This window comes from Xenopus laevis, chromosome 3L (genome assembly GCF_017654675.1).
Source record: "Xenopus laevis strain J_2021 chromosome 3L, Xenopus_laevis_v10.1, whole genome shotgun sequence".
In the NCBI taxonomy this organism is placed as follows: Eukaryota; Metazoa; Chordata; class Amphibia; order Anura; family Pipidae; genus Xenopus; species Xenopus laevis.
In genome coordinates, this window is record NC_054375.1 from 44,900,063 (window position 1) to 44,972,151 (window position 72,089).

The 72,089-nt window shown below is 39.3% G+C and overlaps 1 protein-coding gene across 1 annotated transcript; it reads left to right on the forward strand.

The window, feature by feature from the left end:
- The first annotated feature begins 44,320 nt into the window (after nt 1–44,320).
- Nucleotides 44,321–56,804, forward strand: spry4.L (sprouty RTK signaling antagonist 4 L homeolog). Its single transcript, XM_018252128.2, has 2 exons — nt 44,321–44,592; nt 52,079–56,804. Exon 2 carries the CDS (start codon nt 52,124–52,126, stop codon nt 53,015–53,017), a length of 894 nt encoding a protein of 297 aa, XP_018107617.1. The 5' UTR covers nt 44,321–44,592; nt 52,079–52,123; the 3' UTR covers nt 53,018–56,804.
- The last annotated feature ends 15,285 nt before the right edge of the window (nt 56,805–72,089 follow it).

Consider the following 72,089-nt stretch of genomic DNA (forward strand, 5'->3'; position numbering starts at 1 on the left):
AAAGAGCCGTCAACGAATACCTGTTTGAACTGGGTGGTAGGACTGGATCTGCAGAGCTGGGGATTTTTTTCCCCCGTTACTGGGTGCTTATGCGCGATGCCTGCAGGCTCATGCGCCCTTTTGAAGAGGTTACAAATATGGTCAGTCGCACCGAAGGCACCATCAGCGACCTAATACCCTTCGCTTTCTTCCTGGAGCGTGCCGTGCGACGAGTGACAGATGAGGCTGTAGACCAGCGTGACGAGGAGCAGGAAGCGCACGATTTCTGGTCGGAATCACCAGAACGAACCCAGGCACCTGCTGCAACGCAGGGAGAGGTGTCAGAAGTGGAGTCAGAGGAGGAAGGTGGCTTTGTGGAGGAGGAGGACCAACAGGAGCAGGCTTCCCAGGGGGCTAGTGGTGACCTTTTGGGGACCCCTGGTCTTGTACGTGGCTGGGGGGAGGAGACCGTGGATGATGCAGTCCTTGATAACGAGGAAGCGGAGATGGATACCTCTGCATCCAACCTTGTGAGAATGGGGTCTTTCATGCTGTCATGCCTGTTGAAGGACCCCCGTATCAAGAGGCTTAAGGAGAAGGACCTGTACTGGGTCGCGACTCTACTAGACCCTCGGTACAAGCATAAAGTGGCAGAAATTTTACCAACATACCACAAGTCTGAAAGGATGCTGCATTTAGAAACCAGCCTGCAAAACATGTTGTACAATGCTTTTAAGGGTGATGTCACTTCAGGAACTCATCAACATTCCAGGGGCAGAGGTGCCAGTAATCCTGCCACGAGCGCACCTGCAAGGACAAAGCACTTTGGCCACTCTGTAACGTCAGACATGCAAATCTTTTTCAGTCCAAGGCAGCGGCAGAACCGTTCGGGATCCACCCTCAAAGAACGCCTCGACCGGCAGGTAGCGGACTACCTGGCATTAACTGCAGATATCGACACTCTGAGGAGCGATGAACCCCTGGACTACTGGGTGCGCAGGCTTGATCTGTGGCCAGAGCTGTCACAATTTGCCATGAACCTCTTGTCTTGCCCCGCCTCAAGTGTCCTCTCAGAAAGGACCTTCAGTGCAGCAGGAGGGATTGTAACTGAGAAGAGAACTCGCCTAGGTCACAAAAGTGTGGATTACCTGACCTTTATTAAAATGAATGAGGGGTGGATCTCGGAGGGTTACTGCACGCCGGAAGACTTGTGCTGAGTTTCTGATTCTGACTCCCCATGCAGCTGTCCTTCTCTGCACGCCTCATGACTCCACATACAGCTGTCCTTTAGCGTCCTCCTCCCTCCACCACCGTTACAAACTAGGGTGCAAACCCTACTGGTTTAATTTGAATCCAGGTAAATCCTGAGTTTTTCTGGCCTCTGTGCTTCAGTGGCTGTGACAAAAAAATTTAATATTTTCAGCATTTATATGGCATATTTTTTATGGCCTCTGTGCTTCAGTGGCTGTGACAAAAAAATGAATATTTTCAGCATTTATATGGCATATTTTTTCTGGCCTCTGTGCTTCAGTGGCTGCGACCAAAAAAACAGAATATTTTCAGCATTTATATGGCATATTTTTTATGGCCTCTGTGCTTCAGTGGCTGTGACAAAAAAATGAATATTTTCAGCATTTATATGGCATATTTTTTATGGCCTCTGTGCTTCAGTGGCTGCGACCAAAAAAACCAGAATATTTTCAGCATTTATATGGCATATTTTTTCTGGCCTCTGTGCTTCAGTGGCTGTGACAAAAAAATGAATATTTTCAGCATTTATATGGCATATTTTTTCTGGCCTCTGTGCTTCAGTGGCTGTGACAAAAAAATGAATATTTTCAGCATTTATATGGCATATTTTTTCTGGCCTCTGTGCTTCAGTGGCTGCGACCAAAAAAAACAGAATATTTTCAGCATTTATATGGCATATTTTTTATGGCCTCTGTGCTTCAGTGGCTGTGACAAAAAAATGAATATTTTCAGCATTTATATGGCATATTTTTTCTGGCCTCTGTGCTTCAGTGGCTGCGACCAAAAAAAACAGAATATTTTCAGCATTTATATGGCATATTTTTTATGGCCTCTGTGCTTCAGTGGCTGTGACAAAAAAATGAATATTTTCAGCATTTATATGGCATATTTTTATGGCCTCTGTGCTTCAGTGGCTGCGACCAAAAAAAACAGAATATTTTCTGCATTTATATGGCATATTTTTTCTGGCCTCTGTGCTTCAGTGGCTGTGACAAAAAAATGAATATTTTCAGCATTTATATGGCATATTTTTTCTGGCCTCTGTGCTTCAGTGGCTGCGACCAAAAAAAACAGAATATTTTCTGCATTTATATGGCATATTTTTTCTGGCCTCTGTGCTTCAGTGGCTGTGACAAAAAAATGAATATTTTCAGCATTTATATGGCATATTTTTTCTGGCCTCTGTGCTTCAGTGGCTGTGACAAAAAAATGAATATTTTCAGCATTTATATGGCATATTTTTTCTGGCCTCTTTGCTTCAGTGGCTGCGACCAAAAAAAACAGAATATTTTCAGCATTTATATGGCATATTTTTTATGGCCTCTGTGCTTCAGTGGCTGCGACCAAAAAAATTGAATATTTTCAGCATTTATATGGCATATTTTTTCTGGCCTCTGTGCTTCAGTGTCTGCGACAAAAAAAATTTATATTGTTAGCATTTATATGGCATATTTTTCCTGGCCTCTGTGCTGCAGTGGCTGCGACCAAAAAAAATTAATATTGTTTGCATTTATATGGCATATTTTTTCTGGCCTCTGTGCTGCAGTGGCTGCAACAAAAAAAAATTAATATTGTTTGCATTTATATGGCATATTTTTTCTGGCCTCTGTGCTGCAGTGGCTGCAACAAAAAAAAATTAATATTGTTTGCATTTATATGGCATATTTTTTCTGGCCTCTGTGCTGCAGTGGCTGCCACAAAAAAAAATTAATATTTTCAGCATTTATATGGCATATTGTTTCTGGACTTCTGGTTCAGTGGCTGCGACAAAAAAAACATAATTTTTCAGGAAAGTACACATGCCTAATTTTTCAGGGTTCTGCAACAGTGGCAAAATCGCATCTTTTATGGTCACCGCAGGTGATCAATAAAGTAGACCAAAACTGGGCCCACACTGCAGAATCAGTGTTTTTTGGTTCACTTCACTGTACATTGAATTACCTCTGCCTGACAGTGCACGTGCGCACAAGCACGGTGACTGCTAAACACACCACTACAGAAATATTGCCACCAACAGGACGAACATCCTGGAGGTGACAAGCAACTAGTAATTAAAAACTATTATTTGCTCACTTAACGGTATCATTCATTAAAGCTCTTTGCGTCTTTTTGCGTTGCAGTAAGCACCGCGTTTCATCTTTGCGTGTGAACAGGCTGTGACCTTTACACGACTTGATTGGCATGTAGACGCCGGACGTTTTAAAGCATTTTATTACACAGGTTTAGAAATGTAGTGTGATTTCTGCCCTTTACAGCACAAAACGCAGCGCTGTGTCAACAATGGATTTTTTAGAAACATTTTTGCCCTTGATCCCCCTCTGGCATGGCACTGTCCAGGTCGTTGCACCCTTTAAACAACTTTAAAATCATTTTTCTGGCCAGAAATGTCTTTTCTAGCTTTTAAAATTCGCCTTCCCATTGAAGTCTATGGGGTTCGCGACGTTCGCGAACCGTTCGCATTTTTGACGCAAGTTCGCGAATATGTTCGCGAACTTTTTTTCCGACGTTCGCTACATCCCTAGTGGTTAGATAAAACTGCCAGAAAAAGGAAGGCTGCTGGTTTAAGTATATATTTTTTCCCCCATTACCAATTATGTGAGCGTGGACTGATTACAGCAGACAAAGAGGTTAGTGACATGCCCTTCCAAAAGCCCTTTTACTCTTCAATATGAACTTGTCTTTCCAAGATCACTGTTTATATTTGCTCTCATTTAAACATGGCAGTGTTGTTTCTAGCTCTCAATACTGTACATCCTGTTTATATTATCCTCCATGATTCCTAAATACAGGTGTGGGACCTGTTATCCAGAATCCGCCGGACCTGGGGTTTTCCTGGGAAATGGCCATCTTGTAATTCAGAACTTTTGCATAATGTTTCCAGATAACAGATCCCATACGTGTACTACTATTACTATATGATGGGATGTAAAGTGTCAACTCAGCATAGATTTCCCAGTGTGCATAGCAGGGCATTTCAGCACTGATTGTACTATTATAAACTCAAGGAATGAGGTGCATTTAATTTATACTGTAAGTTTATCCTTCCCAGGAAGAAGTAAACATTGCACATGTAAATACTGACTTGACTCTCAATAAATAATAACATACATTATGCCATTACATAACACTGGAGCACTTATTAGGGAATTCTGACATTTTCTGGCAAGACTTCCACATTTGCTACACAGGGAAATATTTTCTTCTGCACACAGCTATGTACACATCCTGTTCTTGTAAGTAACTGATATACCCCACTGTATAGAACACACTGTACATGCCACTAGGTTAAATTCCTGAAGAATCACCCTCTTTCAATGTAAAGGGGTTGTTCAGCTTTGCGTTAGCTTTTAGTATGATGTAGAGAGGGGTATTCTGAGACAATTTGCAGTTGGCTTTCATTTTTTTATTATTTGTTGTTTTTTAAATTATTTCGCTTTTCATTCAGCAGCTCTCCAGTTTGCAATTTCAGAGATCCAAATCCAATGAATTGAATAAGAGACTGTAATATAATTAGGAGAGGATCTGAATAGAAATAGGAATATAAAAAAGTCACAATAACAATAAATTTGAAGCTTTACAAAGCATTTGTTTTTAGATGGGGTCATAGATGGGACCCCCCCCCCATTTTAAAGGAGTCTCAGTGGGACATGGATTTTTACTATTGAGTGTTGTTCTTAGATCTACCAGGCAGCTGTTATCTTGTGTTAGGGAGCTGCTATCTGGTTACCTTCCCATTGTTCTTTTGTTTGGCTGCTGGGGGGGAGGGAGGGAGGTGATATCACTCCAACTTGCAGTACAGCAGTAAAGAGTGATTGAAGTTTATCAGAGCACAAGTCACATGACATATGTCATGACACAAGTCATATGGTTTATTAAGAATGCCTAGGTCAGATTGGAAATTGACCAAATGAAGTTCACTACAGTGCAGCAGTAAAGAGTGACTGAAGTTTATCAGAGCACAAGTCACATGACTTGGGGCAGCTGGGACATTGACAATATGACTAGCCCCACGTCGGATTTCAAAATTGAATATAAAAAAATCTGTTGACTCATTTGAGAAATGGATTTCAGTGCAGAATTCTGCTGGTGCAGCACTATTAACTGATTCATTCTGAATTTTTTTTTCCCATGACAGTATCCCTTTAAGGCGAACCACCCCTTTAAATAACACTGTTGAAGAACTGACTTAAATGACGGTTACAAATAACAGTATTATGTAATTATTATTTTTCAGGTTTAGTGTTAAATATTTTATTTGATTTTCACATTGAACAAATAAAATCAATATGACAACAAATATTATGCAGATGAAGAAAATATGTTACATTCGATACAATGGCATGTTATTATCAAAATTGTATACCAATCAAAAAAAACTAACAGGAACAAAAGAGAATTAACTAAGCCAGTGGATGTAAATGTAATAAAATAAAGAAAGAAAAATTATTATTTTTTTAACTATAGTTAAAGGAGAACTAAACTTTTCTTCAGTAAAGAGCATAGATAGAGGAATTGTCCCTGTTGCCAGGCATATGGAAAGGGTTCAGATATTAGTTTGTGCCTTTTTGTAGATCAGCGAGAAGCATAAACAATTTTTGAAAGAGGAAAAAGTTGAACTTGATGACAGATATTTTCTCATGAACATTTTAAAATAGTGAAATGTAAGAATCTTTATGGCCAGGAACTCAAGAAGCCATGAGATGATAACCTAGGCAACAGATTTTTTTTAGTGTAAATACTGCCCCTGCAGGTTTCAGGTTTATTTTATAAGAGGCAGCATTTGGTTCCTTAGATAAAGTTCACACATTATGGGTCCAGGCACAACTAAGACAGTTTTGAGGCCAAATAAACTTAATGTGTTACGACAAGAACAACATGGTCCAGTAATTTCCATGAAATGTTTAACATTCAGAACAAGAAGTTCTAGGGTAGCCCTAACTGAAAGGGTATCTTTGCCACCCAGTGGTTTATACATAAATATGTAATTCAGTTTAGCTTGTAATTTGTACTCTGAGCTATTCTACTCTTTGAAATTTTAATTTGCATTCGGTTGTTTAGAACTTAAAATACTACACTCCAAAGGCTTACAGATTTATAGGTCCAAACATATCTAGAAATTAAATTTTTCATGCCACAGCCAGTTATTGCAGACCGAGTATTTCTGTTGTTCGCTGCCATCTGTATTTCATATACTTTTGTAAATGCATTATTTTATAATTATTTATAGCTGGAACTAAAACAGTTTCATAAAAGTTTAGTAACTCTATCAGGGTTATGGATTAAAAGACACTAAAGCTCATTAACACAGCACCACACATTGTGCAAAGTTCAAAAAAAGTACGCAATCAGTAATTTTTAGCACACCGCATGGTTCATTACCTGTATTGCCGCAGTCTCTGTGCTTCTTTTCCAGCGCTCGCTGTAGATAGCAACGACCTGGTGGGTGCAAATGCTTCCAATGCAAACCCTGTATGTATAACTTGCAATTAGAAACATCGGTCATGGTATATTTTTAACGCCAACATTGTCCTGCAAATATAGTTTTTGGGATCCTTGCCCATTTTTGAATGACTGATAAATGGGCTTTAAGTTTGTTAGGAGAAATCACTCAGATACTCTGTTATATACTGTATACACATTGAACGCCTTGTGGCCTCTGACCTTGGTTCCTGCTTGTGGTCATGAATATCATCACTTCTTTTAAAGGATAAGGAAAGCCTTTTTTCACAATTTACGCAAAAGAATTCTACCCTTTAGCACAACTTAGTCTCTAAACGTTCCCACCTGTAATATGCCTCCTTCAGTAGCTGTAAGTCTCAGAACTTGCAACCGGCGTTTTGTAACAGACGCGCCCAATTTTTTTCTGCATCCATAATCAATATGGCGGATGCTCTCCTACTGCGCATGAGCCACTATAATCCCGTCTGCTGACCAGCAACTCACAATCTGTGAGTTCTGGCAAATGTCAGAGGGGCTGCTATAAGATGCCATAGACAGTCACTATTTAGTGGGCTCGTGGGGGACTGGTTGGGCCTCTGTGTACTTGAAATGGCAGGTCCTATTTTGACTCCCAATCCAGACCTGCCGGCAATGTCATTTCAGAGATGATGTAGGAATTTGAAAAAGACTGCTTATGCTCATGATCCAGTTCCCTGCTCATCCAGAATCGCAGTCTTGGTAGAGACGAGGGCACTCTGGGTAAATTCTTTGATAAAAAGTCAGTGGGATTTGCCGATACACAGTGCTACAGCTCCTATATGCAGGCAATTTAAGGTATTTAAGGTGCTCTACCAGTTGTTTTTTAATAGACTTTTCACATGGAAAAGGATCTTGATTACCCTTTCTTTGTCCTTTAATTTCTCCTAAAATCTTTGTTTCTACTTTTCCTTTTTTGATACTGTGCCACATGACAGTAGTATGTTTTCACCAAAACCTTGTTGGCCCAGGAATCTCCGATGCATGGATTTCATCCTTGATTATTTAAGTGGAACTGGCCCCTGAGCCCCCCTGTCATCCTCACCCAAGAGGGATGGGAGTCATGTGCTGCGATAATAGGGATCACAGGATGTTGGTGGGGCATTTGCATAAAAGGGATTAGGAATTACGGGTCATTACAGGGCCCTTTCCCCATGGATGTGGGGTCTACTCCCTGCTAGTTACGCCACTAATGAAGATAAATATAGATCCTTCTTTACAGGGTGACAGGGAAGGCCATGGAGAGCTTACACAGCTAATCAGAAGGAGGTATCTGGAAACAAGCGCACAAGAGGAAATAGCCTGGAGAGGGGATATGTAATCAGAGGAAGAGGAGGTTATGTTTGTCCTGTCTATGAAATGTTTATTTTTAACAGTCCTGTGAACAAATGGGATGTGTATCAACTGAAATTGATTCAATTGAACACTAAAAGAAATATCTCGCCATGTGAAAACATGCAGATTTCACTGTAGTTAAATAAATGTGTTAATATGTTGTTGTTTATGTGTGTGCATGCTTTTGTATACCAACACTGTAAATCACATGCAATACTGTATCTGTAATTTTATAGAGGCTGATCTCTATACCCATAGGGGCTCATTTATCAACACTTTGTAACTGGGCAGTAAACCATAAATAGTTTTTTTTCCTAACCAGCTGCAGGTAGAACAATCATGAATGAAATACTTTGATAGATGGTCATGGGTTATTGCTCAGGTGTAAATTTGCCCAGTGTTCATAAATGAACTATGATCAGGAGGAAACCCCCTTTCTTACATGGTTTTTAACTATTGTATGGAATATGAAAACAGAAAAGGAAAAGAAACCTACTAGGATTGAATCACACAGGCATGCCAGTCTGATGCCCGCAAACCACAGCTATGGGGAAAAAAACAACAAATCTGGAAAATACAAGCTGGCACTAGTCAGGACCACAACAAATGTAGAGAAACCAGAAGCAGTTCTTGTAGTGTAAAATAACTTTAGTTTATTATTACATGTTTCAAATAATCATATCTAACAGCTGTTTACGAGTTTTGTGCCACAAAATGGGTGCTACATCATAGGATAAAGTAGAAAGATATTTACACAGATATTTACACAGGTATTTACTCCTGCATTTTACTGGATTTGATCCATATATGCTTCAAAAATAACCAACGCCATATTCCTCTGGAATTAGAACCAATATCTTGTAAGTAGTGATGGGCAAATTTATTCAGCAGGTGCAAATTTGAATAAAAACGCAAAGACACCGGCACTGATTTTGACGGCGTCAAAATCTGTGTTTCGCTAATTTTTCGCCTGTTTTGCAGATTTCGCAGGAAATTCGCGAAATTTGTGGCGAAGCGAAATGGGAAAAAATCGCCAATCACTACTTGTAAGGACCTATATCTCAATTTATGGGGATTGGTTCTTATATTCTTTATGTACCAGAGGAATATAGAAAATATATGTAACAATTTAATTTATGTAGTTATCCTCCTCCTTTAAAGTGAATACGCCTAAACATTTACACATTTTCTACCAAAGCCTTTTAGGTTCCCCTATAAATACAATTTATATTTAATATATATTTAATTCATTGATTTTGGCAAACAATTCAAATATTTTGGCAGCCGTGGCAGCTGGAGAAAGTGTTGCTTTCAAAATGGCTTTTTGGGGACCACAGTATAAGAAAAAAAAATAACCACCCTGCATGTAGATTTTTTTTTTTTCATTATTACTTTTTTTTATGGACCAAATTCCTGACATGAAGGTAAAGACACAGGAAACACTGCTCCTGAGTGCATTGTACCAATAGGAATCAATAAAGTCATTTTAAAAGTAACAGGAGAACAGTTTATAGAATTTATTGGAAATTACAGTCGCGGAGTCAGGCAACTTGTAAGCAGATCTATGACTGCCTGAAATGAAAGCAGGCTCAGCATATACCGTAAATCATGTGTTGTATCTTGCTTTAGGAACCACACAGTCAGACAATTTTGCAGATATTAAAAGGATGGTGTATTGCCTGCTTCAGGAATCCCCACCAGTCTGTGGTGATACTGCATTTATACACAGACAGCTCTGATATAAAGGATAACAACTTACTACTAGTATGAAGTCACAGATGATTTTATTATTCTGCTTCATTTTCATTCTGTATCGCCTCTTTAAATGGACTTTTTGCATAATGTAGACAGGGACTTTTTAAGACTGTTTGCATTTGCTCTTCTAATACTTGAACCCGGACACAAAGGAAGGTTGAACTTGCAGCCTTGCACTAAATAAGCTATCAAAAGCATAAGGGCCCAGATAGCAGCTCCTCCTCGCTGCTGGGGCAAGACAAGAACTTGTAAAGGATACATGAGCCCTACAATAATTGTTAGAGATATTTACATTTTACATCATGGAAGCCTAGATTGCAGCCATTCAGTTCTCACTGAACTACATTGCCCATATCCCAGCCCAATCATGTTGTAGAAAGTTGGAATTTTCAAACATCCCTCGTTTATCTTGCTTTTGCGACCTTTGCTTCCCATTCACTAGAACTGTCCCTGCCTCCAGTATTTTTCCTACAGGAGTTTACAAAGGAAACATATACAAAGTGCTATGCAGATGGCATGTTTCCTTCCAGAGTAAGCAAATTGGGTGCATATGTTTCACTTCCATGTTGGTGGAGAAACCATTCCAACACAGGTCAATTGTTAGGCATTTCTTGGGCTTGTCCCATTATTAAGTGCTATTGGAACAAATGCCTATAATTATGCAATTACATAGCAGGTAGTCTACAGATATTGCTTTAGTTCCTGTAGACATCCTTTTTCTTGTCCTTACCCGGATATGAGCAAACACCAGGATAAACTAGCTTCCACATCCTAAACACAGACAGATGTTTTATAGTGGACATTTGGAAGCAATGATCTATTTCCTCTGTGTATGATGTGGTTCAAAGCTGTAGGCTAATGTAAATAAGAAAAATACAGTTTTACCCAAGTCGTAACTCCAACAGATGGGCAGATATCTCAGCGGATTTAGTTTCAACTTCAATGCACAGAATTGGAAATTTAAAGCATCAAACACCAAAAAAACAGAGGGGGGGAAAATACATCTTTTTTTGGTTTTAGCGTTTACTAATACAACTGTCTGAAACAATTGATATAACAATACAGGGTCGATTTACCAACGTTAGTAATTTATTTCCTTTTTCCTGAATCGTAGTTTTTAGTGCTAAAAATTATGTTTTAACTAATACTCTAAACCAGGGGTCCCCAACCTTTTTTACTCATGAGCCACATTTAAATGTAAAAAAGAGTTTATAGAGCAACACAAGCATGAAAAAGTCCATGGGGATGTCAAATAAGGGCTGTTATTAGCTGTTTAGTAGCCTCTATATGGACTGGTAGCCTACAGGAGGCTCTGTTTGGCAGTACACCTGGTTTTTGTGCAACCAAAACTTGCCTCCAAGCCAAGAATTCAAAAATAAGCTCCTGCTTTGAGGCTACTGGGAGCAACATCCAATGGGTTGGTTAGCAACATGTTGCTCACGAGCTACTGGTTGGGGACCACTGCTCTAAACCATGAAAAATTTGATATTTAATAAATGTAAAAACCACAAAAAGCTCTAATACAAAACGTCTCCATCTAAAAGCTGATGAGGCCATGTAGAACTGAATGTGAGTTGTTCTTTGTAGATAGTAAAATGTGTCAGCGCTTTGAGCTTCTAGTGTTTTTTTTTCTTAAATCACACAAAAATTCTTATGAAAATTAAGCTTTCATATTCTTGTTCAGATTCCTTTTTATTTGCTTGTGCTTTTTACATTCTGATCTGTTAATAAATAAGTCGACATTCGTGCTGTTTTAAAGTGTGAGTTTAGTCAGGGTTGAAAAACCTCTGAAATTACACAGATTTTAATTTTGATAAATAGACCTCCCAGTCTACTAAATATTTTATTCTATTGTGTCTTGATTGTCACCAAAAATGTGTTTATCTAATTTATATACAGAAATATATATTATGCAAAATATTAAAGAATATAGGGCACTGTGTCATGTCATATAAATAAGGCAATGTAAAGGGGGAATATGCAAATTTTGCTACTGGTCTAGTTCAGCCTAGCGAGGAAACCACACATACTGGGCAGCTATTTATAAGAAAGGACAAACCCCACTTTGTCCTTGTGTTTCACCTTAGCCAATGAACCATTCTGACACAGGTAGCAACAACCCTTGTAACCATTTCTGCAATAGCACTGTCAATTGTGAGATCAATCCTTGCACTGAATTTTTTGGCATCTTTTGAAGTGCTCTTTAGCATCACAAAGTGCAGATGTTTTCTATAGCTTCACATTGTTTCGCTGTGAATAAACTACTCATTGTGATGGGCAACTTATTTTATTGAGGGCACATTATTACTTCCTATGTGGCTAACCTTGTTCAAAATGTACCCTCAACTGACTATTTTATAAAACTCTCATTGGTGAATGGAGCAGACTCTTACATGCCCCCAGGACAGGTGAAGAGGGCACCGATGAATATTTGTTGCTTACAGTAAGTCACAGGCCCCCAATTATCTCTCATTCTGAGAGCAAATATGTGCTCTAAGTGGATAAAGTAAGCATAGACTTTAAAGAGGTGCTTCACATTTGTTAATTTTTAGCTTGTTATAGAGTGGCAAAATCTAAACAACTTTTAAATTGGCCTTCATTTTTTCTTTTTTTTATAGTTTTTGAATAATCTGCAATCTTCTCCCTAACCCCATCTAAAATCAAATGCTCTGCAAGGCTACAAATGTCTTGTTACTTTTTAGTACTCATCTTTCTAAAATTTCTACTGAATAAAAAAACCATATAGCTAAAAAAATAAATAAATAATAAAACCAATTGCAATCTGTCTCAAAATATCACTCGCTACATCAGGGGTCCCCAACTTACAGTATTTTTACTCTCGAGCCACGTTAAATCTAAATTTAAAGGTGAGCAACCCCTTTAAGTGGATGTGTGAGCTTCATTTATGTTCACTTGATGGACCCTAGTTGTATTCATAAGCTTAAGGCACCCCATCACGTTTTGCCAAGTGGGTTGTATAACTAAGCATTCGCTTTCCCTTATAATGTTTCTATAAAAAGGCAATACTAACTGAAGTTCTCCATTTACAGTCACCTTCGGAGACAATTACATCGCCATAAGGATCAGAATAAATGTGGTTGAAACTATTTTCTTTTAGAGAAACTGTCTCTGAATTGACAATTCTTCTTTAAAAAAGAGGAAGCAAGGCGAATTTAGATTGTCCGCTCTGTTCTATTTCTGGGAAAACTTGTTTTAGGCTAAGGATGTATCCACTCATCGTTTCCTGTTTGTTTGTCCAAAGAACAGATTACACATTCAGGTGCCAACAGGAAAAGATATGACGTCTTATAGTGTTGCGCTTGGCAGGAAAGCTAGCCTTGCGTATATTTGTGTCTTAGATACACTCCGACACAGCAAAGGGGATTCATTTGTCTTTTTCCAAGACGTTCCTTTAACACATATTTCTTGGACTCGGTCCAATATCAGAGGCTGTAATAGGCTTTAATAAAAATTCTTAAATCTTAGAGTCTTTGTGGTATGGAATTATGAGGGTGCAGTAATAGATAAAATATGCTTTAACCCGTACCCAATGGAATGTATTCAGAGGATGCACACAAAGTTGGGTGGGGGGCCCATTCCCCTATAGTTTTTACAGCAGTGATTTGTACTTGTATGAATCTGAATGGAACAAAATCATCCCTAATGCAAAGTGAGTTCTCACATGTCCCCAATTTTTTAAACAATCATTTTTAGGGAGACAATTTGAAGTTATAAAATTCAGAAATAGTGTTTTCTCATTGGTCAGCATATTGTTGTGCTAAAATCACATTCTGCTATTCATATCCAATCCGTTTGTAAAATCTTTATCAAATTTCAGAATTTTAAAAATACACCCCCATTAAGATCTATAATAGCACACCAGCCTTAAGCTTCTGAATTTTCTAGTTTCTCTAGAAATGTGTCAAAAAAAAATTCTAGTGTCACTAAAAATTGCTGAAAATTAAATTTTTGTGTTTTGTAAACTTGAAAAACTCTAATAGCATAAACAAATGAAAATAGGAAGCTTAATGTATCAGACCCTAATTCATGTGGCTGGTGTATTCTGTAAAGGAAGTGAATGCTCAACAATTGGGGGGTGAAGTTACTCCACTGCATCTCTCTCAATATATAGCCATAAAAAAATATTGTTGCCATTAAAATATGAAAGAGAATAAAACAGCTGCCAAATAGTAGCACAAAAGATCTCGTGGTTTTACAACCAAATTAAGAAATACTGTGCCTAACTTGCCCTCCACAAGGACCATGGAATATATTGCCTTGAATAAAATAAGGGTTAATTCCAGAGCTCCAGTTTCTTTCCCCTGTTCCTGCATGTTTGTAAAGGGACACGAACACCACTAGTATAGTCTATACTGGCTTGCTGGGTAAACTGACTTCCATGCTGGGAAATATTTTCCGCTGTTTTTCCCAGAAGCCAGTTGCTCTGCTCATAAATAGCCCTCAAAATACCAATTTCATGGCCTCTAACATTTGCATTTGACGCATTTCCTGGTTTCTAAGACAAGCTGTATTACAAATAAAAAAAATTCCACACACTTAGCCCTCATTATAAATATAGTTTTCTTTTGCGTTTAATTATTTTAAACATTTCCATTAATCCAGAATGACTTAAAATGTGAAGGAAGTATTAGGCTTCTAATAGGTTCCTGTTCCAGAAAAGCTTTGCAGCTCCAGTTGTTACCTAAGCTTAATCCATATTTTTATAGCTATAGGGAAAGTGTTTACCACCTGCTTAGTTATAGGAACACTGAAATATTTCATTTCTTTACATCTCATTCCTCCCCAGTGCCCCACCCTCTCCCTCCCGCCGTCTCCTCGCTTCGTCCCAGGCGCCCCACATCTCTGTCCAAATCTATAATTTATTTCCCTTAAACAAATTTCTTCTTGGCTTGCCTTCAGGTCATTTAGACCATCAGCTCTGCTGCCCTTGAGCTGTTCATTCCAGGCTTTCTTTTTCCTGTACATTCTGCTGCCAGCTCCTGGGCTGGACCATTTTAGAGATTTTTTCTTTCTTTTCATGCTTTCCAAGAACGATCAAGCAGTTACATAGTAATTGATTTTCCATCAGGCAGCAAGCCCATGGGCAGTTACTTATGGCTACCGATCTTCATGGGATTAAAATCTAAGTAACTAGACACTCATAAAGGCCACATAAGAGTATGTGTGTCTATGTGTGTTTGTTACCTTGTGTCTATGGGTGCACAGATTTGTGTTTCTCTTTATTAAATATTGATGGCCAAACACATGATAAGCATGTGAGACAGGTCTGATCCCTGTGTCTAGGAAATAAATCCTTAAAATTGCAATGGTAGATTGCAAGCCATAGATTTCTCTGCCTAGTCCATACCTGAGGACGGAATGTCCAGTTACACAATCTCAATACATTACCTATAACACCCTAGCAAGTTGGTAATATCACAGAAAATCTTGAGGCTCTCCAGCCAGGTAGTAAGTCCCCCTTCCCCTCCAGTTTTTAAAAGAACCATCTGATGTGACAAGTTGTTACTTACATTTCTTTAACTAAACTAAAATTACACCCTTTAATTTGAAACCCTCACTTTATTTGTATACCTAAGGAACTGGCCATTTAAAGGATTTTTTATGGCCCCAATCAGCTCCATAGACCTGCTAATGTATACCTATAGTAATGGGCACACATTTCTACAGAATCTACAGAGAGTCTCTGTGCTAAATCTTAGCAAGCTATATAGCACTAGGGATGTAGCGAACGTCGGAAAAAAAGTTCGCGAACATATTCGCGAACTTGCGCAAAAACGCGAGCGGTTCGCGAACGGTTCGCGAACCCCATAGACTTCAATGGGAAGGCGAACTTTAACATCTAGAAAAGACATTTCTGGCCAGAAAAATGATTTTAAAGTTGTTTAAAGGGTGCAACGACCTGGACAGTGGCATGCCAGAGGGGGATCAAGGGCAAAAATGTATCTGAAAAATCTGCCTGTTATTGCAGCAGTCAGCAGATGAGATCAGAAGCAGGACAGCTGCCCACTGCAGCTACATACAGAGCACTGCAGTAGAAGGTAGATTACTAGCCAGCAAAGCTACCTAAGCTTAAATGTCCCTCAAACCCCTGCAGACTTCTGTCCCTCCAATAACAGAGCAGTATCAAAACGATTACTAGCCAGCAAACTTTCAACTGTCCCTGAAATCACTAACAGGCAGCAGCTCTCTCCCTACACTATCTCTTCAGCACACACAGGCAGAGTGAAAAAACGCTGCAGGGCTTCGGTTTTTATAGGGAAGGGGAGTGGTCCAGGGGAGAGCTTCCTGATTGGCTGCCATGTACCTGCTGGTCTGGGGTGAGAGGGCAAAAAAAAGCGCCAACAATGGCGAACCCAAAATGGCGAACGTCGCGCGACGTTCGCGAACTTCCGGCGAGCGCGAACACCCGATGTTCGCGCGAACAAGTTCGCCGGCGAACAGTTCGCGACATCTCTATATAGCACTGAAGATAATTATAACTGTCCTGTTGTCTCCTTTGTTTTCCTTTTTTCTTAGCATCTGTGTATGGCATAAACTGCCTAAATAAAGTTACCCAGAATAACCGTCGGCCATCTTCCCAAATACTACAGGTATGGGCTCCGTTATCCGAACGTGAACGTGCAGCACGCTGAAGCCAGTTAAAGTCTGGTAAGTGCTCCCACTTAAGCTATTTGTTCTAGGCATGAATACAGGCTTTGCGTTGTTGCCCTTGGTTTTAATTTGGCACTGGACATTATAGGTAGAGTACAGGTGTGGCATCCGTTATCCGGAAACCAATTATCCAGAAAGCTCCAAATTACGGAAAAGCTCCCATAGACTCAACTTTATCCAAATAATCTGAATTTTAAAAAAGGATTTCTTTTTTCTCTGTTATAATAAAATAATACCTTGTGCCCAATCCCAACTAAGATATAATTATTCCTTATTGGAAGCAGAACCAGCCTATTGGGTTTATTTAATGTTTACATTATTTTCTAGTAGACTTAAGGTATGACGATCCAATTTACAAAAAGATCAGTTATCCAGAAAGCCCCAGGTCCTGTGCATTCTGGATAACAGGTCCCATACCTCTATATCCTTTTATTTCCCATTCTGCTTAATTGGTTCTTTTATGAGACATTTGACAGCAATATGTTTTATGTTTTTATGGTAAAGGTTTTTCATGTTCGAGAGAGGATATATTACCATCTCCAGTTAAAGTCTTGAAATACTGGTTTCTTGTTGGTTTGGCGGAAAAAAAATTGCTAATCTTCTTAGAGAAAATAATAGTTTTATAGAAATGTGCCAAAAATTTTAGCAATTTTAAAATTTCGGCAAAGTGCCTTAAAAGTTTTGGTCGGCAATTTTACGGTGCCCTTTTCCAACCCTTCCGCCCTTCCTCCCTTCCTCCCTTCCTCCCTTCCTCCCTTCCTCCCTTCCTCCCTTCCACAGAGCCGCCCCAGCAATTGATCGTCCCTGCCTAACGGTTTTAAAATTAGATGCGCCTGACGCGCGTTTCGCTTGTCAATCCACAAGCTTTGTCAAAGGCTGTGGATTGACAAGCGAAACGCGCGTCAGGCGCATCTAATTTTAAAACCGTTAGGCAGGGACGATCAATTGCTGGGGCGGCTCTGTGGAAGGGAGGAAGGGCGGAAGGGTTGGAAAAGGGCACCGTAAAATTGCCGACCAAAACTTTTAAGGCACTTTGCCGATCGGCTACTTGCGTCCTATACTGGGGAACTGATCACAAAGGAAGGGTGGTGTGGGAGGATACGAGGGCTCTCGATATCGGAAGGTTGCCTCCGCCTCTCAAGCTTTATTATCCCTTCCGTGAGAAAAGGGACCAGGTGCATATACCCCCGCCTATTTAACTCCAAATGCCATTTACCCCTTACATGCACAGAGGTATGCCAGCATGACAGCAGTCGAGACTGATGGTGGGCAATAGTTGCTATTGTAGCATAAACCCACGCTACATTCTCGACATTATGTATCGTATACTAGCTAATGACCTTGTGTCGATATAGCTACCCTACCTAACCTTGTTTTTAATTCTTCTTTTTTCTCTTTCTTGTGTTGAATTAGTTGATTTAATAAAAGTTAAGTTTTAACTTATATTGTTGGGATTTCAGACTTAATAATGGGATGGTGCAAGTATATGGGACACACTTTTTTCTCCTGTATTTCCACCCTAGCAATAACACATGCCACACATTGGCTTCTATGTCTTGTTTATAACCCCCTTCTGGTTTAAGTTTCTACCCAGAAAGCGTACAAGCAAATGTGAATACCTAGAGCAGGGGGCAACCAACTGCCTTGCCACTAACATTAAACTGACTCAAGGACTGAAACCAAAATAGGTACAAAATAGTTGATTTCCTTGGTGTTACTCCACTGTTAAAGCCAGTTCCTCAGCAAGACATACCTAGAGGACTATGGGTAGTGGAGGAAAGCTGGTGCTGGATCCCCTGCCCTTGCGTGCCAGGTAACTTGATCAATACACCCAATAATAAGGTCATAATTGTCTGCATGGAATAGTAAAATCTGAATAAAAATGGTAGCAATCTAGAAACAAATTGTATTAATCATTTTGCAAGGCCTACATATGATTCCATGCATCATCCACAAGGTGCTCTCAAGAAATGTGCAAATATTTACATCCAGCCACACACACAGAGACACACACCTTCTAAACAAAAAATATGTAGCATTCCAAATAACAACATAAAACCAAGCCATATGTTTAACCAGTGGCTCTGCTTTGCCTCATGTACAGACGTTAACAGTCTTCCTGCAGCTTCCTGGGTGGAAAATCACAGTCAGCATTTGTATATAAATATTATTACCCAGCTTGAGTTAACAAGCCAAGAAATAGCTTTGCTGGAACTGCTGCGTATTCTGCTGCACGAGTATAACTCCTAAGGAAAACGTCATGGAGGTGTAGAAAAATGTGTTTACTGTGTTCTGTTTGATCAAATCAACTACCCAAGCAAGGGGTGTTAGTGGTTTGGGGAGTCTTCTGCTGCACATTTTAAGGGGAGGAAAATGTTGAGTACAGGCCATGTGCAGAGGCCAAGTTCTCTCCTTTCTGCCTCCTGCTTCCCATGTATGTGCCAACTGGCCTTTGGTTTAAAGGAGAACTAAACCCTAACAATGAATATGGTTAAAGGATGCCATGTTTTATATACTGAACTTATTGCACCTGCCTCAAGTTTCAGCTTCTCAATAGCAGCAATAATCCAGGACTTCAAACTTGTCACAGGGGGTCACCATCTTGGAAAGTGCCTGTGACACTCACATGCTCAGTGGGCTCTGAGCAGCTGTTGAGAAGCTAAGCTTAGGGGTCTTCGCAAATTATCAAGCAGAAAACGAGGTTGGCCTGTAATATAAGCTGATGTTACAAGACTGATTATTAAATGTTGATGCTAATTGTAATGGTTTATGTGCTGCCATGTAGTCATTATCTGTATTAATTACTAATCAGCCTTATATTGTGACATTTATATTCTATGAGTACTGTATATTTTGAGTCGGTCCCTAAGCTCAGTAAGTGAAAGCAGCACAGAAAATGTGCAGTCAATCAGCAGCAAAGAAGTTGGGGAGCTACTGGGGAATCTTTGGGGGAACAGATCTTCCCTGCTAAAAGACTGTGGTTGCCTTGGGCAGAAGCCCAAAATATAATGTAAAACATTTCTACCTACTTCTTAAGTTCAGCTTAAGTCCTCCTTTAAATGGGAGTGTAAACCCCCCAACTTTTGCCAAGTGAAAGAAAATGTCATTCTAAGTAACTTTCCAATATACATTCATGAAATATTCAATGGTTATACCGCTATTTGCAATGCAAATGCTATTGAAAGCAGCATTTTTCTGTGCCTTTCTCCACTGCCAGTTCTGCCTCTTGAAGCTCTAAAGCAAAAGTGAGCCTTGCCTAATTCTTTACTGGTCTGTTAATCGGCTGGCTGGACAGATGTTGCTTTCAATAGCAATTACCTTTACAAATAACTTTAAAACCACCGAAACTGAATGTGTATTGGAAAGTTGCTTAGAATGATATTTTCATTCATTAGGGAAAATGTTCTTTTTGGGTTTACATCCCACTCTCACAAATAAACAAGTGTGATTGAAAGCCCATAAATCCTCTTTCACATATGAGTATTAAACGAATGTTATATGGCTAGTGACGATTGAACGTGTCCTGTTCCAATTAGACAGGTTGCAGAATGCTACCTTATGTCTTTTGTCTGCTGAGGAAGTAGACATTTATGGAGCTTTTCACTTAAGTAAACATTCCTTCTCCAACCCTCTTCTTGCCCACTAGCAGTATTTACTCTGTTAGTACTTTAGCAATAGCCCCCGCTGTGTAAGTCTAATCTCCACTAAACAAAATGGCAGACGGCCTTAGCTTTGGATAAATGTTTATGCTTGGGCAGAGTAAACAATACATTTGAGGTCTCGCTGCTGTTCTTTCAGATGGTTTCCTTGTGATATATACAGTGTAAAGCTACAGTCCACCAGGGCACCCTTGCAGAAAACTGCCCGACACTGCACTTAAGGGTAAGGCCACACTAGGCGATAGCGCCGCGATTTGACTCGCGGCGACTTTTAGTTTTAAATGAACTTTTAGCATATTCTTAGCCACTTTTCAGTCAATATATATATATATAATATATATATAATTGTCCAGAAGTGCCCGCACTCATACTTTGAGTTGCCAGAGGTGCACAATCAAAGTTTATAATATAAACAGATGAAGGATCAGCACTCTCTGTGATTTCTGAATTTATGCTCTTTTATTGATACAGCATCTCATCCAACATTTCTCAAGGATATTGTGCATTTACTGGGTAACAACTTAAATACCCACGCCCACAATATACATTGTATACATATATATATATATATATATATATATATATATATATATATATATATATATATATATATATATGTGTGTGTGTGTGTGTGTGTGTGTGTGTGTGTGTGTGTGTTTGCCTTGCTCTACTTCTTCTTTCCAGCTTGCATTATTCAGTGTATTGGGGGGTCACTCACCCCAGAAATCATTGGGGGTCATTTATAAAGTTAGTGCGGCACATATTTATTCACAAATGGTTATATCGCCCCTGTTTTTTTCCTGAACGCTGAAATATTGCACTGCTGTGCCCTTCTTTCTGTTTTTTGCAAATTCGCATTGCGCACAAATATTTGTAAATGTTTGCATGAGTGCACCCTCTATGCGAGGTTCTTGTGCGCGAAAATAGCGGTGAAAATAAATTTTTAAAAAAACAGCACCAAGGGTCTTGAAGTGAAAAAAATACTTATGTTGCTCGCATGGTATGCATAACCGACGTTTCAGTCCCGATTGGGTCATGCAGGACTACAGAGAGAACAGTGTGTATCGCATGAAGGAACTGACGGAGACCAGCATTGCGGAAGGTAGGGAAGCCCCCAGGTTACCAATCGAGCAGTGGAGACTCGGAATGCAATCCAGAGGGATCGCCATCGCAACAGCACCCTGTCAATTTTTTAGAGCCAAAGACCGCAGAAGTGGTGGAACCCGGAGGACGCAACAATGCCATGGCGGTTGGAAACATAAGAATAAAGGCGACCAGGGAGGTAAGATTGCTATCTAAGGGACATTTGTTCCCACTAACAAGGGGCGCACATTTAACACTATGGTAGACAATTATAACTTTGTAAGCAGACTGTGGCTAAAGGAACATTTTGCAACAACAGATAATAAGAGGGAACAGACTGGGCGGGAGTCTCGAAGAAATAGATTTAAATTGAAAAACAACTTTTACCGAACAACTAACAATAATTCACTTAAACGTTTTTACCAGCGTTATTAATGAACAAGCCTAATGTGTGTCTTAGAAGGTAACATATAGGGGTAACTTTAGCCAGGATGAGAGGCGGGCACTTAAAGATCTATGCACTAATCGTGACATTATCATAAAGCCTGCTGATAAAGGTGGAGCAGTAGTCGTGTTGGATTACCAATATTATCATCAAGAAATTTTGTTATCAACCTTTACTGTTTGATCCCACTTCAAAATTTCAATTACAGATTAAAAGGATATTCGGTGAATCAATCAAGCACTGATGGATTAAGGAAGAAACAAGGGATTATTTATTTGAGGAACAACTGGTAAAGCCAGTAATTTATACTTTACCTAAAGTGCATAAAAACCTTACACACCCACCGGGGAGACCTATCATATCGGCAAGAGGGTCTCTAGCTGAATGCATTGCAAAATATGTGGATGAATGGCTACAGCCTATAGTATGGGGATTGAATACATACCTGAGGAATACTAATGACTTCTTACAGGTGATTGACAGCATACAGTGTGCACAATTTTTATTTTGTTACCATGGATGTACAAACCTGTATACGTGCATTCCCCATGTCCAAGGTCTGGAAGCAGTGAGGGAGCTTTTAAGCTGTTGTGACCAATTAGAAGGCCCTCCCATTGAAGTTCTAATATGCCTTCTTGAATTTATTTTATATATAAAAAAAAGTTTGAGGACCAGTTTTACATTCAAATATCTGGTACAGCAATGGGATCAAATGTGGCACCCACACATGCCAACATTTTTATTTTTATGTACAAATATGAATGTGATTACCTACTGAGTCATCCGATGTTCCGTCGATTTGGAGCCTATTACAGGCGCAATATCGATGGCTTATTTTTTATTTGGTATGGCACTTCTGAAGATTTGATTTGATTTGAATACACTGTCCACATCAGTCAGGCTGACGTTACATTATGACAAAGAGACAATAAATTATCTGGACTGTACAGTCTACAAAGACAGAGTACAAAAATATATTACAAACTAAGATTTATCAAAAACCATAACTGATGTACTTTTGGTCTAAGATAGTTAGACAAGGAGTCATATTATGTATGGATTTGTTTTTAAAATAACTTTTAACATAGTCACAATCACAGTCAATTTTTAATAATTACTTATTGGAAATGTCAGATATAATATGCAGTAGCATATATTAGCAGTATTGCTGGTTTCCAGCCATACAAGAGTTAAATTGTACATGATGTCACAGTCACAGGCACTGTCAAATGATGTGGATGAGGCTATTTAAGCAGTGTCAGACCAGACCCCCTCTCCTAATCTTGTTTTTTTTAAAGAAAAAAAGATTTTCGAGACGCGCAGCGCCTTGTGCGCATGCGCACCGATGGGACGCCATATGCGAATGTGCGCCAAGTGGGCAGCGTACATCCCTGGATTGCAGTCCCAGAGGGCCCCCCAGTCCGACCCTGTATTTAAGAGATAAACGTGTATGTATTTGTACTTTGAGAAATGGACAGAAACGTTGGTTTGGCGCAAAATTTTAAGGTATTTAAGGCCCATTCATACTCCCAGCCAGTGCCCGTGATAGAACTTGTTTCTAGTGGTTCCTGAGCCTTGTGCGTCTGATCTGTTCTGTATCTAGTCTGTTTGATTACCCGTGTTTGACCCAGCCTGTTCCTGACTATTCTGCATTCTGTATCCTGACCTCGCCTGCCTACGACAACTCTTCCTGCTTAACCCCTTGATTGACAACCCGGTTTGACCCTTGCCTGCCTGACGATTCTTGATATCTGCCTGCCTCGACCCTGCCTGTCTGACGATTCTCTAGCCTGCTCCATTTGTACCGTGACCTTCGGCCCAAAAGACTTTGCTAACAGCCGTGCCCCTTTGCCAGCCAGAACATCTCACCTTGTACCTCTCGTTAAGTCCAGGTGTCACCCAAGTAAGCTGAGGGCTCCTCCGAAACCCAACGGTGGTCACACTACTGGTGAAGCCGAGACCAGGGTGCTTGGCATTTGTTCTGGTATTGGGTGCCGGTCGTGACAGTGCTTTGCCAAGGTGATTTTTTATATACTTATGTTTTACAACAGGGGGTACATTAATTATTAAAATACATAAACATTTTAGTGAGTCACGTGACACAAATTACCTCACTGAGGACCAATTATACCAGTTGACATCACTAAGCACCATTTATAAGGATAATACTTACAGAATAATTATATTTATATTACAAGGATAATATTAACAGAATGTTTATACAGTATTAATGACTTTTATGAAGTTTGCAGAATTTCTGTGGACTAAGTATGCTCTTTCTCTGACCATACAATCATTTATTCACAAGAGTAACTAGCACCTGATTTACAAGCATTTGATATAGGCAATAAGTTCAATACAATGGAACTAGGCATATCAGCAAAACAGGAAAAATACTTTAAAAGGGGACAAGAAAATATGTAAAAATGGAACCCCTCCCCTAAGAAGGTTCCAGGCTAATTTGTGCCAAATATTACCTCCTTTTATTGTATTTTTAATAGAACATTCTCTAATTGAAATCTTTTATATAAAGCCGAAGGACGGGAAAGGATGAATCACTTGTGCCAGTCACACTAATCAAAGCCAATGTGACAGTTGCAGCTCTCAGATGATCAGGAAATACGGGATTTGCCAGGTGTCTGGCAGCAGGATACACACATCTTCTGTCCTGGAGCCTATTTGCATGGAAATTACTAATGAGATGAACGTCCATGAGCCTTGGAAGTCAATTACCCAAATGAGTGAGATTTCACTGTTTTGCACTGAAAATGACATTTTAATGGCATGCTCCAGACTTCAAAGAGTGGGCCCTTACTAAGGAAAAAGGGGGGGGTGGGAACAATACAAATCGTGTTATCACCAAACGCGCCAGACTCGAAAATCTTGCTTCAAAACATTCGCTGAATATCCTTAAAGGCACAATTATGTTAATGTACCATTTGTTGTGCATACAGCTTGCCCAGATATATGAATAAAAGGCCCATCCTTAGGGAAAATATTTACAATATAGAGCAGGTCAGTGGTGTCAAATGTGACACCCCAGCTGTGACAAGTTCTAGCTGACTAGCAATGCTGACCATTTTAGACAATAGGTGAGAGCTGTATGCTGTCCCTTTAAATATAACAGTAAAGTAATAGGAAATGCATTTTTTATATTTTATATTTATAAATATATATACATTATAAACCTTAATGAGGACCAGGAGCTGCCATACTGTATGTCTGCTTATGAATATGTAATAATATGGTAGAAAGCAGCAATACTATTGGTTTTTTTTTTGTGGCAAGGATACCCTTAAATACAACTACTTACATTAAAATCACCAGTGTTCAGGTGAATTAGTCAGTAATATTGCCCATTCACTTACTGTTCCACCTGTGCTGTTGTAGACTTCCTGAAGGAAAGACTTGGGGATGGGCAGGATATGCTTTGCATAATAATGGCTTAATGGATGTTTACTGACAACAAAAACCAGGTTAGTACCCTGTAGGACCCTACTGAGAATTACTCTTGCTAATGGGACCCGTTTATCTAAGATCAGATGGAGATCTGATGGAGTCTGGAAATGGCATTACAGTCTGGTGAATTTAAAAAGGCTGCAAAAGGTATTGATGACTATAGGGTAAAGGTGCCAATAAATAGGCAGACATCGGCTGTCAGTTTGAACTATATTGACTGAACTATACCACCTGCCTACTGTAGTCCAACAGTTAAGATTTGGATCTTGAAATGTTCCTGGGAAAATACTCCTAGCATTGTTCCCAAACAAGTATCTGACTACAGCCATAGGGAACCAGACCACATTCATGCACCGCTGACTTCACTCCCTGAATGACAACGAAACTAGAAGTTGTCTGTTATTTGTTACAACACTGGCAACCCGTTTTATTATGTATGGACATAGCTACCTGGACTCAGGAATCTCTAACAACTCCCCATTCATTTATATATAATATATATATATATATATATATATATATATATATATATATATATATATATATATATATATATATATATATATATATATATATACACCCTGTTGTAATCATCAGCACTCTCGTAATTCTGTAAATTCTTGCCTGGGTGCTCACTCTGTTACAATTTCATAAATCAAACAGAGAATGTGGCACTCACAGGACTTGCAAAAATAGAAAATTTATTGCAAAAAAACTAACGTTTCGTCTGTAATGGCTGTATCGGTTACCGTCGAAACGTTAGTTTTTTTGCAATAAATTTTCTAAAAAAAAATAAATCTTTTTGCAATAAATCTTCTAAACTGCCGCCCCTGTCCTCCTCCGTGTGTACGCGCAAATGCTGTTATATATGGAAATAACCCTCTTCATATAGTTGTGCTGATTTGTAATCTGTACAGAAGATACCTGGATTTATGAATCTCTAACCAGTCCATATATATATATATATATACAGGACCGCCATCAGAAATCGCAGGGCCCCATACGACAAAATTTCCTGGGCTGCACCCACCGCAAGCCCCACCTACAGGTCCGCCCTCCCCACCCCACAGGTCCGCCCCCCACCACACAGTAAAAAAGCAAAAAAAATATAGGTGGCTAGGGTTCCCACATGCTAATAAAAATAAAAAGATATTGGTGGTCAAGGCCCCCCATAAAAAAAACATTTGTGGCCAGGGCCCCCCCATTAAAAAATACTGGTGGCTAGGACCCCACATGAGAAAAAAATTGGTGGCCAAAATTGGTGGCCAGGGCCCCCCCCCCACATTATGAGAAAATTGGTAGCCAGGGCCCCTTAAACGTCCATGCCTTCCCGAAGTCAGCAGCTCTCAGAAAGATGGGGGGCCTGGCTAATAAAGTAAGTGTGGCGTGGCCGGGCCCCCCTTACCCTTGGGGCCCCTTACAACTCTCCCCCCCCTGTCCCCCCCTGATGGCTGCCCTGTATATATATATATATATATATATATATATATATATATATATATATATATATATATATATATATATATATATATATATATACACAGTATATACAGTATATATATATATATATATCCCTGTTCAAATGCTTGTGCTGACAGAAGGTGTATGGAAATTGTGTAAATCAAAGAGCTCTCATGAGGATTTGTGAGTAGAGCTGAAAGGGCATTTCTCTTGGGCCCTAGGATCACAGGGCCCCTGGGGGAGACAAACATAGGTAAAAGTAAATGCTACTATGTACTTACTATGTATTTTGCAAAGCTTACAGGCTTTGCTTTTATTGCTAGAGATCTGTATTGTTAGGGATCTGTAAAACAGGCCTTGCACTGGCTGAGTGTTCTAGTACGGGTATGGGATCCATTATCCAGAAAGCTCCAAATTACGGGAAGGCCATCTACTATAGACTCCATTTTAATAATGTAATTCAAATCTTTCTCTGTAATAATAACAATACAGGACCTTGTACATGATCCCAAGCAGGGTCAGACTGGGGGGCCCGGGGCCCATCGGGAGTGCAGTCCAGGGCCCCCTACAGGCCCTCCGTCCCCCTACTGTGCGCACTGTGCAGCGCTGAACGCCACCCCCTTGGCATGCATGCGCACACATCGCCCCATCGGTGTGCATGTGCACAAGGTGCTGCGCGTCGCGAAAATCCTTTTTTTTCTTTAAAAAAAAAAAAAAGCATCAGGAGAATGGGTCAGGCCAGTCTGACACTGATCCCAAGTAAGAAATCATTAATCCTATTACAGTTATTTCATGTTTAAATTAATTTTAAGTAGACCTAGGGGCACATTTACTATTAATTAACGAATTAATTAACCCTCGATATTCAACCGTCAAAGTAAAATCCTTCGACTTTGAATCTCGAAGTCGAAGGATTTACCGCATTTCTGTTAGATCGAACGATTCGAAGGATTTTAATCCATCGATCGAACGATTTTCCTTCGATCAAAAGCTAGGAAAGCCTATGGGGACCTTTCCCATAGGCTAACATTGGTGCTCGGTAGGTTTTAGGTGGCGAAGTAGGTGGTTGAAGTTTTTCTTAAAGAGACAGTACTTCGACTATCGAATGGTCGAATAGTCGAACGATTTTTAGTTTGAATCGTTTGATTCGAAGTTGAAGTCGTAGGTCGAAGTAGCCAATTCGATGGTCGAAGTAGCCAAAAAAAAACTTCGAAATTCTAAGTATTTTTTATTCTAATCCTTCACTCAAGCAAAGTAAATGTGCCCCTTAATGTATGGAGATTCAAATGACAGAAAGATCCCTTTTCAGGTCCTGAGCACTCTGGATAAAAGGTCCCATACCTGAATATCAGTTTCTGATACATTTTGATGGTACACAATACAGCACAATATGCAGGGGATGCACCATGTAATAAAGCAAGGAGGTGAGAAGACACTGAGGTGCTGCTGTCTGCTGGGACCTACCCACTCCCTGGAAAATTCTCTACTTCTCAGTCCTTTTGTGTGCGGGGAGGGTTGGGGGAGGTAAGCAGACAGTGGGATGCTTAAAAGGAAATTTACAATCATTTCCTCTCTGGTTTGGTTACAAATCAACAACATCCTGTTCTTTTGTTGAAGCTAGGGGCGCCTGCCAGACTGGGAAATTAATGTTCTTAAAGTGACAGCGCTCAGTAGGCAACGTTAGGTGGAATACTATGAAATAAAAGGTTCAGAAGGTATTGCACACAACACACAAATGTATTTGGTTAATGAACCTTTTACACTTAATTCCTTATTTTAATGCGTGTGCTGTCATTTGTTTCATACACAAACCAATTAGCAGTATGTGGCAGTGGTTTATTTATTGTGACCACTTTAAATAGTCTTCCTCCTGCCATATCAGACCATCCACAGTCAAAGGACAGAGATGTCCGACCTGCAAAACGCTAGTTAGATACTGTTTATCTACATTTCCCAGCGTCCCCTAAATATTTTATTTTATTGTGCAGATTCGTTCGTTTATGGCTAATAACCTTCAGGAAAAACAACAGATTCTTCCAGCAGTTGTGAAATACACTCGGGCACGTAGGAAATGCGTCATTTTAGATGCAGCTTTAGGACAAGTTGTATCCTACTATAAAACATCTAGAGATTTGTATATTTATCATCCCACAAATGTAACAACGGCGGTTGCAATGCCTTCTTTGGTCTTCTCTGGGAGACATGAACACTTAACCAGTTTATTGCCAGAAGCGTGTGCCTTACATATTCTTAGATGTGGCAGGTTTGCAATGCTGGGGTGCAGCAGAAATGAGATCCATGGCAATAATAAACATAGCAGCAAACTACCAATGGGCAACTAAAATAATATGATGCTCTTTCAACAGATGGATAAGCATCCAGAGAGTCTACAGAATTGTTAAACACTCAACACTAACATTGTAGAGAGCGTGGCTTTTCCAGTCAGCTAAGGATTCTGGGAGTTGTAGTTAAGACATTTTGTAAGAGTGTGAGTTTTGTATCAGTAGCCTAGGATTACTAAGAAGGATCTTTGGTTAGAAGAAATTATAATGTATCCTATTGCTTTCACTTCGACCCTGTGTTTTACACAGTAGCAGAAAGGGTTACAATGCACAATGCCAAACAGATACAGTAAAAAGAGGAAAGAAAGGTGCAGGTAATTTGAGATTGCCCTGGGAGATGACACTCGGATGTAATTAGCATGGGAAGGGATGTGAACTTTAAACAGGCTCCTTTGTAAGTAGAGGAAGGGAGGGGAGTTAAAAAAGATCACTGTAATTGCAGTAGCCTCTTTAACTGGTCCCATTTGTGCTTGATCTGCTCCCTCTGCCCTCCTGGCTAATAGATTTGTATTTCCAGATAACCAAATGTTCCAAACTGAAAAGAGCACTATAGGCATTTTGCACAAAAAAACAGCCAAATTCCAAACTGCTCCAGTAAAGCATCTTGAAGAGCAGGATCTGCCCAGGAGCAACTAAATGATGTGGAGCAGCCACTGAGCCTCTCTAGTGCAAGGAATGAAGAAATAGTAATGTAGGCCAGAGTTTAGGGAAAATAATATAATGGAGAAAACAATAAACAAGGCAATAAAGCATATTGCACCCTGTACATGCCAATTTATTTTACTGTGATCTGCTTGTTCACTCTAAACCAGTGACCCCCAACCAGTGGCTCATGAGCAACATTTTGCTCAACAAAATCTTGGATGTTGTTCTAAGTGTCCTCGAAGCAGGTGCTTATTTTTAAATTCCTGGCATGGGGGCAAGTTTTGGTTGTATAAAAACCAGGTCAACTGCCAGAGTCTCCTATAGGCTCCCAGTCCACATATGGCTACCCAATGCCAATCACATCCCTTATTGAGCACCCCATGGCTTTTGTTGCTCTCCAACTCTTTTTACATTTCAAAGTCGCCCATTGTTGGAGGCCCCCACTCTAAACCATACTGCTCAAACGTTGCATGGATCACCGGCCATACAAGTGGGATTTTGACAAAATAAATCTAGAGACAGAATCAAATCCACTAACACTACAAAATCTCTCCTGATAGCATTTGGTAGTTCAGCTACTAATAGAATTGCTTATGGAGGACCAGATACATGTGGGCACATGGAATCCATAGTCAGCTTAGATACAATTCTCTGCTATCCCTTGGGTACATATTCATAGCAGATGACAGCCAGTTTTTGTTCTAAAATGCCCAAATTGTTTGAGATCATCTCTACAAATGTATGCAATAAGTAGACAGACCACATTTTAAAGTAGTGGCCTGGTTTGCTGCTTGGACCATTCTAATAAAATGAGCATAGACTCCATTTCAGCCATGCAATTTGCCTTTAGCTTCCAGGTCATGAACCATTTTCATCTGGTGCAGGGGAGTGGTCAGTAAATTGACTTGAATTAAAGACCTTCATGTACAGTGCAGGTAGGTGCAAATTATAGCCCTTTCATACATAACCACTAATACCCCTGTCCCTTAGTTCTTTTATGTGCCCAAAGGATTATGTTTACTGGAGGCTAAAGTATTAAAGGAGAAGGAAAGGCTAAAATTAAGTAAGCTTTATCAGAAAGGTCTATATAAATACACCAGTAAACCCTCAAAGTAATGCTGCTCTGAGTTCTCTGTCAAAACAAACACCACATTTCTTTCCTTCTATTGTGTACAAATGGGCTTCTGTATCAGACTTCCTGTTTTCAGCATAAACCTCCAGGGCAGGGCTTGAGCATGCTCAGTTTGCTCCTCTCCTCCTCCCTCCTCCCATCCCTGCTGTAATCTGAGCTCTGAGCTGTAAGTGAGTAGGGAGAGACTCAAGCAGGAAGTGATGTCACACCAAGCTTATATGGCAGTTGCTATCCTAAACAAACAGAGAGCTGTCTTTACTCAGGTATTGTAAAGCATTCTGCAGAATAAATATAGCGTTCTAGCTTGCACTTTTGTGGCTAATCTGTTGGAGCTTTTCTTCTCCTTTAACAATGTCAAAGTAAATATTTATAATAAATACAGGTATGGGACCTGTTATCCAGAATGCCTGGGACCTGGGTTTTCTGGTTAAGGGATCTTCTCACTCATATAAGAGACTCTATTGGTTCCTAATGTGCTGTGTGCAAGAAAATATGTTCATGTGTTAATGAAAAACAACTTTCCGTCTATCCAAGTATTTATACGGCACCTAGATCGACTGTGTATAATAGATATAATGAGGTTGCAAGAGCTGTGGGTGGCCCTCCCAACCCATGGGGAAAAAGTTGTGTCTGATGAGATGACTGCAAAACTGCATCCAATGGTTTCCATATTGTACATTTATTCAACATTTAAACCTGGGAAATGCTAAACAACCTTCTTGCTCTATAGTCAATATTTGATGCTGGTTAACGACTTGGCTTGGTATCAGATTGTCTCGTGGAGTCTTGTGATCTGGATGCTCATTTAGTAAATGGGGAAAACCTTTTTGGATGACGCTATTGTTAGCCTGGACTATCGACAAGGGACAAGGAGTGATTTGATTAAGTATCTGTTTTACTTTGGTTTAACAGTATTAGCTAATTTGATCACTTCCTCATCACGCTGTGCTGCAGAGTTCTATTTTGAGCCTGTGGATAACGGTATTCTTTAACCCTGTCCTGTGCTTTGTGGGTAGAGGGCCACTTGAGATAAAGAAGATATTACACCTTTCCATTAGGACTCGAAACTGCTTAAATGGCATAAGGGAAATGCGTGAAGCAGGAAGAGGGCAGCATCTCGCAGGTGATGTAAATAGGCCTTTAGAATTAAATATTGTAAATAAATAATATATTTGGTTTTGTTTATGGCCATACAAGAGACATTCTACACTTGCTATTCTGAGATTGCTGTTCTTTTATTATTTTTCCATGCTGCTTTTCTCTAACCTAAAACGTCACTTGTTCATGGATGAAATATCTAAAAGTACCAAACCAGAATAATAGAGATCAGATTTTAGTTCTTATTGGATGCAAGAGTGCTCTTGTTGTTGCAGGAAACCACAAAGATGAAAACCAAAGTGCACCTTCCCATGCTCATGAATTATTTGAGCCAAGGCCGACATGTCCCTGCATGTATTTAAGGACAGCCCAGTCATGTAAAAGGAAACTATCATTACGTGTTTCTACAATTGTATTTTAATTAAGTCATGGACAGAACAAAGCCAAGCAAAACAATGAAAAGGAGCCTTTATTATCATACTACTATTGAAACTTCCTATAAAACCAGAAACGTCAGACTTTTCATTTTAAACCTTATCCTAGTTTATATGAAAGCCAGAGAGTAGAATGATTAGCACTCCCCTTCCAAAACAACTTCTCTAGAAAGACACACAATGTCCTTTACAGATGTGCTAAGGGCTGCCATGTTTACAATCCACAGTAGCGAGCAAATGACTCTGTGCCAAGCTTAATGCCACGTTTTACTAGTCGCTAAATGTACTTGTTAATGATCAGTTCCTTCCGTATGTGAATGAAGGCAGAAGAGGCTGAGTTATAATGAAAGCTCTGTGGCTCACTGCTATTGTCTAAGCCTTGTCTAGGCATATCATTCCATTAAAGGGCCAGATTTCAATGCAGAATTATGCTAGGGCTTGTTTATGAGCTACTTTCTGATTGTCATGCCCCTGATTCGACTAGGACATGAGTCTACTTGGCCATGTCCCCTCTGGCTTCTTTTAATGGGTTTTAAACAATGGCAGGCCTGAGGGAGGTAGTGAGGAGCTTTAGGCCAGCCTGCTAAAGAGTCAAATGTTGCATAGGCAAAGCTAAAACTACAAGGTGAATCAATAATATCATAACAGAGGCTTTTGGTAAATAAAGCAAAAGGAAAATAAATATTGACTCAATACTTTTTAATTCATAAAGAGGATGGAAAATGAAAGTACAGTCACCCTTTCAAATGGTTTGGAGATCTGGGGCAGGTAGGGAGCTGTGTGTGTTAGAAGAGATGTATGGTGAACTTAAAGGCAAGTTGGGTGGTGTAAAAGCTATGGAGAAGAAGTACTCATTTAAAGGGGTTGTTCACATTTGAGTTAAATTTTAGGGTGATGTAAAGAATGGCATTCTAAGACAATTTGCAATTGGTTTTCATATTTTATTATTTTTGATTTTTGAGTTATTTCATTTTTTTTATTCAGCAGCTCTCCACTTTGCAATTTCAGCCATCTGGTTGCTGGGATCCAAATTAGGCACTGCTTTGAAGAAGAGACTGGAATATAATTGATGAATAGGAGAGGGCCTGAACAGAAAGATGAGTAATAAAAATTAGCAATAACAATAAATTTGTAGCCTTACCGAGCATTTGTTTTTTAGATGGGGTCAGTGACCCCCATTTGAAAGTTGAAAAGAGTCAGAAAAAAAGGCAAATAATTAAAAAAAAACTATAAAGAATAAATAATGAAGACCAATTAAAAATTTACTTGGAATTAGCCAATTTATAAAGTTAACTTAAAGGTGAACAACCCCTTTAAAGGAGACATATTGCGTAAAAAAACCAAAATGTGTTAGTGCATAATAACCTTTTAAATATACTGTAGAAGAAATGTGCCTAAAAAGAATTTCTGACTTACTAGTCGCCAAGCACTCGAGGGCCACCGCTCTAAGGGTCTGCCACACGAGCAGATTCGGGGAGATTAGTCGCCCCAATGACAAATCTCCTCTTCTTCGGGGAGACAATCTCCCCGAACTGCCTTCCCCCCTGCCCTTCGTCGGCTAAAACGAAAATCGCCTGGGGGAAGGCACATGCGGCGCAGTTCAGGGAGATTGTTGCCCCGAAGAAGAGGAGATTTGTCGCTGGGGCGACTAATTTCCCCGATTAGTCTGACCCTAAAGCTGCTGCCCTAGTCATGGGCTCTTGGGGTGCCTATATATAAATACAGCCCTGGGTAGTGATTTAGGGTCTCAGCCTAAAGTTCAGTTCAGGTGAGGTTTGAGGAGAGAATGGCTGTTCTTCTCAACATTTTTAACTATGGCTGATACAGCAATTGTACAGTTGTTACAAGTTACAGGGGCACCTTACCAAAGGTTCCAGCTCCAAGGGAGAAAGGTGTCTGTTTACTAAAGTTTGTAAAAATTGTTTATAGGCCTATTATCGCTGCATATATTTTTGCAACAAAATGAACACTGCTCCCATGTCTACTAAAGTGCGATGAGACAAATTTGTCAATATAAAATTGCACAGTTGCGCAATTTATGAGTCAATTATTAAATATACTTATGACCACTGAAATAATATCAGGAATCAATTCTTTTCACACTATATTAATTATTCTAATAATAACTTTGTACGTTTTATAAATGTACAGACATCTCTCCCACTATACAATTTCTGCCTTTGTTTTACATATCACCACTCTCCGGTTGGTGATAAAAATCTGGCAAAAATTTGTCTATATAGATTATTTGGCGATAATATTTGGCAAATATTGTGAGACAATTTATGTAGCATGAATGCGATAAAATTCAAAAATCCGCAATGACAGAAGTGCTTGCACTTTAATGAACCTGCTCTTGCATTTTTTCTGGCGCAGGTTGTTATCGATGTCCAATGTACCTTAGTAAATGTACGCCAAATTCTAATAACTTTGTGAAGATGGCTAAAGCTAATTAAACTGTGACAATGTATTTCACCATAGAAACACAAATTAAAGGTAACGCATACTTATTAACAGGACATATTTCCTTTTTTGTGTGTGTGTGACCTGTGCAGCTACAAAAAGCGCCACATGGAAAGCATCATCATCCTGAACATCCTTTCTCTTTACATAGCATTTAAAGGGTAAATAATATATTTTATAACCATTGTATGCTGGTTTCCTGTTTTGTTGAAAGGTGTCCACTGTAATATATTTGCACACAGAAGCGTCTAAATAAGGCTGTGATTTTTATTTTGGCAACTGTGTCTTATTAAAGGACCAGTAACATCAAAAAAAAATGTTTAAAAATTTGTGAGTGCACAACGAAAAATATGCGCTGCTTTATGTGTTATTTATCTTGAAAAAGACTCTTGTCTGATTGTAGGTGTTGACTGTGGCATGCATGCATGATTTGCATCTGACTTCTTAGGTTTCCTAGACAGTTTTTTACATTTATTATACTATTATTTTCCTTATGGAGCTCTGATAATTACATGTACCATGGTACAGAGCATTTTCGGTCATGGAGAGTTTCTAGAAAGGAGAAAGAAAGAATCCATGTTGAATTGACTTGGCACTTGAATGGAACCTGGGGCCAGAAACAGATCCACTTATAACACAGATTTAAGGGTTTTCAAGCCTATTTATATGTGTTTGATTCAGAAGATCTTGCACTGTTTATATAAATAAGCTCCTTATAACAGCCGAGACAGACATGTGGGATTATAGGGGCACTGACACAATGTCAGGTGCATGGAGGATACACCAGATATAGACTGTGAACGACCTGTTTGCCTAAATATGGATCAATATTTGTCTTATTCTACTAAGATTGTAATATTTTTTTATTTTTTATATAAAATTTTTATAAAAACTAACATATTATGCAGCAATTTAGAGAAAAGCCTTACCTTTGACATTAATGGTGACTTTTTTGTCCTAATGCATTAAAGTCAATGGGCGTTTTCCCTTATGGTGACTTTTTTCCTCCAAATTTTTTCCTCGTGAGGGAACTTCGGGCGAATTCAGAAAACGAAGTTCCTTGAGTGCTATCCCACTGGTGATTTTTCATTATAGCCGATGGGAAGGTAGGGGAAGGCAATTCAGGGAGATCTGCCCCCTAATGCATTTGGAGGGGGAAAAAAAGTCACCATAAGAAAAAATGCCCATTGGGTCAATGGGCATTTTTTCTTATGGTGACTTTTTTGTCCTAATGCATTAAAGTCAATTGGCGTTTTCTCTTATGGTGACTTTTTTCCTCCAAATGCATTACAGTCAATGGGTGTTTTTTCTTAAAAAAAAAAAAATATGCACATTTTTTCTTATGGCGACTTTTTTGTCCTAATGCATTAAAGTCAATGGGCATTTTTTCTTATGGAGACTTTATTTGTCCTAAAATATGGGCGGTTTTTCTTATGGGCGTTTTTTTCGCAGCCAAATTTTTCCGCAGTGAATTTTCACCACAATTTTGCTAAATATTCGCACATGGCAAATTCGGAATCCATGGCTGGCGAATAAATTCGCACATCACTAACCATGAGATAACTTTTATTCCAAATTCAATTCCAGTTTTTTCCCATAGATGTCAATATAGTTTTCACGTGATAAAAAGTGAGATACATTTTTCTGAATTGAATTGCAACTCTGAATCTTGTCCATGACTTCACGTGATAAACCTTTTTCTCATTAAACTGAATCTGGCCCTTTGTGTTGCTCCCCAATTCTTTTTACATATGAATGTGGCTCACGGGTAAGGAAGATTGCGGACCCATACCATATCAAATCTGCCCTCTCTCTGCCAAGTGCACACACACACACATTTGGGTCAATCTCACTAGGAACAAATTAACCACTCTCTATGCTTAGGGTGTGGTAGGAAATAAGAGTTAAACACCTGCAGGCTTAGGAGATTGTCCAAACTCAAAAACTGTCCTGGGTCACAGAGGACCACTATTAGTAAGCACAATATGGCTACCTACATTGTTCAGAAGACATGTTCTTAGTTAGATCACAAATGCTCACCTTAAATTCACCTCTTTATTCCAACCAACACTTTTAAATTCCTCTTGGACCCTTTATTTAATATTTCCTCACCCAGCAGGGTATTTTCCTGCACTGCCTCATTATCTGCCCACAACTCTTTTGGTGGGGATGTAGACATACAGTATTTAGGGCTTTGGATAAATGACTTCTTTGCATTTTATTGTAAGGGTATATTGTGTAGGACTATTTATTACCTAGCAGGGACTAGACCTAATAAAAACAAGTAAACATGCTGATGCCTATGCGAAAGTGTATCTCTGACCACAATTGTATGCCTTTCTATTAGTATTTACTGCTTCGTTCAGCTGTTGCTAAACTTTGGCCCTACTACACAATCTCATGCTAGCTGAGGTTCAGTTGCAGCTAGTGTAGCACAGGCTGACTGTCCCAGTTACAAGTCTTTTCACCACTAAAATTCACTGTACGCAACTGTCTATAGGACAAGGTGAAGGGTTTTGAAAGACATTGATATGTGCCCAATACATGGACCCTATGGGGTGGAACTTTGAATCCCTTAGTGCTCCGACACTTGCACTGGTGGGATTGTAAAATGCTTGCTGTATAGAAACATATTCAGCCTTTGTTTCCTGCCTGGGCGCATTCTTGTGTCACAGTGAGCAGTAAAGTGCACGCTTGAATGAGTGAGCTGGCCAATTTTGCTCCCAGAATGGCCCAGGAATGCAGCTCCAGATCGGAAATGTTTTTTAAGGGGTTTCTATTGATCTATTGTGCAATGGCTTAACTTGCCAGTGCGTGGGCATTTATCATTAACGCCTTCCCTGCCAGAAAGCAGGATATTTCTGCTTTGTCTATTTTTCCATCATTCCATTTCCAGCTTAAGGTCTGAGCTACAACAAAGGTTGCATCACGAGAGAAAATAACTGATATCCACATACTTTTAGATTGTAAGCTTTGGGCAGTACCTCTTGTATTGGTTATGTGTTTTCTTCTATGTTCATTGTATACACCTATTTATTGTACAACAATGTGAAATGTGTTAGCTATTTATAGATACATGTTATTATTAATAATAATAATAATAATAATAATAATACTGTATCACTGTGTGCAACAAAACCCCTGAGCCAAAGATCTTATTTGATAAAAAAAATGTGATGACTGAGGTTTTCTTCCTGATTTTTTGGCCCCACCCCAAAAAAATATTAGGGGTAAAGAGGAAAACAGTGACTATGCTATACTTATTCAATGCTAACAGTACTATACAGCACTATACAGGCTGTAAATATCATTTACAGCCGCTCTGGAGTTAACAAATTATTCACACATGGTTAAATTCAGTGAGAAACATGTTTATCATGTGAAAAGTCATGAACGTGATTCAATTTGAGATGCAAGTGAATTCAGTAAAGCTTATCTCACTGTTTATCATGAGAAAAGTCTAGTGAAGTCTATGGGAAAAAAATGGGAACCAAATTTGGAGATATTTTTTTTCCGTCCATGACTTTTCAGGCCAGGTTCAATTTTGTGAGAAAATGTTATCTCATGGTTTATCACGTCAAAACTCATGGACAAGTTTCAATTCAAGGAGAAAACCAGTTTTTTCTTATAGACTTCAATTGAGTTTTCACATGAGATAACTTTTTCTCCAAATTCAATTTTTTCCTATAGACTTCAGTAAAGTTTTCACATGATAAACCATGAGATAAGTTTTTCTGAATGGAATTGCATCTCAAATTGAATCTTGTCCATGACTTTTTGGGCCAGATTCAATTCACTGAGAAAAGTTTATCTTCTGATTTATCATGTGAAAACTCATGGGGGTATATTTATCAAAAAGTGAAGATGGCCACCGTCTGCTAGAGGGAAATTCCGCCACTCTCCATTCATTTCTATGGGATTTTGAACTTTCGCTTTCATCCATTGATAAATACTCTTTTAAAAATCCCATAGAAATGAATGGAGAGTGGCGGAATTTCACACTAGAGGACTGTGGTGATCTTTGATAAATCGATAAATATACCCTATGGACTGGATTCAAATTGAGGAGAGGAAACTTTTCTCCAAATTCAGCTCCAGTTTTCTCCCATAGACTTCAATAGAGTTTTCACATGATAAACAGTGAGATAAATTTTTCTGAATTGAATTGCATCTCAAATTGAATATTGTCCATGGCTTTTCAAGTGATAAAGCTTTTTCTCACTTAATTGAATCTGGCCCATAGTATGAAACCCAGAGGCAACTTGAGAACTTGAGAACATAAAAACTATCTTGCTAAAATCAGATCAAAGACTCCAGCACTGCTATGCAGTGAACTTAGTGGAACACTAAAATGGTACCCTGGGAACCAATTAAAAAAATAACATTTATTTAAAAAATGACCAACTGCAAGCTGCAGTGTATTCAATGTTTTACAGTGAATCCCTAATTTTTTTTTTAAATGTACACTGTTATAAACAAGAGTTTCATACTACATACAAAGGATTCCACTTACATGTACATTAGACTAAATACAAACTACTGCAGCCCTTGCCCATGCTGCTCTGTTGTTGCTGAGCTAACCCGTATCAGCTCGGATGCATAACTGACCTTCAGCAAATCAAACAAACTCTATTTCCTACTCCCGATAAGATATTTATTAACATTGACCTAGAATCCGATCAGAGTCACGGTCCCATCTAGGACAGAATGGGTCTTTAAAACCAAATAATGTAATCAAATGCTTGATTGTGACCGGAATCAACTGTGAATTCAGCAAGTAACCTTCACTGTAACGACATATAAATAATGTATACACGTATGGTTATGAAGTAAATGTGAGAATGGTAATACACGCTTGCTTAGAGGCATAGTATTATCCCATTATTTACTAGCTTTCGTCATTGATTTTTTTTAGATTCTATAGTGGTTTAAAAAAATGTTTTAAGTATCGGAATTATTTTGTCTACCTCCAAAGAGCAACATGTGATTGTTATTATCCATAATATTCAGTCACACCCATTCCTGCCCCAGTGGAGCTTACATTCTAAAGTCCATATTATACATACCCAAGCACTAGGGTCAATTTCATCAGGAGTCAGTAACCTGCCTGTGGTTTGGAGTTCTCTGTAGGCCAGTGACCCAAGCAGCAAGAAAGTATAGAGATTGTGAGGCTGTGCTGTTCTAATATATTATTCCTAAACGTCTATTCATTATAGCTCTTTTATGAGAATAATAGACCAACATCGTTGATATTTAATGCTATACAATTACATATGCATCAGGTATACAGTCCAACCTTAAGGTCACCCTGGTCAAACACACCACTGGCCAGCTGTAGGATATAATGCAGCCTTTTCATTGTAACACTGAGCTCTTGTTTTCACGTACTTATACAAAAGTCAGCACTGCCAGCTGTCCCTTATCTGGGGAGGAAATACTAACTGGAAGGAAAGCAGGTGGTGTCTGCCAACTGTAGCTCCTAAACTAAACTTAGTAGAACAGTCAGAAGTGTCACACTGTTAATCCCGCAGCTGCCCTTTTGTGGTTAGGATTTACTAGAGCAATGTTAGGGTATCACACCTGTGTCTTCAAAACTGCTGATAAACTACAGCTCCTATGTTCTTCCGCCAACCATTGCCTTAGGTCAGTCATGCTCCTACTGCAACCCTTTAGCTTTAGCATAAATGGAAGTCCCATCACCCTCAACAAGGTGGGGATGTTAAGCTCAGCAACAAGTAGCCATATTATAATTAGCTTTTCACCTCTATCTGACAGACAGAGCATGCCTAGTTGCTGTTGGAAATCGTTCTGTTATAGGCCTGCAGTATCCCACCTATCAAGTGTTACAACTTGCTTAATAAGTAAAAAAAACATTTCTAAAGACAACCTTCTCCTCTGTTTTTATCAAATGTGGATTTTAGCCATTGAGCTGATCTCTTGGTGAAGAACAGTATTCAAAACTTGATTCACTCCCCATTTGAAAGGTGAGAATAGCACAGAACGTGAACACCATGAGCAGCTCTTACCTCTCACTACTAGATTCTACCACCAGCAGAGCATTTTCCAGTTTTTGGTGGGGACAGGCTCCCAAAAACACCACTGCAGTCAAATTAAAGTGGACCTGACACCCAGACACAAAAATCTGTATAATAAAAGTCCCTTTTAAATTAAACATGAAATCCAATTTCTATTTTTTATTTAAGCATTCATAGCTGTTGTAAGCTCATTTAAAAATCTCAGCTGTCAATCAAATATTGTCTGCCCCTCCTCTATGCCAGTCACTTAAAAACTCATGAAAGAGATTCAATTTGAGGGAAAAAAAATTTCTCCAAATTCAGTTCCAGTTTTTTCCCCATAGACTTCAATAGAGTTTTCACCTGATAAAGTCTTTTTGACACAATTCAACAGAAGGAAAAAAAAATTTAGATGACAAAAAAAATCTGTCTTTAAAGATTCGATTTCTTGTTGTCGTTCTTGCAGCAGCTTTTTCGAATTAAGATTATCCTCACTCTGTGATTGAAGGGAAAGCATTGTGAGAGCAGAAGCTCAACGTGCCTCATGCTACATGCATAGCATCACCTTATAACCAAAACTTTGATACCACTGAAAAACACCACACTAATTAATAGTTTATATTAAGTCACAATTTAGGTACATTTAATGAAGTCATTTCAGTTCCCAAACTGTTGGGCTCAAAGTACTGTATGCAGAGAGCAGGCCTGAAGGCCAATTACAGGGATTATTATCATATATATATATGAATATCTATGAATAAATATATAAAGATCATATGAAAGGTACAAGGCCAACGTGCTTTTTTAAAAGTCATGGAACTCTTTGATGACTTCCAATAGCCTTATATTTTACAACATGAGGGACTTTATTCTTTTAAGTGAGTCACATGACACAAATTACATCACTGAGCACCGATTATAACTGATGACATATTATTTACAGGATATTCACAGTTTTTGTGTAGAGTATTATATGTGTAGAAACACACACATATATTCAGGTATGTTATCCAGAAAGCTCCGATTACGGAAAGGACATCTCCCCTAATCAACATTTTTAACAATTATTTCCTTTTTCTCTGTTATAAAATAAAACAATATCTTGTACTTAATCCAAACTAAAATATAATTACTCCTTATTGGAAGCAAAACCAGAATATTGGGTTTATTTAATGTTTATTAATCCAAATTAAGGAAAGACCCTTTATCCGGAAAACCCCAGGTCTTGAGCATTCTGCACAAAAGGTCCCATACCTGTATTGGCTTTATTTAATGTTTACATGATTTTCTAGTAGTCTTAAAAGACCAGTAACATAAGTTTTTGTTTTTTTTAAAAATTGTTTCTACTTAACGGAAACAAAAACACCAAGACAGTTTTAACTTTTAATAAGAAATTACTTACCGATTCTCTGCTTGCGCTCCTCTTCAGAAACGGCGACAGGGCGACGATCCATTGTGCGGCACTCAATTTCTCCTCTCTGCCTTCTATGGGAGATAGCCAGGGAGGAGAAATCGAGCGCCGCAAGAGGAGTTTCGGTAAGTAATCTCTTAATAAAAACTTCGCGAATTAAAAGTTAAAACTGCCTTGGTGTTTTTTTTCATTAAGTAGAAACAATTTTTTTTTTTTAAAAATTGTATGTTACTGGTTCTTTAAGGTATTAAGTTCCAAATTAAATCCATTATCCGGAAAACTCCAGATCCCGAGCATTTGAATAACAGGTCCCATACTTGTATAAAATAGATTATAAAACCTATGTGTCAAAGTAAATTCAGTTGACCAAAAATGCTGCATAATTTCAAATATGCTGAACAGTAACTCCTGAGCATTACGAAATGTTCTTTGCTATCCCAGCATCTTTGGCTGGGGTATTCCTATAAATCCATTAGCTGTCAGGAAAGACTCAGCTCCGTTCTATGGAACCTGTTCAGATAGAACAGATTGTATTCTTACCAGATTTGTGTATGCACAGAATATTTAATAGACAGTGTAAGATTTCCTTCCGCTGTCTGCAAACCCCAGTCTAGCTCGCTTCCCTGAAAGGTAGAAAACCCAGGACGCTCTCTTTGCATCTTTGGCAAGAAGGAATTTCTTCAATAAGGCGGATTGTTCCCCCCCCCGAAAAAGACAGACTTTATATTCTAAACACGAACTATACCATACAGTGATACTGGGAATTTAAAAGTAAGACCTTTCCTTTCATGCCATATTGCATGGGCACAATACGTTATTTGGAGCATTGTAAGTAGAATAATTATTTTACACATAGTCTGCTTTACACAAATACATGTGCTCATCCTTTTCATAAGGTCTAACATTCATCTATTGCAAGGTTCCATTCTCTCTCCTGTAGGAAATAGGTTAGAATAAACGTAGCAGGGTGGCACACCTCATCTTTTCCACCCACAGAAACAGCAGCGGGGGGAGGGGGGGTTGTTCATTGACGGGCTGGTGACAGGGCTGCTGCTGCAGATAGCTAATGCGCAATAATAATAAAATAAATATATAAAGGCTATGAAAGAATATATGGAACATAACACATACAGGACATAGATGAGGAATGTCCATGATATAGATATGAAGAGCAGCAAGGGCTGGTGGGCTGCAGATCCCTGTATTGCACACATATACGTTAGGTATGCACCAAATCCCCTGTTTTGGATTGGACCGAACCCCCAAATCCTTCGCAAAAGATTCGTCCGAATTCCGAACTGAATCCTAATTTGCATATGCAAATTAGGTGTGGGAAAGGAAAACAATTTTTCGTTCCTTGTTTTGTGACAAAAAAACACCACGTGATTTCCCTCCTCTGCCCGGCCGAACCTAATCCGATCCCTAAACAAATTAGGATTTGGTTCGATTCGGCAGGGCAGAACGTTTGGACCGATTTATGCTGAAAAAGGCCGAATCCCGAACTGAATCCTGGATTCGGTGCATCCCTAATATCCACTTATATAGATTTGAATCTTTACACATCATCTATATATCTATATCTACCGCAGCTCCCTCTTTTTCTGTTACCTCAGACTCCAGATGATTTATGATTTAAATATCATTATTAATAAGCCTTTGGGCTGAATGGGACTGGCAACCTGCCTAGAGACACAAGCCAAACAATTTCATTTGCTTTTTGTTTTTTGCCTGGGGGGTATCCAGCATAGCAACGTAAAAGAAACAGGAGCCAAATTTAAAAAAAAAACAACATAATTTCGTCATTTCACAGGGGCAAATCCGGTTTTAGCCAATTACAAGAGTGTGGCGTGTTTGCCAGTCCTCTCTAATCCTCAACCCTTTCCTTGTCAACCTCGCTGCCACCCAGGCTGGCACTCTGCAGCTAATATAAAGGAGTAACAATCCAGATTAGGGCAGCTCAATGTCCTTGGGCAAAGACGAGCCTTTGCTTTCTATGGATCTTCTCCATTTACTGCAGTGCTTCCCTTCCCCCACACACTCCACCTCCCTCCCCGCATCCCTCCAGGGCTCGCTCCACACGCGCGGTTTATTCAGCTCTCTCCTCCATTCATAAAACGCAGGCAATGAACGCCACAGGTTAGCTTCCGCTCTCCATTCACAAATTAAAAAAAAAAAAAAAAAAAAGAGTGAGAGAGAGAGAGAGGAAAAAAAAAATCAGCGCGCAGGCGCGTTAGAGGCCGGCTCCCACCCCATTCATAAGAACTGCGTTGGGCCTACTGCGCCTGCGTGCTGCTGCTCTTCCCTCCCATTCATAAAAAAAGCCATTTTTTCCCAGGCAGTTGCAACACCGAACGCAAATAAGAAGCTGACAGACAGCAGAGGAGCAATGCAGCCCGGATCAATGGTTTCCAAGCACACAGTCACTCATTCGCTGGGATTTGCGGATTACTAGGAAATGTGCCTGGCTGCAGCCTTCCAAGTAAGAACTTGAACTACAATGGGCAGATCTGCTGTTGCTCTGTATATATATATTTATATGTATGTGTGCGCTTTTTTTTATTGTATTCCAATGCTCCCGTGTGTTAATTCAGCATTACATGTGTCATGGTGACTGGGCACCTTTATTTGGGGGGCCAGGGAGCTGCTCTAGGGGGAATCCCAGCGCTGTGTCGCTTCTTATGTATCAGAAATGCACAGGGGACACCGGAGCAGGCTTCTCCTTGCAGCGCTCTTTGCGCAAACAGCGATGATGCAGCAGCAGCAACAGGAATCACTGGCTGCATCATCACGATCGCCCTTTGCACGAGCGATAAAACGCGATTTTTTTTCCCTCCCTGCTCAGCGATTCTTCCTCTGCAGATCACAGCAAGTGACCTTTGATCCGTACAAATCTCCTATTTCTCTACCGAGAACCCCCTGTTTAGCCTCTGATCGTTCCACTGCTTTTCAAGGATAAAAAAAAAAAAAAGACAAATTGCAGTTTTTTGGCAGTTTCCTACTTCTGATGACGCACCATCAATTGAAGCTTCCCAGGCGCTGCCTTTTCTATTATCATTCGATCCTTATATAGCGCCAGACGCACATTTTAGCCCAAACGTTTAATCTCCAAATAAGAAAAAAAAAATGAGGCCCAGCGATTGAGCTGCACAGGGGGAGATTTAAAAAGAATATACACGCGACTAGCGATCTTCAAGACATAGAAAAGGCGTCTGTTGCCTTCGTGGGCAGAGGAAGGGGGGAATGTTTTGCTTTTTTTCTATTCTTGCTATATTGGGCAATCGGAAGTCAATCTATATTTGGTAGCGCCTATAATATGAAATAGATGTGTAGACTCTCATTCACAAATGTACAATAACTGATACACATCTGCTGCTGATTTCTCAAGGCCTTCTAGCAGTGATACATTATACCCAGGCTCTAGTTTGCAGCAGTCGCATCATACAAAGTCGCATACTGTATTTTTTTTTTTTTTAACGCAGTCTCATCAGGTCGGGGGGTGCTGGTTTATAGCCTGAGTCACTTGCTGCCTTCTTATATGTGTTGCCAGGGTGAGACCAGGAGCATAGGCAATTGTGTAAGGGACTTGGACAAGAAATTGCTCTTTGACTGCTTTATTTTTTATTGCTTATACTGGAGCAGGAATTTGGTGACATTTAAGTGGTGACAATTTGCAGAGAGAGGAGGCATTGCGTGCAATTGCATGCGAACGATAAGCACAGTTATTTATTAGGCATAAAAAAAGAAAATGCTATGGAACTATACCCATCAGCTACTTGAGAAAGTGTGTGATAAGTGACAGGGCTGTCTGCTGCATGTATTATTATTATTATTAACATGTATTTATATAGCGCCAACATATTGCGTAGCACCATGTACAGGTATAGGATCCCTTATCCGGAAACCCGGTATCCAGAAAAGCTCCGAATTACGGAATGGCTGTCTCCCATAGACTCCATTTTATCCAAATGATCCAAATTTTTAAAAATGATTTCCTTTTTCTCTGTAATAATAAAACCGTAGCGTGTACTTGATCCCAACTAAGATATAATTAATCCTTATTGGAAGCAAACCCAGCCTATTGGGTTAATTTAAATGGATTTCTAGTAGACATAAGGCATGAACACCCAAATTACGGAAAGATCCGTTATCCGGAAAACCCCAGGTCCCGAGCATTCTGGATAACAGGTCCCATACCTGTACTATATGAAAAGGGAGGCATCCAGATACCACCGTTATACACTGCTTACACATCTTCCTGCAATATTCTCAATCATCGCTCAGTTTTATATTTGAGTAATATTGCTGTTTTCATGATTTCATCTGGCGGGCCGTTCTTCTGCCCAGAAATCTCCCCAGCAAGCAAGGGGTTAGCCATTGGTAGTGGTAACTAGATATTAACGGGCCCCACGGCAAATTATTTTTCAGGCCCCCAAAATGTGTAGAGATTGACCTGTTTTACCAAAACTTATTGAACTTATATATATATGAATTATAGCCCCTTTACCTCTTGGGCCCCCTGCAGCCGCAGGGTCTGCTTCCTCTGTAGTTACGCCCCTGGGGTTAACCCAAAAAAAAGGTACTGCCCTGCAGATCTATCCTTGGTGTGGCGAGCGTGTGAATATTTTTAAGCTTTTGACATTATATTCTGTAGTAGTCTATCCATTCAGCATACAGCTAATTATAGAGCCATTCACGGAAAGATGTACTGCCAGCTTCTGTGCCATTATCCCTGGCTGGGATGAATTCATGGGTATTTGCTGTAATAACAGTAAATGTACATAGTAAGTGTTTTTTTTATTATTATTTTATTTAGCTGTCCCAATGCCAAAAATTAAGCTGTCTGATTTACTGAAATATCTTGTAAAAGCTATTTCCCAGCTGCCAGAGTTAAGTTGGCATAGACCAGGCACAGTTATTTATTTTTAGGAATTGCGTCGGATGGCTGGCTGCTAAATCTGCCTTAAATTCATAGACATCTTAATCTTCTTCTGGATTTAGGATCTGCTGTTTGCCATTTTATCACCAGTATGTGTTTATAATGTCGGTTAAATGCAGGGGCAGCATTTTTGGGGATCTATTTCAGTAGATAGATGCAGGGGCAGTAGAAGAATTCAGGAATATTGACTAGATGTGTTTAGCGAGAGTCATATGTCTCAGAAATACCCTATTGCAGGCAGATTTTCTGACTCCCTGCCAGATTCAGTGTTTGCTCCTTGCTTTTTAACTTCAGAAGCTGCCCCAGTCCAGGGATTGCCTCCCAAGAACATAAAAACATCTCTGCTTTTGTATCTGTATGCAGAAATATGTCTCATATGTAGGAAGCTCATTTTGTCTAAGTGATCGGCAGTCATAAGAACCTGGCTGGAATGAAGAGTCGGCCTCTGATAACCATGTCAAAATTAGATTGCAAGCTTTATGGTCCAGAAAAAAGGATTTGACCTTAAAAAGTACAATTGCATGAATTAAATATCCATGTTGCAATTTACAGAGGGACAAGATGCATGGTTTAATAAAATGCAGAATATGTATATAAATCTATTTTTTTTTTTTAATATGTTTTATACTAAGTCACAGTAATAATAGTAGCCCTCCTGCTGTCTGTGGGCTGGGGGATAGTGCACTAGCAAGTGCTGGAGGAATCATAATATTAATATAGATATATAAAGATGATAGATAGATAAATAAATAGATAGGCTTTTTTCCTATATTTGTTACTTTTCTCGTTCCTGCTACAATGTATATGTTTTTATATTGTGCATTAACCTGTAGCTGTAATATAAGTGGCATGATCTTAGCAGCCTGCGTTACAAGAATTATCATTTTTTCCTGACAAAGAACATGTGTGTTGTGTGTGTTTCATCCACATCCGTTGTCTGTCAACTCCTCTGACACTTGCTAAATAGAACGTAAAGGTGTTGGAGAATTACAAGTGACAGTGTAAAGGGTAAACGTGTTGTCTTGCTCAGGAAGGAGGCGTGTCCCCTGGCACTGGGACAATGCTGGATTAGCTAGCGGACAGGGCCCATTAAAGGGGTACTAGCGCATTAAACATACGTTGTGCTGATGGCCTGTGAGTTGTGGGGAAACATATTATATATATGTATATATTATATATATAAAACCGCTGTGGTTAGTAAAATACAACAAAAATATAGATAATATAGTTTTATCAAAGAGAGTGTGCAATATAAAGCATATTTATACCCATCAAGTCCCTGTCCTTAGAGTTTACAATCTAATATTTGAAGCATTAACCTATTATGGGGATTCTGCAAATCCCCAGGAAATATAATCCAGGTTTTTCCTTTTCCATCACTTTGCATTTCCTCTTTTTGACTGTGTGAGGAAGTGAGTGTCGGAGGAAAACAGGTTCCCCTGGCCTGCCAGGAAAAAAGTGCCTGCAATGTCACCAGTTGCAACAACTTGAGGAACCACTTGTGAAGAGTTACCTATATTTGCCTTTGATGTCCCTTTAAAAATTGAAATTCTGTATGAGAGATGGGAATACCTATAAATACTTTATGTATCATTGTACATAAGACTGTTTAGATGATTGATATATATGTGTGTGTGTATATATAGCACATTCTCCTAAGAATCAGGTTGTTATTGAACTGTGTTTTTGGCCTTTGTACAACAGCAAATGTGCTAGAAATGTTCTCAGCAAAAGTTTTTTTCCTGTATGACCATATGGCCTTATTTTCCCAAATCTTTCATGTCTACATTTTTGCATTGGCCTTGACAGCTGTGTTCCCTGCCTTGCTGTATTATTGTGGGGGTAAATGTTTTTGTTGGAAATGCAGTGCTTCCCTGGTGTCCTTGGATTACAAGTGAGTGCTTTGGTTGCTTAACCTCATGGATGTGTCGGTGACCTCTTTGGCATGCGGTGGGTTAATGGGTATCACTGGAGGGCAGTAGGATGTCACCTCTTGAACCTTCCCCATTCATGAATCTTACACGCTGCTCTGTCACCTTAGATCAGTAATGTTTGTTATAGGATATTGTGAGCTGAGAAAGGATTCAGCCGAACTGAAAAAAAAACTGCTCAGTCTTTTCCTTTCTCTCCCTAAAGGGTGACACGTGGAGTTTTATTTGGGGGAGGGAAGGTGTGGGACTCGCCCGGGCACCCTGCTTTAACAGCTGGGACTGCAGATGTAGCTGCAGCGGAAGAGGCAGCTCGTAAACTACTGAAAGTGTGCTTTCTAAATCACCTGCTTTTTCCAAACGCCATTGCTCTGCATATGTGTTCCATCAGCGGCCATTCTTGGCCCGTAAACATAATGGGAGACAGCTTACTGTTTATGTTGCACAGGGAAGACATACGAAAGAACAAGGCTATTATTTTCTCAATTACCATATACTTTGCTTTGTTAATCCTTGCTAAGGTGTAACCCTCAATCAGTTAACCTGTTGCATACAAGCCTCTGAAATGAAGGGTGACCTGCCTGATTTCCCTTTCCTGTATGTGTAAATATTTATCATACGGGCAATACACTAGTATAAAGGTAAATAAGACTAATATGATATAACTCCGGTGGCTTTCAGTAAGTCAGATACCTCTTTGTAATTAAACGGGGGGGATTTCTATACTAATACTTTGGAATAATGATATTTTGGATTTCTTCATGCTGGACCTGGACTGTTTCTTTTAATAGGATCTTAAATCGCATGTCAATCATCCAGTGTGTATTTCTGCAGGGGCAGTGCATCCCTGTGGCATGTTCCTGGGCAGACACAATTTCCCATGTGTTAGTTAAGGCAGATCCAGTGAAGTAACAGACATAGAGAAGATTCTGGTGGCTGCCTACAGGGAATGGAGTAGGGGTTATAAACTGTACAGCTGCTGCAGGCGGTCCTGTCAATCATTGTCCTGCTTCATGAAGGTTGGCCACTGGGGCATTAAAGGGTCACGACAGTTAAATACATGTTGCTTGCATATGAAAAACCATCTAGCAGTTTTCATAGAGACGAGTCCTTGTGGGGGAATTTCTCCTGGCTATATCACTCCCTTCCCTGCTGTGACTTGCCATAGAATATTAGAGACCTTTGAAAAGAAAATGAAGAGTGCATAGGAATGTTGCTACCCCCACCTGATGAAAATCTCATATCTTGACATATAGAAACATCTACAGAACTGTTTCCTCTGCTTAAGTAGAGTTTTTTTTTTGTCAGAACCAGTAGTGCAGGAAATATAACTAGCCAGACAGATACTGCTTTAAGAAGCAATTACATTTACAAATAATAGAAATACTGTTTAAATTGTATTATTGTATAGAAGAATTACATTTTCTTTCATTATGCAAAGAACATAACAGTTTTTGGGTGGAATTTTCCTTTAACATTCACCCCCTAAGGTATAATGCAATAATGCATGACAGCCGGGTTTGGTTTTCGAATTTCTTTGTAACTTTTAACAAGTCACCTTAACTCCCTGCGCTCAGCCACCAAATATTTGATAGTTAGATCCGCTTGTTAAAGGCTTGCTGTGCCTGTGTAAATTCTCAGCTCAGCTCTGTATGACATTTCACAGCATGATATAGGGATAAATATTTTATCATTGCAGTAATGTACTGTGAGCACAGTTTACTGCTCTGCTGGTTATTCAGTAAAGCCGGTGTCTGCTGTTAATGCAATAAATATTTATATATTGACCTAAGACGTTCAGGCCCTTTGTATCCCGTCACCTCTCTATTTTTATGGATGTTACAGCAGCGCTGATAAAAACTCTTGTTGTTCCCATGGGTCTAAATGGGAAGCAGAGGTAGCCGGTTACATTCCACTGAACCGTACAAGGAAAGATGAGGCTCTCCAGCTGTGGTTGAACTACAAGCTGACACACTGGGTTCCTTAAAATGACTTCTTTTTTTCAACCTCTGCATGTAGATTATTGTCTTTGTAGAAGTATAACCCCCCCCCCAGCTCTGTGCCATGAAATGGATCTTTAATGACTTTCATCTAGATTTTACTTTATTATTTTTTATTGGAATGTATTTATTAATATGTAGGAGGAAAGGGTTAAGTGATAGGGCTTTGTTTCCCATGTTCTAAATCTAAAATGGATGTATGCAAATCCTTACAAACACACACATCCACACAAGTTAATAGATTTGTTTGTTTTAAACCCCAGGCAAGTTACATCTGCCTGCTGAAACTGTGTGTTTAGTTGAAAAATGTGCTCTGCCCCTTTAAGTCCTTTTCAAACAGGGCTCCCAAATAAAAGGTCACTCGACCAGGAAACACTACTTCTCATAGAAAACAATGTGCACTTTCTAAATTGGAGCCAGGCCGTATCCGCTCTTTGATTTAAGCTTAGTTGCTTCCTGTGCTCTTTTGACTTGCATAGCTTTTGGGTAACTGGATAGGTTCCAATTCGGAACTGTTCTTTCGATGAAATTAGAAACTAAAGCAATATTCAGTCAGCCGTTCTTGTAAACTGAGGTGGTTTCTGTTCTGAGTCATAACTTTGGGCAGATAGCAGCATTTGCCTTTATCCCTGCTTGTGATTGAAAAAAAGTTACCATACACTTTTCTTTTACTCCATGTTGTTAAGCTATTAGTGATTAATAGATTCTAAAAAAAAAATGGTAAAAGATGATATATTGTATAAAGAGGATCTCCACTCAAAACTTTTTTTGAAAATGTACAAAAATGATACATATAATGGATGCAGAATTACACATAGCATTAAAATCTCTGAACTTTTTAATACATGTATATTGGATGGTTGCTTAGAATTCATTGTGCAAAAAATGGCGGAATTCCACTTTAAAAGGGCGCACTTTGTTACCTTTAAATAAAAGGACCTGCATTGCAGCTTTTTTATTCCAAGCAGCACACCTACAGCTGGCTCAGGAATTCTGGAAAACCTTTGTCCATATTGTTGTGCCATTTTGATGTTGCTGTTCATTACGTTTTTGGGTTAAATTTTAACTCTGTTTTTTTCCTCTCCTCTCTTTTATGTTTAGGAGTTTTAAGAAGCAGCATACCCAGAACTGGTGCGGATTAGGTCAATGGATTCCAGGATTCCTCACAGTATCACAGTCGTGCCCAACGCTGTCATGGTACAGCCATTGCTGGATGGCCGGGTCCCTTATGGAAGATTACAGCATCCACTCACCATTCTGCCAATCGACCAGATGAAAACCAGCCATTTGGAAAACGATTACATTGACAATCCTTCGTTGAGTCAGCTGGCTAGTCAGAAGCTTGTCAGGGGTCCTCATGAACCCACGCTCATCAATCAGCATTTGCAGAGGTGTGAGGCAGACATCACCCACCCTTGGATATCATTCAGTGGGCGTCCAAGCTCAATTAGCAGCAGCAGTAGCACCTCCTCAGATCAAAGACTCTTGGACCACATGGCCCCACCTCCGGTGGTGGATCAGTCACCACCCAGGGCAGTGAGGATACAGCCTAAAGTTATTAACTGCAAGCCTCAGGATGTAAAGGGACCCATGGCCCAGGAGCTAGACAAGCACGTCTTACTCTGCGAGACCTGTGGAAAGTGCAAATGCAAAGACTGTACCACTCCTCGGACATTGCCGTCTTGCTGGGTGTGCAACCAGGAATGTCTGTGTTCAGCCCAGAATTTGGTCAATTACTCCACCTGCATGTGTCTGGTAAAGGGTGTGTTTTACCACTGCACCAACGAAGATGATGAAGGCTCGTGTGCAGATCATCCATGCTCTTGTTCTCACTCCAACTGCTGCGCTCGGTGGTCTTTCATGGGTGCCTTGTCACTAGTCCTTCCTTGCTTGCTTTGCTACCTTCCAGCTACTGGCTGTGTCAAACTCTCCCAGAAATGCTATGACCAAGCCAGCAGGCCCGGGTGCCGGTGCAAAAACACAAACAGTGTCATGTGCAAAGCGCCAGATGCCGTCAACAGACCAGAGAAGCCATTCTGATTGGCCGACCATAAGGTTGCGAACTGTGTTACAAGGATGCATCCAACACTCTGCAGGAAATTCATGCAAAAAATAAAATAAATGACTGTAGGCGGATACCATCACCTAAGGCTTTAATATAGCATTCCTTACTTAATTAGGGGGATCCAGCAAGACCTGGTGTCACACTGAAGGAAAGAAGTAAATGCCTTATGTGTGTAGTAGCTGTGAACTGTTTCTAACTTCTGTATTTTAAGTGTCAGAGAAGAGTCATGTTTTAGCACAGTGGCATCTCTACCTACCTTACAGCTTTTCTGCTCCACCTCTTGGTAATGGAAGCAGCTTATGCCGATTCCCTGACACTGGCATGGATGTAAGCCAGCTCCAGAGCTTCCTAACATACAGAGGTCTTTGTTTCCAACAGGACATTCATGCATAACTCAGTTTTTATAGAAGAGCAGATTGCAACACCTCTATACTTTCCCCACCTTACTGGAGTGTTAATTTATTTGCACGCTTTTTTTATATATATATTTTCAGAGTAGCTATTTCCATAAAGTGTTTCCTTTTTTTGGCCATTCTGTTTGCAGAGAAAGGCTGTATGAAACTGATCCTCTTTTATGTTGCTAAAAGGCAGAGCATGTAACATTATAGGTGAAGTTCTAACAAGGTGTGGAAAATACCCGTTACAATACGCTCTTTTCATTTAAGTTGTCACGACTAACTCACACATCCTAGTGCGCTCCTTTACAAGAGTGTCATTCTCTTTGTGTTAGCGTCAGGTTGTCAGATTTGCTGCCCTCCAGTTTGGGCAAACAAGACTTCCGAGCATCCTCTGCTAGTCAGGAGCTGGCCGAGGATGCTGTAAGTTGTTGTTCACAGAAGCTGATACCATTTCTTAATTGTGCCGGTTCGCTAATTATACCGTGTGGGTTTTTTCCGGTGCATGTATTCTTCTTTCAGCTAATGATGGCTAGGTGGAAGATGAAAGAGAGTGCTAAGGGTACTGTTTCAAATCAGCATGATGAAAGGAAGGAATTTAGCATCTCTCTCTTCCACTTGTAGCCCCATCCCCACTGCCTATAATAAGTCAGGCCTACCTTATCTTATGCAGACACGGAGCCCCATGCTCTGTGACCGATGCATATTGTTATATTTTTATTTTGCTCTTATAAGGCCTGTAACACCAAACTCATCCAAAGTCTGCCAGCCAGTGTATAGAAATGTAGTTCGACATAAAGAGAGCTGGTGTATGCCCATGAAATTATTTTACATATACAGAGGCAAATATCATAATCTTACATTTTCTAATCTCTAACCTCACATTTCTAAAGAGATCTGAGAATCTGTGTGTTTACCTCACTGTTGGGCTGCTGTTGTTAAGCTTAGGATACTCCACCATCACAGGCCTCTATGGGGAAGTGTCCTAAGCTGTCGGCCATCTTGACTGAAAGGATACATGCATAAAAACATACTCTGTTTTGAAAAAAAAGGCACATCTTTTTTTCCACAGTAAATACTTTTTCTCCAGTTATTATGGGAACGCCCCCATCTATTTAGCATCCCACCATATTGTACACATTTACCGCAATAATTGTTACACAGCAAACTCCATAATGGCAGGGGCCTAATATTCTTTTCAGACCGTCAAATTCTAACATTCTACTAGCAATTTAGGATTTAGAGAGAAGATCTGCACTAAGCTTGGCCCCAGAAGAGCACAATTGTTTTCAAGCTGCATGAATAACACCAACAGGGATGTTTTGGTTTCTAAGAACCAGATAAATTAGGGAAATGTAGACACCAGTCAAAATGTTTGTATATTTTTTTTATATTTTTTTCTAAGTATTCAGCCAATGGAACCTCGCATGTTGCCCTGTGTTTTTTTTTTTTTTTTCTTCGCTGCTGCTGCTCAAATTTAGCCTCTTATGTAAAATAACCTGTATATCTGTGTAAATGTACATAGAGAGATACAAATAAAGATGTCTATTTTAGTGTTATATAAGTTTTTTGGGTAAAGTCAGGGGAACATATAAGAAAACTCAGCCATTTTTTAAAAGAAAGCGATTTTCAGTGTCCTTTAATGAAGGGCCGACTAAATCCACTTCTAGTAGGTGCTAGTTCAGTATCATATATTCTAGATTCTGTGTTAAAGGGGAAATATCATCTGCATATAGGATCTTTCTTTAAATAATGTATTTGTCTTTATCATGTTAAAATTGTATTGACACTTTTTCAGGGTTAATGGTACAAACAGGTCATTTGGTAAAAGCTACGTGGTCTTGTTTAGCTGACTCTTTTCTAAAATAGAACAACCTGCTATATGAAAGGTGCTTTTTGGGTATTTGAGCACAAGTGAGGCACAGTACATCACTTTGGTTTATATATACTGCTTGCTCCCCTTGCACTCTGAAATCATATTTTTGAGTCAAGTTGAAAATTGTTACCATTAATATGTAAATGTCTATCAATACCACAAAAATGCATTATGTGATTTTATTTTTTTAACCCCCATCGTTCAACCTAGCTGCATATCTAGCACTTTGTCTTGTATTACAAATAGTGTATTTATTTGTCTTTTATTTAATTTGAAGGTTGGGGAAACTTTTCTATGACAACAAGGTACAACTACACTCCTTTTTTTTCTGCTTGCATGATACTTCCTCTTTAGGACTTTAAACGGAGAGGTTCTCTCGCCAAACAAAGTATTGCATGTTGCAGGGAGCATTTTGACTTGGTTTATTGACATAGAATAACAAAATCTGAGACTGAATTAAAGCGCAACCCCGTAAAGCCAGGGCACACTAAGGTATCACAACTGCCACTTTTTTTTGTGAGTTGTTGGCTTTTTGACAGTGGTGATTGAAACATCTTATGTGATATAACCCTTATATAAATGGTATTCATGCTACATTATAAATACACCCTTTCCTGGAATTTTTACATCTATACATTTGAGGAAGAGGAACATTTCTCCAGGACTCCCCTTTAATTGATTAGTATTTATATTTAAGTCACAGTATTTCCTACATTCTAGGCATTCTAAAGCACAGCTTGATGGGAGGCATATCCAGTAGTTAACATACTGCAGGACATAACATGGGAGGAAATATGTAACGCCAGATTATAGGCAGGTGCAAATGCCACCACTATCATTGCCATAGTCTTTCTTGCTTGTCCAAAATTATATTAGCCTACCTATGAAGTACAGCTGTAGAACAGTGGACTTATGGTTGATACTTGTGCCAAGCTTTCTTTTTTCAGTTTTTTTTTGCAGGGGTTGGGGAGGGGGGGGGATGGGTTGGGTAGATTGGGTCTGATGTTTGATAAGCTAACTGTTTAAATTACAGGAAATGTAAAAATATCTTTTTAAAAGCCTAACATTTAACAATTTACAGTCAAGTGACCACTAAATATGATTTTTAATGTGCATACTTTTCAGCTCAAACTTATTTCTATAATAATCATCACACCCTTTTTTGTCAATGTCCAAATATAACATTCTCTTAGGGCTACAATAAAAAAAAATGCATTGATGCATTGATAATGAATAAACTGACATTAGATTCCAAATATGTGATTTTGGTTAATGTACTTTCCCAGAATGTCCCAGACATTAATGTCTCTTAGACTTTCCCCTTTAGTTCCTTTGGCAAGTTCTATGGATAGTACAATAGTAAGCAGTGAGTAAGGAGGTGGAAGGTGTATCTATGGTTGTAATAAAAAAAAAAAGTGCAAAAATAAATGCTTAAACCTGCCTCTTTTAATGAGAATCTATTGTGATACCTGGAAGAAATTGTGCCTGATGCCCCGAGGCCTTAATGTTATTTTGGTCATATGCCCTAAAGAGTGAAAAGCTGGTATCCTCTCTCTTGCCTTTAATGTTGGGTATTTTATTTATTTGATTTTGTAAAGCCTTCGTCATTAACCAATATAAATTCTTCACAACTTGCTCTGTCACATTTGTTAAAGAGAAAACACACCCCGTGAAAGAAATGTATAAGTTGATGGTTTCCTTTTGTATAGAATATTTATTTTGAAGCTCTATTTTAATAGTATTTATTTTAGAAAGTCTACTATTGTAAGAGTTCTTCTGTTTGTGAAGAAAAAACACATTAAAAACTGAATGTACTGATCTAGAAATATATATATATATATATATAAATATAATTATATATTGTTAAATATACCTTATGACTCCTGTGTTTCTTGTTTGTGTTCAAGTTTATGTCCATCTCATTTGTGAAGGTTCTTCTTTTTACTTCTTTTGACTATTTGTACTCGCCAGTTATGGTTTTAGGAAACAATAAATGGTTTCAAATGAGGCTATGGAGGATATTTCATTTTAAAGGGGTTGTCCATCTTTCAGTTAACTTTCAGTATGATGAAGAGAGTGATAATATGAGACAATTTGCGATTGGTTTTCATTTGTTATTATTTATAGTTTTTGAGTTATTTACCTTTTTTCTTCAGCAACTCTCTAGTTGCAGTTTCAGCAGTCTGGTTTCTAGAGTCCAAATTACCCTAGCAACCATCAATTGATTTAATAAGAGACTGTGATATGAATAAGAAAGAGCCTGAATAAAAATTAAAAGTACCATTAACCATAAATTTGTACTGTAATTACAGAACCTATGTTTTTAGAAAAACTGTAGAGTTAGAAGAAGATGGCAAATATTTCAAAAACTATAAAAAATAAATAATGAAGACCAATTGAAAAGAAGCTTTGAATTGTTCTATAACATACTAGAAGTTTACTTAAAGGTAAACCACCTTCACCAGAGGACCCAATACGATCAAAATAAGATACATACGATTCCAGCTGAGAAAATTACTTGTTCACTGAATAATAAAATGAGTGAAAACGTCTAGTTATGCAAATTATATATTTTACCCCCCAAAGGCAACTAAAGCTTGCTTAGTACCTCATGGTACATAAGGTTACTGTGGTGATTCACGCAGCAAGCAACTTTGTGTCATAAAAGATGGAGCTTTAGGGTAGGGGCACACTGGGCGGTTCGGGGGAATTTAGTCGCCTGCGCTAAAGCACACACGTTGATTCGTTTTCCAAAGTCGCCTGAAGTTTGAGGCAACTTCGGGTGACTTCGGAAAACGAATCGCTGCGTGTGCTTTAGCGCAGGCGATTTGTAGTTTTAGCCAGCGCAATAGACAGGGAAGGCTTTTGGGGAGATTGGTCGCCGAGGCTATTAGTCGACAGGCGACTAAATCTCCCCGAATGCCCAGTGTGCCCCTACCCTTAGATCTATTTCCTGTTTTGCATGGGCCAGCTTCTCAGCATGTCCTACAAAGAAGTCTATAGAGACCCTGGGGAGATCCGGGGAGAGAGACATCGGGGCCTGTAACTGCTGTTGAACAGTACAAAAAAGAAAACTTAAGATACACAGAGCTCAGGTGCAAGGCTGATTAACATCTTACTGTGTTTATTTAGGTGTGTACAGGCGCAGGCTTTCAAGATAATCCCCATTCTCCGGTTTAACCGCTCTACAGTCCCACCTATGCTGTCAACCAAAAATGCTGATGGCTTCTGCGCCAGATGACATTCACATATTGTTCAGGGACCTGTTATCCAGAATGCTCTGGACATGGTGTTTTCAAGAGAATGGGTCTTTCAGTGGCGTAACTAGATATAACTGGGCCCCACAGCGAATTATTTTTCAGGTCACCAAAATGTTTAGAGGTTGACTTGTTTTACCAATATTTATTGAAACTGTATATAAATTAGGGCCCCTATACCTCCTGGGCCCCCCTGCAGCCACAGGGTCTGCTTCCTCTATAGTTATGCCCCTGGGGTCTTTTCATGATTTGCATCTTCATATTTTAAGTCTACTAAAAAAAAAAAAATTAATTAAACCCATTAGGGATGTTCTGCCTCCAATAAGGATTACTTTTTATCTTAGTTGAGATCAAGTTAAAGGTACTGTTTTATTATTATGGAGAAAAAGGAAATATTTTTTTAAAATGTTAATTATTTGATTACAGTTAGGTCTACAGGAGATGGCCTTTCTGTAATGGGTAATAGATAATGGGTTTCCGGATAACAGATCGAATACCTGTACTTACATTGATTTCTGCATATAATATGAGTTTAAAAAAAAAAGGACACCTTTTAGCGCTCTTACACACCAGCATTTTTTCCTGTGCTTCCCTACGTTCCCGCTTTTTTCCGTTCAGCCGCAGGGGAGCGCAAAGTAAACGCACTCTATGTCAAGGGGGCTGTACTCACACAGACGCATGTAAGCGCCGGACGCAGGTGGAATGGAACATGCTGCGTACCAACTGTGTTTGGCGCTTACATGCGTCTGTGTGAGTACAGCCCCCTTGACATTAATTGAGTGCGTTTACTCCTGCGCTCCCCTGCGGCTGAACGGAAGAAAGCGGAACGTAGGGGAGCGCAAGAAAAAACGCCCGTGTGTAAGAGCCATAATGCTCACCAAAGCCTTGTTTTTTGCCGCTGCTATTTTCTTTCACAAAAGTCATGTTTGCAATCAACTAAAATATGAAACAGAAGAGGAAAATTCCCACTATATACACTGTTGTCAAAGATTTTATATTCCAGCATGCTGGCAGTTTATGCAGCCAAAACTATCATTTATATTCTTAATACAAAATGATCTTTCATGCTATTGGATACAAGTGTGAGATTTAAAAGCATGCATGACACAGCAAATTTACTCAAGATGTCTCCAAGTTCATGTGTTTTTTTTTACAACACCCCAACATTATAACATACGAGGCAAATTTGTGGACAACGGCTAATTATTTGGCTTTTCAGGATCGACTAATTTCAATATGCTGTTCCCGTCGGCACATAAAGCAGTTAATGACCTTAATTTCCGGGCTTAACGAACAGGTACAAAGCTTAAGAAGAATCCTGCTGAGCGGTATCCCATAGCGAATGGAAAAATCTTTAAGCTGAAAGAAACATATACAGTTCCTAAAGAGTGCCTTTCCCTAACATAAACAGGGGTTTTGCACACACACACACACAATGCACATATATTGAATTACCGAGGTCAAGTGCATGTTATTTAATTTGCTATCATGTTAGCAAGATGAGAAAGAATTCTTAAATATCCCGTTAGTTGATGTATTTGCATGGACTACTTGAATGTGTTACCAGCACACAAGGGGTTGCAGAGTCTCATTTGTAACACATTTTCTGGCAGCTTGCTTTTCAGATTTCATTAATAACTAATCCACATCGGATGTAAGCACAAGGATATCAGAGTATCTAAAACAAACCGTGGACTTGCCAACCTCCTGCAGGGCTGATTATGGGGCATATTTATAAAGCTGTGTAAAATATTTTACGCCAACAAAAAAAAAAAAAAATAAGACAGTAAAAGCTAGTGCACATTTATAATGCCCTGTTGTAGTCCTAAACCGTGAATCAACATAAAGCATCAGAATCATGTTTTTAGATATGTTTACACCACTCTGTGGCAGTGGTAAGTCGTATATTAAACAATTTTTTTTCACAGCTTTATAATTATGCTTTAAATTAGTGTTTTAAAGGAGAACCAAAGCTTAACTAAAGAAGTAGCTAGAAATGTTGTACATTATGTTTTGTGCTTGTGTACCAGCCCACGGCAACCACAGCCCTTTAGCAGTAAAGATATGTGTCTCCAAAGATGCCCCAGTAGCTCCCCATCTTCTTTTCTGCTGATTCACTGCACATGCTCTCTGCTGCTGTCACTTACTGAGCTTAGGGACTGACTCAAAATATAGAGCACTCATAGAATATAAATATCACAATATAAGGCTGATTAGTAATTAATACCGATAATTATTACATGGCAGGACATAAACCCGTGCAACTAGCATTAGAATTTAATAATCAGCCTTGTAGCATCTGCTTATATTACAGGCCAACCTCATTTTCTGCTTGATAATTAGCAACGGCCCCTAAGCTTAGCTTCTCAACAGCTGCTCAGAGCCCACTGAGCATGTGAGTGTCACAGACACTTTCCAAGATGGTGACCCCATGTGACAAGTTTGAAGTCCTGGATCATTGCTGCTATTGACAAGCTGGAACCTTAGGCTGGTGCAATAAGATAAGTATTTAAAATATGGCATTTTTTAGCCATATTCATTTTTAGGGTTTATTTGTCCTTTAAAGGGAAAGTATTGCACAGAACAAGTACTAACGATGACTACTATTGAAGGCGAAGAGCAGAATAATTTGTGATGAAAATGTATGGATCTTTATTTCTCAGCAGAAAAGATAAACGGCTCTTTAGGAATAGGTCTGGGTTTAAAGGTCATTTTAATTTCTTTCACCCAAGATTAAAAAAAAGTATTTTGGTTGATTTTCCAACTGGTGTTTAGTAAAACACGAGTTCTTTTAGTTCTGCATATTTAGTCTTATTTTATTTGGCAAACAAATAATGTTTTCAAAAACCCTAACTATTTACAAAGCAATGCTTCCTGTCTGTCAGAGCAGTGCAATATCCACAGAGTGCACAGAGAATGCAAACTAATGTCAGGTGCTCAGAAAGCTTAAAACTTTCTAAAAAAAATAACTCAGTGGAACAATGAAAGTTTGCTCCAGGAATCCTGTGATATAGCATTTTAAAGTTGTGTGTCTGACTTAATCAGTGGGCCCCAACTCTTTTTAGTTTTGTATATACACCTCTTATTAAATGTACCTGTGTTTCCTTATGAGAAATTAGTATTTTTAGACTTCTAATACCAGGCTTTGGGCTGACCTGAGAGTCAGCAACCCTAGGACAGTGGGTAGAGGGTGGCCAACATTCTGACCTTCAGAGAGCTGTCTAACATTCTAAGGGTTAGTTCACACAGGGCATTTTGGGGATATATGTTTGCCTGGCAACTAATCGCCTTGTTTTTGCGGTGACCAATCTCCCCAAACGCCTTCCCTGTTCCTGCGCCTGCTAAAATGGAAAAACGGAGGCGCTAATCACACGCGACGGTTCATTTTCCGAAGTTGCCTCGAAATTTCGGAAAATGAACAGATTAGTGAGTGACATCAATTTATTGATTCAATTTTCAGGCCCTGTTTCATTGGTAACACCCTAATGATATCAGACCAGGGCCCTATGTCTACTTTGCAATCTTCCTTTCTGGTTTCTTCTTAAGGGATTTTAACCCAGTAGAAAGACTGTGGCATATCTATGCCAGTGGAGAACAACTGAAACTGCCCCTTGTTTTGTGTATGTATACAGGCATGACATTGGCCCATCAGTGCATGCATGGGGTGGATTATGATGAAGAAATGATAAGCTATGCATTTTCAGCCAATTTTTAGGAAACTGTCCCACAAACAACTGATTAAAATTTAAAAAAACATAATTTCCAAGCATTCCTTAAAAAACAACAAGCGGGTATCATTGGTGAAACATTCTGCCTCATTCTGTCCCTTCATCAGAGGAAATAAAGTTTTTGGAATTTTAGTCAGTTTTTTTGTGGGACACTTTCCTAAAAAATATTCCTTGGCTTTTGGAATATCCAATGCTGTACCTGCCAGTGCACACATAATGCCTTCATAAAACCTAGAGAGAGAAACAAATGAAAATAATTAGCCATTCACTCTTCACTTAATACTTAAGTTAGAAATGTGATGATCAAAATAATTAAAATGTTATTTTTTCATTAGAAAAATGCAAAGGGAAAATTAAAAGATGAAAGTATAGTGGCCCTTTTAGTCTTGTTATAAGCCACAGGCACATCCGCTCAGTTGCTTGCTGTTCCCTCTCCTTTGATCTTTTCTATCTTAACAATTACCATAGAGTTATTTGTCAATGTCTCTGTTGACAGCCTTAACACCTGTGTTGCCTTCCATCCTCTGCCCCTAGCAAATTCTTTTATTGGTTTCCATTCAGGATCTTTAACACACAGAGATCTGAAAATACTTTCCTGTCCCGTGTACCTGCAGTCTAGGTTCAAGCTAGCCTTCAGCTTATCATCTTTATATCCTGATATTATGACCTTGTCATGAAGCATTTCATCTTGCTACACTCCGCCATTCTCAGGCATGTGGAAATAGTTTTCCTCTCAGCCTAAATCTGCCTGTAACCAGATCCAGTGCTAAATTAACTAGCACCATGTGCAAAAGTACTTACATTGGCTTCTGTAGTCAGGGTTAGGTTAAGGCCCCTATACACAGGCCGATAAAAGCTGCCGACCGACTGAGTCAGCAGCTTATCAGCCCATGTGCAGGGCCCTCCGATGGGCTTTCCCGATCGATATCTGGCCGAATGTCGGGCAGATGTTGATTGGGCAGGGTAAAAAATCCCATCTGTTCGTTGATGTGGTCCCGTGATCCGACGCCCGTATAGCCTCCATTCTGATCTGATCGTTGGGCCCAAGGGCCCACAATTGGATCAGCTGGATATCACCCACCTCAATGTGGACATATCGGGGAGAGGTCCGCTCGTTCAGCGACATTGCCAAATGAGAGGATCTCCCTGTGTATAGTACAACCATTTTATTCTATACTTACAGAGTGACATAAAATAGGGTGCAGTTTATGATTGTTCATCCTGACGAAGGTTCTAAAGAAACCGAAACGAGTTGATGTGAGGGAACATGTGAGAAGTTCAATAAACTCACTACTACCTAGATCCATAAGTGCCTCCATTTTCTACAATTTCATAGATATAGATATATATATTTCCAGCGATTTGGAACGCACAACCATGAGAATCAAGGAAACTTCCACTTAGACATCAGATCAAATAAAGTGCAGGTTTATTTAGAGACCAACGTTTCGATTCCTTAGTGAAATGTTCCCTGACGAAGATTCCAGTAAGGAATCAAAATGTTGGTCTATAAACAAACCTGCACTTTATTTGTCACTTTATTTGATCTGATGTCTAAGTGGAAGTTTCCTTGGCGTGCCATCTGTGGGATTATATATATATATATATATATATATATATATATATATATATATATATATATATATATATACATGTAAATACATACCTTCCTGCCCCTAATATGGCATCATACAGGCATGATATCATAGATATTGCATATAGCTTGTGTCATTTATTATTTACAGGCCCAGACTGGCAATCTGTGGGTTCTGGCAAATGCCAGAGGGGCTGCTGTAAGATGCCATAGATACTCACTATTTAGTGGGCTGGTGGGGGGCTGTTTGGGCCTTTGTGTGGCCTGTTGGAGCCTTTGGGTACCTGAAATGCCTGTTTTGATTCTTAGTCCAGACCTGATTATTTACTTTTGTTTGCTTAAGAAAGTAATAAGAATGATTCCTTCCTACACCACAGGGGGGCCCAGGAGGTATAGGGGCCCCATGAGGCCCTAATTCATAAACAGTTTCAATAAATATTGGTAAAACAGGTCAACCTCTAGACATTTTGGGGGCCTGAAAAATAATTTGCTGTGGGGCCCAGTAATATCTAGTTACCCCACTGCTCATTTGTCATTCATTAGCTGCTGCATGAAGCATCTATTAACTAACTTGTTGGTATTTTGTTTCTCTGTTATAGGAAGGCAAGGTGATAAGACTATACTTTTGGAGCAACATTGATTTACTTGATGGTAAGCAAGGTGCAAACATACTAATTTCCTGTATTAGCTCCCATTTTTCTGCTTCCTTCTGTAACTACACTCTGCTGTGCTGTCACTACAAAGGACACTGCTCCCATTTACCCAGACAAAAGGATGCCACTATTAGTAATCCATTATCATCCCCTGTGTTATCCGTCACACACCTGCTTGAACCTCCTGTCCTAACTACTATACAAGCAACTCATTTCCTGCTATAAGAGAGAAGCTTCCTACACACATCCAACCCCATTCAGTCTGGCCTCTTGACCCCAGTCTGTGCCTTTCCTTGTTTACTTTCAGCAGTGACATGTTAAATGGTGTTGAGTTACAACTCCCATCAAGCTCAGCCATCCAGGTGAAAGCAGCATGATGTGAACCTCCCACCTTTCCAGGCACAGACTGGCAATCTGTGGGTTCTGGCAAATGCCAGAGGGGCTGCTGTAAGGTGCCATATATACTCACTATTTAGTGGGCTGGTGGGGGGCTGTTTGGGCCTCGGTGTGGCCTGTTGGGGCCTTTGGGTACCTGAAATGCCAGGGCCTATTTTGATTCTCAGTCCAGACATGTACTGCATAATGCTTAGAGCAGAGCTGTGCTAAAATCTTTGTTTCCACTGTTATGGAATCATGTTACCAAGTAAGGCAATATAGGTATGAGACCTGTTATCCAGAATGCTCAGGAACTGGGGCTTTCCGGATAATGGATCTTTCCATAATTTGGTTCTGAATACCTTAAAGGGCACCTGTTGGGTAAAAATGTTATCCCCAACCAAAGTTATGGGCTAATAGAGCCCGCATTACAGTTGGGGGTAACAGTAGTTTTTTTTTAAAAAATGCCCCCCGTCAGCGCTATGCTACCCACACCGGGAGGAAGTTCTCCACGCGAGCAGCCATGTCCGTTCACTCACATGCGCATTATGAAAATGTGCCACAAATGACTTGCTATGCGCATGCGAGTGACACAACTTGGCTGCTCGCACCGGGAACTCCCACCCGGTGCGGGTAGCGTAGCGATGGCGGGGGGCATTTTTTTAAAAATAAAAAACGACTATTATCGCCAACCGGAATGCAGGCTCTGTTAGCCCACACCTTTGGTTGGGGAAAACATTTTTACTCAACGGGTGCCCTTTACGTCTACTAGAAAATAATTTAAACATTAAATAAACCCAATAGAATTGTTTTGCATCCAATAAGGAATAATTATACAGTGAATAAAGTACCCCCTCTTGTAAAATATAAGGATATTATAAGTTACCGAGGAATTTCATGACGATATAAAAACACGAGACTGAAGGCCGAGTGTTTTTATACAGGTCATGGAACTCCGAGGTAACTTCTAATATCCTCATATTTTACAACTGGGGGTACTTTATTTATTATAATACACAAATTTCAGTGAGTCATGTGACAGAAATGACATCAGAACTCACCGTTTATAACTGATGACATCAGAACTCACCGTTTATAAGGATATAATTTACAGGATATTCATGGCTTTTGTGTATTATATCTTATTATTACAGAAAAAAAGGAATTATTTGCATAAAATAGAGTAATTTAGAACTTTCTGGGCAGTCCAACTTTCTTGGACTGGCCCGACGGGACACCGGGAACAAACCCGCTGGGCCAGACCCCACTCTCCCGATCTCCTGGACCTATAAAAAAAATTAATAAATGTGCGGCTCCTGTACGCCCATGCGGAGTGTCGCAGATGGGGGCCAGGGAGTCCGGAGGGAGGCCCTGGACAGCAGTCCTGGTGGGCCCTGGGCCCTGCTAACGGGTTTCTGGATTACTGATCCCATACCTGTAATAAGAAGTCTTGTAAAAAATCTAACTGGGATTTCTAGCAGTTCAACCTTTTATCCCCATTAAAACTAAGCCTTTCTGTCAGGTTATTTTTTTCTGACAGTTTGGAAAGTTTTAAAAAACTGACACATTTGTCAGAGCTAAAGGTTGTCTCAATTTGTCCAAATGTGTCCGATGGCTTTGAGCTGTTAAACATATTCATTTTCTATAGGGTGTTAGTGCATGATGATTTTTAATTAAACGCTCTCTCCCCCCTACTGTGTTTTGCAGGAAGAATGGGAGAAGTTTCTGCATGGGGACATAGGAGATACGTACAGTATGATATTAAAAGGGCGGTTTACCTTTAATTTAACTTTTAGTATGTTATGGCATGGCTCATTCTAAGCAACTTTTCAATTGGCTTTCATTATTTCTTTTTTTATAGTTTTTGAATTATTTGCCTTCCTCTTCTGACTCTTTCCAGCTTTCAAACCCGGCGTCACCAACTCCATCTTAAAAACAAATGCTCTGTAAAGCTTACTTTTTATTATTCATCTCTCTATTCAGGCCCTCTCCTATTCATATTCCAGTCTCTTATTTAATCAGTGCATGGTTGCTAGGGTAGTTTGGACCCTAGCATCTAGATTGCTGAAATTGCAAACTGGAGAGCTGCTGAATAAAAATCTAAATAACTCAAAAAACACAAATAATTAAAAAATTTAAGCCAATTGCATATTTTCTCAGAATGTCACTCTCTACATCATACTAAAAGTTAATTTAAAGGTGAAGAACCCCTTTAAGAGGCCCCGTGCTTTAGTAGACAACAAGGGGCCATAAGTTATGTGGATGCTTAGAAGGCTTGCCATCATCCATCATCATTTCCTTTTCTCCATCACAAACTCGTCCAACTCTTTGTAAGACCTATACAGAAATAATGTAACTATATACACCTTTAGCCGATTTCTTCCCTAGAATCCAAATAAAATGTGTCATTTCATTTATAGGGCTGTTGGCTGCTGGAAAACTTAGCAACAAGTCTAATAAAATATTTCTAGGTGTGAAATCCACATTAAATTCTGAAATATTATTTTCTAGCGCCAGAGGTTTCTGAATTAAAGGATTTCACTTTTCTTTCTCAGACCAGGGTAGTTTAATTTAACCTCTTGTGTACCAGCATTCAATTAAACATTCATCTGATCGAAGGGACGTAGCATGTACAGGTATGGGATCTGTTATCCAGAAACCCATTATCCAGAAAGCTCCGAATTATGGAAAGGCTGTCTCCCATAGACCCCATTTTATCCAAATAATACAAATTTTTGAAAATGTTTTTTTCCTCTGTAATAATGCAACAATATCTTGTATTTGATCTAAACTAAGATATAATTAATCCTTATTGGAAGCAAAGCCAGCCTAATGGGTTTATTTAATGTTTACATGATTTTTTAAGACACTTCAGGTATGAAAATCTAAATTACAGAAAGATCAGTTATCCTGCAAACCCCAGGTCCTGAGCATTCTGGGTAACAGATCCCTTACCTGAACCACACTGCTTACAGGTACCTGACCTACATTATATGATGACCTGCAGCAGTGTATGGGACCTGTTTTGTAGAATACTTGGGACCTGGGGTTTTCTGAATATCAGGTCTTTCCTTAATTTGGACACCATACTTTAAATCTACTAAAAATCACTAAAACATTAATAGAATAGTTTTACCTGTAATAAGGATTAATTATATTTTAGCTGGGATTAAGTTCAATGTATTGTATTATTATTCTTACAGATAAAAAGGGAAATATTTTTTAAAGAAGTGTAAATTATTCTATTAAAAGTCTATGGGAGGTGGACTTCTTATAGTTTCTGGAAAAGGGTTTGGATCCCATACCTGTACTATAATAAAAAAATAAATTCTGTGGGATCATGGGCCATATAAGATAGGTGCAATTCTAGGGTAGATGCTCCTGTACTTTTGAACTTTGATTCAGATAATGAATTCAGGGTAGGTTTTAAGGGATAAGGGGCTATATGTGACACAATGTGGTATGTTATGGGCAGGACATAAACTGACAGCTGTGTGCTGTAAAAAGAAAGCATATGGCTAGGTCATTGAGAATACAGCTCCTGGGCATTCAAATAACAAGCACCAGCAAGTGTCAGTAAGATGTTAGGTAGGTATTAATGGGTTCCCTTCCATCTCCCAGGAAAATGAATGCCTCCCTATTTATTGTTTCTTAAAGGCAGCCAACATACTAACATGGAGGTTGAGCTTTTCATCAATCCTTAAGACCAGTGATCCCCAACCAGTAGCTTGTGAGCAACATGTTGCTCTCCAACCCCTTGGCTGTTGCTCCCAGTGGCCTCAAAGCAGGAGCTTATTTTTGAATTCCAGGCTTGGAGGCAAGTTTTAGTTGTATAAAAAATAGATGTACTGCCAAACAGAGCCTCAATGTAGGTTGACAATCCATATAGGGGCTACCAAATGGCCAATCACATCACTTATTTGGCAGCCCAAAAACATTTTTCATGCTTATGTTGCTCCCCAACTCCTTTTACTTCTGAATGTTGCTCACGGGTTCAAAAGGTTGGGGATCTCTGCTTAAGACTGTAAAATCAGATGATAGGATGACGTGCCAAGGGGTGTAGAGAGCTGATGCAAGTACAGGTATGGGACCTGTTATCCAGCTCGGGACCTGGGGTTTTCTGAATAACATATCTTTCCGTAATTTGGAAATCTCTATACCTTAAGTCTAATAAAAAAAATATTTAAACCCAGTAGGCTGGATATCTTAGTTTGGATCAAGTACAAAGTACTGTTTTGTTATTACAGAGGTAAATAAAATAATTTTCATTTGAATTATTTGGATAAAATGGAGACTATTGGAGATGGCCTTCCCGTAATTCGGAGTGTTTTTGATAACTAGTTTCCGGATAACAGATCCCATACCTGCATTGGACTTGAGTTCCCGTCTTTGCCCTCTGGTTTGATATACTCATATCTTGATAAGGATGCCATTAGCATGTTAAGTGGTCATCACTGAAGTGGAAAATTTTGGGCTGAATATTTCATTGGCTCTTGTTGGGATACATAGCCATACTGGGAACCTCACCCTGTGATTGACATGTAAATGACTTGTGAAATTCACAACATAGGGGCTGTTTTATCAGTGTTTGAAGGCAGCATCTCCCCTCCCTCAGCATTTTGTCAAATGTCACTGAGATGTTAAGCATTAGAATAAGTTCAGAGAAACAGATCATTGCTCAGTATTAAATGCAGCTCTGTCTGTGGCACTTTCTAATTTCGTGCCGCCTTCCACCTTCCTAATCCATTTACTATGTGAGTGAATAGTGCATTGGGGTTGCATGAGAAAGCATAATACATTATGGATTAATAATACCCCATTTGCAAGCACAAATTGATGGCCCATTCAAATAACATGTTTTTCTATAGGTATGTGTGGGACTGGAGGATATTTCAAGCTGTTCAGGTTTTGCTGTCCAAACTTTAATAAAATAATGTGTACAGGGCCTGGGGCAGGTGTAATTTTGGTTAATTTATGGGTCTCAGAGACAGGAAGAGAGCTGCTTGTTTCATTGTGTTTCCTTCAATAAATGACATTCCAATTGTGTCTGCGTATCATTCTAAAGGCTTAGGCTGCCAAAGCACAAGTCACTACGGAGCCCACCTGTGCCTCGGGGCCTCTTGCACCAGCCGGTTCTGGAGACATCTGTATCTGTTAAGCACCAGAGAATTGAACAACTCGCCTCATTTCCTTATGTCACTCAATGTGGAAGTGCCTTGGAAGAAAAATAGAAAGCTGTAACACTGCACTCCCATTCACACCACAATTTCTTGAGGTCTAGATGAATTCTTCTAAATAATACAGTATTATGTATTGTTTGTAGACCCGCTTAATGATCATGAAAGACAAGTAGATCAACATTTCTGGGAACACGGGGCTGGTCATCTTCATCACGAAAGGTTTGGGGTGCATTGTGATTCGTTATTCTGGATACCCAAAAACTATATTAGAATGACTATTGTGTTTTCATGTATATGTAATTTTGTTATGCGAGAAGGAGGGCATAATTCAAGGAACAGTAACAGCAAAAGAGTGTTTTAAATTAATTTATATATAAGGTACTGTTGCTATACACTAGTAAAACTGCTATAGTTTATATACACTTCTGCTGAGTAGCCATCGGGTTAGCCGTTCAAGCTGAGATGAGGCACAAGTTAAATAGTAGGTAACAGAGGTGTGCTGTAGAATACAATGAGTTTAGTTCTTTCACAGGAATCTAAACCCATTGTAAAAGCTTATCTGCCATGTAACCTGTGCTGTTTTTCTTTAACAGACTGAATGGCTGCATCCATGTTCTGAAATATATAGAAGAAGAGAGGGCGATAGGGATTAGTGGTGACCCAATGGGGGGTGTAAGGGCCTATCTAACAAAAAATGTATAGACAATACTTTATTAATCAGAGACAGATTTTTCTGCAGAGTTTTATGGGGTTCATACAAACCCCAAAACTTACCTCCAAACCAAGAATTCAAAAATAAGCACCTGCTTTCAGGCCACTGGTTGGGGATCATTGCTCTCAGGTTTAAGGTCCCTGGTACATTCACACACTATAGTCAGTTTTATTAGCAGCCAATGAACCTGTCTGTATGTATTTGGAGAAAACCACAGAACCCAGAAAAAAAAACATGTAAGGACAACATACAAACTCCTCGCAGAGAGTAATTTGGCCAGAATCAATCCTAGGACCCCAGCACTGTAAAGCAGCACCACTAACCATTACACCACTATACTGTTTATGATATTTGGGTCTTAATTGTTCCCAGTGCACTCGTTTCTGCTGCACCAATAGTAGTTTTAACCATGCGAATGACCTGCAAAACTTCTATGCCGCCAATTATTACCACTTTCTTAATGCCATCCTTTTGCTAAAGCTCGAGTGATTGCAAATGCTGCATCCCAAGTAGTTCCATTCCAAGGACTCCCAGGCTGCCCTTTGTGAACTGCAACCAGGTACTTTTCTTGATATATATATATATATATATATATCGCCAGCCAGTTAGACAGTTCTTTACAATAATACTATAACAAGCAGGGAACAATAAATTAGGGAAGAAGAACTAGCAGAAAAACAGCATCCTGATGGTAAGAGCATATCCTACAAACCATGGCACGTATGCTACACCACTGTTACACTCCATGCTGTCGTATATTTTGACACACAAATAAATACTAAGTAATCATAATAGTATTCTTTGCCTGAAATGGCTTCTCTATTTCAAGATCTGGCTGTTAACTCCAACATAAAGCTGTGCAAATCTTCTGAGCACTTAAGTATCATTAAACTTGTGTCAATATTTCCATCCACTTAACCAAAGTTTTAAAAAATGATTACTTTTACTCTGCTGGCCAGAAAATGTTGACACTTTATTTTGTGCATTTAGAATAAATACTGTTCCGTCCACCAGTGCTGCTCCAGCACCACACAGCTGCATTGGACATGAATGTTCCTCTTGGTGTAAATGAATAACCCAGACCACACAAAAAGGAAGTATTGGCACAGCTCTAAAGATGCATTATTAAGTGCTTTAGAGGGCAACCGTTGTCTAAAACCGTGACAAGTGACTCTTGGCACTGACTATGGCTGTTAATGGCCCTGGTATGGTTAGGACAAAATTAATGACCTATTTAATCATGAGCACCTACTTTACTATGTTGCTGCCATATTTCC

What these genes read in the sequence shown, in the direction of transcription:
- spry4.L (XM_018252128.2), top strand. Translation starts at nt 52,124, where the DNA reads ATGGATTCCAGGATTCCTCACAGTATCACAGTCGTGCCCAACGCTGTC.